The 62,500-nt window shown below is 43.2% G+C and overlaps 2 protein-coding genes across 3 annotated transcripts; both read right to left on the minus strand.

Moving 5' to 3' along the window:
• Nucleotides 1–11,634: 11,634 nt before the first annotated feature.
• LOC127008136 (peroxidase-like) lies at nucleotides 11,635–37,169 on the minus strand. The gene is made up of 15 exons (XM_050879780.1): nucleotides 37,004–37,169; nucleotides 30,344–30,522; nucleotides 28,940–29,111; nucleotides 28,409–28,543; nucleotides 27,644–27,795; nucleotides 27,074–27,221; nucleotides 25,241–25,352; nucleotides 24,807–24,924; nucleotides 24,318–24,424; nucleotides 23,768–23,954; nucleotides 23,052–23,178; nucleotides 21,825–21,945; nucleotides 20,223–20,313; nucleotides 16,532–16,710; nucleotides 11,635–15,451 (listed from the first exon to the last, which is right to left on the minus strand). The coding sequence occupies exons 1-15, from the start codon at nucleotides 37,053–37,055 to the stop codon at nucleotides 15,160–15,162; spliced, it is 2,172 nt and encodes a 723-aa protein (XP_050735737.1). The 5' UTR covers nucleotides 37,056–37,169; the 3' UTR covers nucleotides 11,635–15,159.
• Nucleotides 37,170–38,607: 1,438 nt separating this feature from the next.
• Nucleotides 38,608–50,845, minus strand: LOC127008137 (serine--tRNA ligase, mitochondrial-like). Of its 2 annotated transcripts, none has more exons than XM_050879781.1 (7): nucleotides 46,622–47,348; nucleotides 45,671–46,228; nucleotides 44,881–44,995; nucleotides 43,917–44,098; nucleotides 43,304–43,436; nucleotides 41,022–41,194; nucleotides 38,608–39,174 (listed from the first exon to the last, which is right to left on the minus strand). In XM_050879781.1, the coding sequence occupies exons 2-7, from the start codon at nucleotides 46,207–46,209 to the stop codon at nucleotides 38,949–38,951; spliced, it is 1,368 nt and encodes a 455-aa protein (XP_050735738.1). In that variant the 5' UTR covers nucleotides 46,210–46,228; nucleotides 46,622–47,348; the 3' UTR covers nucleotides 38,608–38,948. The 2 variants fall into 2 exon arrangements, with proteins under 2 accessions (XP_050735738.1, XP_050735739.1); XM_050879782.1 differs by lacking the exon at nucleotides 46,622–47,348 and adding an exon at nucleotides 50,760–50,845 and having other exon boundaries at nucleotides 38,609–39,174.
• Nucleotides 50,846–62,500: the final 11,655 nt, after the last annotated feature.

The following is a 62,500-nucleotide window of genomic DNA, read 5'->3' on the forward strand; positions in this document are numbered from 1 at the left end:
CTAATATCAAGAGTAATAATTAACAGCAGGAATGGAACACAAAAACGGAGATAATCACTGTGGGAATGATGGCAACACACACACACACACACACACACACACACACACACACACACACACACACATAATCACAGGACATGTCTCTCCCTTTACTATGTTCCTCATTATAATCACTTCCACATCCTCCCTTCCCTCCCCTTCCCCTTCCCCTTCCCTACCCCTTCCTTTCCCATCCCTTTCCCCTCCTTATTCAACACCACCCCTGCACCTCCCTTCCCCTCTTTCCGACACTCCTTCCCTCTCCATCCTCTTCCCCCTCTCCCATCCTTCCTCCTCTTCCCTTCCCCTTCCCCTCCTCTTCCCCTCCCTTACCCAAACCCACTCCCCTTATCTCGCTCTCTCCTCCTCCCCCCCCACCCCACCCCACCGACTCTATTCCCCTCTGCATTCTCTTCCCCTTTCCCTCCCTCATCCCTACCATTCTCCTTCCTTCCCCTCCCCTTCCCCTCCTTATACTACCCCATCCCTTACCTCACGCTCCCATCTTTCCCCCCCCCAACACCCCGCCTCTCTTCGCCTCAGTTTCCTCCCCCCCTCTTCTCCCCGCCTCTACCCTTCCCCCTCCCCCCCTCCCCCCCCCCTCTTCTCTGCTTATAACTGAGTCGCGTGCAATTTAGTAGACGCCGTGTTGTCACTTCATCTGCTGAGTAATTTGCAGTAAGAGAGAGAGAGAGAGAGAGAGAGAGAGAGAGAGGGGATATAGAGATAATCTGTTCCTTTGTGATTATGTCTATGTGTGTGTGTGTGTGTGTGTGTGTGTGTGTGTGTGTGTGTGTGTGTGTGTGTGTGTGTGTGTGTGTGTGTGTGTGTATCTATTTATGCATATCTCTGCTATTCTCTTTCATCCTATCTTCCTCCTCCTCCTCCTCCTCCTCCTCCTCCTCCTCCACTTCTTCCTCCTCCTCCTCCTTTCTCCTTTCCTCCTCTCCTCCATTATTTTCCTCCTCCTTCCTGTCTCCTTTCCTCCTTCCCAGTCAAGGTCAGTCAGTTTCAGGTATGAGAGAGAGAGAGAGAGAGAGAGAGAGAGAGAGAGAGAGAGAGAGAGAGAGAGAAGAGAGAGAGAGAGGAGAGAGAGAGAAAGGTGATACTGCTAATTAAGTTACCTCTCTCTCTCTCTCTCTCTCTCTCTCTCTCTCTCTCAATTTAAGCGTGACTGCCCAGGTAACTTCATTGTAGATTATGTAAAGGTGTGTCTCGTTTTGTCCTCCTAATCCTCCTCCTCCTCCTCCTCCTCTTCGTCCTCTTCCTCCTCCTCCTCCTCCCACTCCCTTCTCCCCTCTCTCAGTTTCCCCTCGAGCTGCTCCCATCTCATCTTCCTTCCCTTCACCCCCTCCTCTCTATTCTCGTTACTCTCCCTCATTCTCTCTTATTCTCCTCTTTCCTTATCCTTCCTATTTTTTTCTCTTTTTCAATTCTCATTTTAATCAGTTTTTACCTTTTTTTCCCTTTTCCTATGTCATTCTCCTACCTTCTTTTTCTTCTTCTCTCTTTTATCCCCGTCATCGTTTATTTTCTTATCATTTTTCACCTCTTCTTCCTTTTCCTCTGCTTCTTTTCTTCTTTGTGTTCAGTTCTCCCGTTTCTCTCTACCACCTCTTTTTTATTACTCTCCTTTTTCCTATCCATTTTTTCCTCCTCTATCCCTTACTTCCTCCTTCTCTTCCTCTATACCCTTCCTCCTCCTCCTCCTCCTCCTCCTCCTCCTCCCCCTCCTCTCTACCTTTAATCGCCTCCACCTCCTCCAAATCTCACCCCCTCAAAAAAAATCTTTCCATCTGTTTCACTCCTCCTCCTCTTCCCCCCCTCCTCCTCCTCCTCCTCCTCCTCCTCCTCCTCCTCCTCCTCCTCCCGACACTCCGAGATATTAGAGCAAAGTATTGGCTCCGCTTGATCAAATGTCCTTGTGTTACTCTGGCGATGGCCGTGTTCGAACCCCGTCGCCTGGACCTTGGCTGTGACTACGACTTCGACCTCCTGTAACACTCTCTCTCTCTCTCTCTCTCTCTCTCTCTCTCTCTCTCTCTCTCTCTCTCTCTCTCTCTCTCTCTCTCTCTCTCTCTCTCTCTCTCTCTCTCTCTCTCTCTCTCTCTCTCTCTCTCTCTCTCATGATTTCTCTCTGTCTAATGATTCTCTCTCTCTCTCTCTCTCTCTCTCTCTCTCTCTCTCTCTCTCTCTCTCTCTCTCTCTCTCTCTCTCTCTCTCTCTCTCTCTCTCTCTCTCTCTCTCTCTCTCTCTCTCTCTCTCTCTCTCTTGATTTTCTCTTTCTCTCTCTCTCTCTCTCTCTCTCTCTCTCTCTCTCTCTCTCTCTCTCTCTCTCTCTCTCTCTCTCTCTCTCTCTCTCTCTCTCTCTCTCTCTCTCTCTCTCTCTCTCTCTCTCTCTCTCTCTCTCTCTCTCTCTCTCTCTCTCGATAGGTGAGAATGGAATCGGACACGTGCATGCAAATTCAGAGGTTTACTATCGGGGTTTACAAACAAAGAGAGAGAAATGGAAACTGAATGTCAAAGCCCAACGAGAGAGAGAGAGAGAAAGAAAAAGCCAACCAAAGATAAATGGTAAAAAAAATAAACTGATGGAGTGTGGAAGGGAGGAAGAGGGAGAGAGGGTGTGAGAAAGTAAAAAAATGAAAGAGAGAGAGAGAGAGAATTACCAACTCTATTCTCCCAACTTTTTTCTTCTTTTTTTATTCCACATCCTTTTCCCTTTTTCCCATTTCTTCTTTTTCTTTATTCCACTTCCTCTCTTCTCACTTTTCCACTTACTCTCATTTTTTCCATTTCCTCTTTTCATTTATTCCGCTCCCTCGTCTCATTTTTTTCCACTTTATTCATCTATTCCACTTCCTCCCTTCTCCCATTTCTTACATCCTCTTAATTTTCCACTTCCTCCTGTTATTCATCCCACTTCCTTCTCATTTTTCAGCTTCCTCCTTTCAAATATTTCACTTCCTCTCATTTATCTAACTTCTCCCTCTCATTGTCCCTCTTTCTTCTCATTTTTTGCACTTCCTCGTCATTATTTCCTCCTTTCATTTATTATTTTTTTTCCACATTCTTCTATCCCTTCCTCTCATTTATTTAACTTCTCCCTCTCATTGTCCCTCTTTCTTCTCATTTTTTGCATTTCCTCGTCATTATTTCCTCCTTTCATTTATTATTTTTTTCCACATTCTTCTATCCCTTCCTCTCATTTTCCACTTGCTCTTTTCATGTGTGAGAGAAATAGAATAATGAAAGTGAAGTGGAATAATGAGTAAATGGAGTAATACGAGAGTGAAGTAGAATAATGAAACAGGAAGGTGGAATGATGGAACAAGGAAGCGTAATTATGAGAGAAGGAAGTGGACTAATGAATAAGGGATGTGGACTTAACGAGAGACGTGTTTTAGACATGTTCTCTACGCCATTGAAACGCGTAAACCTAATCATAAACTGGGCAATAAAATAAGATAACAAAGATAATAAAATAAACTATAATATAATAAAATAACGATAAAATAAGGAAGCGGGTTCTCTGCTGTCTTCTCTTCCATTTTACTAATTTTTATCTTCCGTTATTCCTTCTCCTCCTCCTCCTTCTACTACTACTACTACTACTACTACTGCCAACAATACTAATACTGATTATAATACCAATACTCTTCTAACTTCTTGAATGTTTTTTTTTTTAATCGATGTTTTTACCTCTCTCTCTCTCTCTCTCTCTCTCTCTCTCTCTCTCTCTCTCTCTCTCTCTCTCTCTCTCTCTCTCTCTCTCTCTCTCTCTCTCTCTCTCTCTCTCTCTCTCTCTCTCTCTCTCTCTCTCTCAAACAATATGCGAGTCTTTCATCTGTGTGTGTGTGTGTGTGTGTGTGTGTGTGTGTGTGGGTGTTTTTCATTGTCCCTCTACCTCCTTTCCCTCTTATCACCTTTCTCCCTCTCCCTCTCCCTCTATTTCTCCCTCCCCCCTCCCTTTTCCTCTCCCTCCCCCCCCCTTTCTTTCCTCCTTTTTTATCGCTCAACAAAATATACGAGCTCATGATGGAAACCGTATATTTATTTTTTGTTCTCATTTTTCATATTAATCTCTCTCTCTCTCTCTCTCTCTCTCTCTCTCTCTCTCTCTCTCTCTCTCTCTCTCTCTCTCTCTCTCTCTCTCTCTCTCTCTCTCTCTCTCTCTCTCTCTCTCTCTCTCTCTCTCTCTCTCTCTCTCTCTCTCTCTCTCTCTCTCTCTCTCTCTCTCTCTCTCTCTCTCTCTCAGAACCTAAGCGAAAAACAAGCTCTTTTATTTCTTTTTTCCCTCTGTCTCATTCCTTTTAGGGCGTGACAAAGAGCAAGGAAAAATTTTGGGTTGGGTCACCAGGTTCCAATACTTTTTTTGTGTCTGTGTGTGTGTGTGTTTTTTTATCTCTTTTATTTTGTTTAGAATGAAGCGCTTTTTGTTTTTTGTTTTTTGTTTGACTGTTTGTTTTTGCATCTCTGTTTACTAAGGGAAGAAAAAATAAAGAGAATAAGAGAGGTAGAGAAAGAGACAGCGGGGGTGGATTTTTTTTTTTTTTTTTTTTTTTTGTCCTGCTTTTCTTTTTTTCTTCATTTTTTTTCTTGTTTCCCCTTTTTCTTTATTTTCTCCTTTTTTTCCTCCTTGCTTCGTTTCGTTCCTCGTCTCGTCCTTTCAGTTTCTGTTTGTTGTTTTCGCTTTCATTTTTGTTTGTCTTTTTTATGTGTTTTGTCCTTTATTCTTTGTTTTTAATTATTGAGGATATTGTCTTTTCCTACTTCTTTTTATTGTTTTTTTGTTTTAATCTGTTTCTCTATGCCTGATGCTTTCTTCTCTCTCTCTCTCTCTCTCTCTCTCTCTCTCTCTCTCTCTCTCTCTCTCTATCTCTATCTCTCTCTCTCTCTCTCTCTCTCTCTCTCTCTCTCTCTCTCTCTCTCTCTCTCTCTCTCTCTCTCTCTCTCTCTCTCTCTCTCTCTCTCTCTCTCTCTCTCTCTCTATAGTTTTTTCAGGTATACTTATTTCTTAATATTCATTTTTATCAAACTTTTCTTCTATTTGTTCTTTTTCTTATTCCTTCCTTCTTTCCTTCCTTCTTTCTTTCCAATCTTCCTTCTTTCCTTCCTTCCTCCTACTCTTTCTTTCCACTCCCTTCACTCATCTTTATTTTCCTCTGGCATCCTTATTTCCCATTACATACGCTATTACCACTCCCTCCCTCCCCCTCTCCTCTTCCTCCTCCTCCTCCTCCTCCTCCTCCTCCTCCTCCTCCCCTCCTCTTCCGTATACTTTTCATTGTTTGGCTCTGAAGTCTTTGGTAATGAGGCTCTAGATCATGAAGGGAGGAGGGGAGGGAGGGAGAGAGGAAGGGGGATACGAGGTGGAGGGAAAAAGATGAGGGAGAGGGCATAGATAGTGGGTTGGGAGAAAGAAGGGAAGGGAGGGGAGGAGAAAGATGAGGGAAATTGTACCAGTGAGGGAAGAGAATTAGGGAAGAGGAGAGGAAAAGGGAAGAGAAGGGGAAAGGAAGGAAGAAAGGGAAAAACAAAGAGGATGAAGGGGGTGGGAGTGAAGGGAGGAAGGGAGTGGCGGAGAAGGGAGGAAAGGGAGGGGAAAGGAAAGATCAGGGAGATGGTATAGAGAAAGGAAGAAAGTAAATTGGAGAAAAGGAGGAGAGGGAAAGGGAAGGAAAGAGTAAAAGGAAGAAAGGCAGAAATAGAGGATGAAGGGAATAGAAAGAGAAAAGGAAAAGAAAGAAGAGAGAAACAATAAGAATGAAGGGAATAGAAAGAGACGAGGAAAGGAAAGGAAGGGAGGGATTTAGAGAAGAGGAGGAAAGGGAAATGGATGAGAAGAGTAAAGGAAGGAAGGAAGGGAGAAATAGAGGATGAAGGGAGCAGAAAGAGAAGAGGAAAGTAAAGGAAAGAAGAGAGAAACAATGAAAATGAAGAGAATAGAAAGAGACGAGGAAAGGAAAGGAAGGGAGGGAGTTAGAGAAGAGGAGGAGAGGGAAACTAAAGGGAAGAGGAAAAGAAAGGAAAGAGAGGGAGGGAGAGACAAGAGAGGATGAAAGGGGGATAAAAAGGTGAGTATATTCTCCCTGGTTGGTCCTCCTCCCTGATTAATGAGTGCAGAAGCTTAATACTCACGACCCGAGAAGGGAGGGGAGGGGGGGGAGGAGGAGGGGGGAGGGAGGAAGGGAGGGGGAGGGGGGGAGGAGGGGGAGGAGGAGACGTGGAAGAAAAGGAAAACGAATATGTGGCCAGGAATTCTGTGGTCACTCATTACGTGTGTGTGTGTGTGTGTGTGTGTGTGTGTGTGTGTGTCTGTCTACCTGTCTGTCTGTATGTATGTATGTATGTATGTATGTATGTATGTTTCTTTGTCTGTCTGTCTGTCTGTCTGTCTGTCTGTATTTATGTATCTTTGTCTCTGTCTGTCTACCTGTCTGTCTGTCTATCTATGTCTGTAAGTCTGTCTGTAATTCTTTAGGTTTCTGTGCATGTGTTCTTTGTCTGTTCTGTCTGCCCGTCTGTCTGTCTATCGGTCTGTGTCTGTCTGTCGGTCTGTCTGTGATAATTAAATACAACGAAGAAAAGCCAGAACGTTAAAACATTTCCCGAAAACTTTAAAGTGTAAAATACAAGAAAAATAGAAGAGAAAGCGGAGAGAAAGGGACTTATATATTCGAGTGTATTTCTGTGTGGCGGCGGCGATGAAAGTATTGCGCCTACTCTTTTTTGTGTGTCCGCGGTGCTCAGGTAGACCCAAAGGTAATTACGCCATAATTACAAAAACATAATTAATAACATGTTATTATAATTGACGTGGGGATGGTAAGGCAGGAGTGGTGGTGACGGTGGAGCTGGTGGTTGTTGGCGGTGGTGGTGGCGGTGGTGGTGGCGGTGGTCGTGGGAGCAATTACGGTAGTAGTGAAATAGAGTAATTTTATAATAATTAGCAAACTTTTGTAAGTAATTTTATATAGAAAATAGCAGTAATCAAAGCAGAAAGTAATAGTGGTAGTGGCGGTGATGGTGGTAACAGTCGTAGTGGTGGTAGTAGTAGTAGAAGTAGAAGTAGTAGTAGTAGTAGTAGTAGTAGTAGTAGTAGTAGTAGTAGTAGTAGTAGTAGTAGTAGTAGTAGTAGTAATAGCAGTAGTAGTAATAGTAATAGTAGTAGTAGTAGTAGTAGTAGTAGTAGTAGTAGTAGTAGTAGTAGTAGTAATAGTTGTTGTTGTTGTTGTTCCAGGGATCATCTAAAACGCGCACACACACACACACACACACACACACACACATACACACACACATGCTAATTATGGATGTAAATCACAGCTTTTGATTCGCTTATTTATATATTCATGCACTTTTTTTTTTTTTTTACTTTGGGGGAAAAATCAAAGACCTGATATTGCACTGATAATGGCGGTGATGATGGTGGTGATGATGGTGATGATAGTGGTGGTTGAAGTGATGGTAGTGATAATAGTGGTGGTGATGGTGGTGATGATGATGGCGGTGATGGTGGTGGTGATGGTGGTGATAGTGGTGATGGTGATGATAGTGGTAGTGGTGTTGATGGTGGTGACGATTATTGATAGTGGTCGTGAAGGTGGTGATTGCAATACGTATAATCGTGGTGATGTTGGTAGTTATGGTCTCTCTCTCTCTCTCTCTCTCTCTCTCTCTCTCTCTCTCTCTCTCTCTCTCTCTCTCTCTCTCTCCTTCCTCTTCCCATTCCCTTTTGTCCTTCCCTTTTATTTGCATTTTATTGCGTTCCTGCTCATTCCACTGTTCCTAAACCTCCCTCACAAACACACTTTTTCCTAATTCCACTCTCTCTCTCTCTCTCTCTCTCTCTCTTTTTCGTAATTAATGGATCGTAATTATCTTTTTTCTCTACTTTTATTCTTCTGTTTTTTCTCTTGTTTTTTTTCGGGGGGCGAGGGGGGAAGGGGGTGGGGGAGGGATGTATTTCATTCCATTAACACGGTGTTTTTTTTTTATTGCATTATCTCATTATGTGTTTTGTGTGTGCGATTGAGTATCTTTTTTCTTTTTTTTTTCTTTTTCTTTTTTGGTAGGTAGTGATTATGGCGGTGGGAGTAATGGCAGTTATAGCAGTAGTAGTAGTAGTAGTAGTAGTAGTAGTAGTAGTAGTAGATGTTATGGTATTGATAGGGATAGCTGTCTTAATAGTTCTAGTTATACCAAAAAAAATAGCAGTAATTATTGTTTTTGTTGTTGCTGTTGTAGTTTTTTTTTTTCGTTTGTGGTAGTAGTAGTAATAGTAGTAGTAGTAGTAGTAGTAGTAGTAGTAGTAGTAGTAGTAGTAGTTGTTGTTGTTGTTGTTATGGTGGTGGTGGTGGTGGTAGTAGTAGGATCATCATTATCATCACCAGCAATGTAATAATGAAGAGCAGTAATTATAATTGAAGAGCTAGTAATGACAGAAGATGAAAGGGTACGTGACAAGCAGGGATAAACGGATGGGTGAAGAGGGGAAGGTGGAAAGGACGGAAGGAAAGGGGAAAATAGGTAGAGGGAGAAAGGATGGAGGGGAAGGTGTTAAGAAAAATAAAAGATAAGTAAGAAGAATGGGAAAGGTAGCGAAGTAATAATTAATAAGGAGAGGGAGAGGAAGAGGTAAAGTGAAAAGGAGAAAATAGAGGTGCTAAGAGAATGGGAAAAGTGAGAAAGGTAGGTAGAGAATAAAGGAGAGGAGCAGGGAAGGACAGGTAAAGTGAAAAGGAGAAAACAGGTGTAAGAAATTATGCGTAAAAGAATGAAAAAAAAGACAAAGAAAGAAAGAAAAATAAAGACGAAGAGAAAAAGAGAAGCATGTAATTAGGAAGGAAACCAGTAGAAAAAAAATAAAAGAAAACAGTAGAGAACGAAAAAAGAGTAAAGATAAAGAACGAAGATGAGAAAGGAATGAAGAGTAACGAGAGAACAGGAGTAAGAAGGGATAGAAAACAAAAGTAGAAATACTGGACAAAAAAAAATATAAGAATTTGAAAAAAAAAAAAAAGGAATCGAGCAAGGGTGGAAACCGAGAAGAAAGAGATCAGAGGAATAGAAAATCAGGGATGAAAGAGATGAAAAAAGGAAGGAACGAAAGAAGAAACGGTGGAAGGAAGGAATGAAGGGAAGTTAATAGAAGGAAAATTAGGAAGTAGGAGAGGAAGGAACGAAGAAAAAAAATGAAAAATTAGAAAGAGAAAGATATTAGTAAAAAGTCATAAGGTGAATACAAGAAGTGAAGGAGAGAAGAAGGAAGGAAGAGGGAAAGAAGGAGAGAGGACGACGAAGGAAAGTAAGAAGAGAAGACAGGAAGAAAATACGGAGAAGGAAAAATAAAGAGAAAGAAAAAACTCCAGGAGGGGATGCAGGAGAGAAGAGAGGAAAAAAGGAAATGAAGGACAAGGGAAAAGGCAGGGAAGCAAAAAAGAAGAGGATGGGAAGAAAATAAGAAGAAAAGTGAAATAATAGGAAGAAGAGAAAGAACAGAAAGTTAAGGGGGAGATGCAGGAAAGGAAGGAAAGAGGGAGAAAAAGGAATAGAATGCGGAACAGAAACGGAGAAGAAGGGAAGGAGAGAAGAGGATGGGAAGAAACGAAGCAGAAAAGAAAAATATTAAGAGAAAGAGAATGCAATGTCAAACGGGAAAGAGATGCAGGAAAAAGGCAGGGAAGGAGGAAGGGAAATGAAGGAGGGAGGAAGAGAACGAGGAGGAGAAAGAGGAAGAGAAAGAGGGCGCCAGCAGCCACACCCAGACACGGCAATTTTCTTTCCGCTCATTTAAATTTCGAGAAAACTTACGACTTTCTGGTCCGAAATTACTGCTAATTCCAACACTTGTATTATTTCCATTTGAGAGAGAGAGAGAGAGAGAGAGAGAGAGAGAGAGAGAGAGAGAGAGAGAGAGAGAGAGAGAGAGAGATTTGTGTATATATATTTAAATCGCCAGTTCTGTTTTCCATTTTAACTTTTTTTTATTTCGGATTGTATGAATAATTAATTGTGCGAGACTTGCCTTAATCAGTTTTTTTTTTTCTTTTTTCCTTTTTTTTTCCTCCACTGACGGTCGGTTGCTTAATGTCTGGACGCTGCTACTCGTTTTCTTTATCAATATTGTAGCTGATTAGTGGTTATTTTTGTCTTTCTTTCTTGTACGTGATTAGGGTTTTTATTTTCTTGCTTGCTTGTATATTATTAGCGTGTTCCTTAATTGCTGTGTTTGATTAGTGTTTTCTTTCTTTTTCTCTCTGCTCGTGGCTTGTGTTGCATTTTCAAGCCTTGTCTAATGTGGTGACGCATATTATACCGTTCTTAATTGCTGTGTTTGATTAGTGTTTTCTTTCTTTCTTTCTTAATTGCTGTGTTTGATTAGTGTTTTCTCTCTTTCTTTCTTTTTGCTCGTGGCTTATTTTGCATTTTCAAGTCTTGTCTAATGTGATGACGCTTATTATACCATTGTTAATCTTGTTTTTATATTTAGCAGACGCAGTAGTAGTAATAGTATCAGTAATTGTAGAAGTAATAGTAGTTTTTTTGTATTATTGTATGTAGTATTAGTATATTTTTAATTAGTATTAGTATTGTTTCTATCATTTAGGTTATTGCCATTTTTTATATACCGTTACTGTGTTCATTAGTTCTCGGGAGCCGTAGTTCAGCGCCATCTAGTGACGTGACGCCCACTTATTAGCGACGCAGTATTGAACCGTTGCCTTTTCATCCGCGTCAGTAACACTCGAGCACACGTGATGGCTCAAGGACCGAGAGCCATAGTATTAAACATTTCGCCGGCCAAGCATCACATCTGACATGGCTTTCGTAGGAGTTGTTGGCCTTTCCAGGAGTAGTTTTTTGGCCGTGGTGGTAGTTTGATCTTTCTATGTACCGTGAACCTAAAGCAACACACATTAGAAACCAACTGATGTACTTTTTGGCCTTTAGAAGTAGTTGACGTGTGAGTTGGTAGCGTCTAAGAATACCGACCCGAGACTCTCCGCCTCGCCGCACGCTGATCGGTAATGAAGCCGGGCGGCCAGGGAGATTAATATGTCACTCGAATAACGAAGCCATGACTATAAGAAACCTAGGCCGCCAAGTACGTTGTTTATCGGAAGGATGTAATGTGTTGCGGTGAGTGATTGCTTCTTATTTAGTTATTAGATGACAGTTATTAAGTTCTTATAAAAGTCTTGGTCTGCCTCTCTTACTGTAGAATGAAAAAATGGTTTAAATGAGTTTAAAAGATAAGTATAAAGAATTTAACTATATGGAAAAAAATAACACTCACAGACCTCACCTTCTTAACAAACAAATGAATTTTCTAAGCATAGAGACCACTCAACCAGACTCTTTCATTACTATATTTCAAACCACATTGCCCAATATTCCCATTAGAACCAGAAGCTCTTGCATATCTTTCCACACACATGTCTTTTGTTTTACTTTAGGAGCAGCGAGTAGCGGGCTTTTTTTTATTATTGTTTTCTCTTTTTGTGTGCCCTTGAGCTGCCTCCTTTGTTGTAAAAAAAAATAAAAAAAAAAAAACTCGGTATATTCACTATGGTAAAGGACAAATACTCGCAGCATCCAAAACCACTTTATTTAGCCACCACCTGACGCGCCGTTCACTCCCCTAGAATGAGTTCCTTCTCCTCCCCAGTTTACGCCATTAAAATAATAAGCCATTCAGGTGACACTGGGGCAAGGAAAGGATGGGCTTTCTACAGGTGAACGGCGGCGTCTGACGAGCTACACACCTTGCCATACTCCGCCTCAGGTAGAAAAAAAAGTTAATCATGCCGTAGATACGTAACGAGCTGGATAAGAGTAGCATCAAACTTAATATAATAACAGCAACGTAACAAGATAACAACGTACAACAAACAAACCCACGGCGAGTATCACCCAACGTAACAAACAGGAACACCCAACTTGAGTCTTCCTTGCAATTAGTTTGAGTCTCCGTCTAGTCCAGCACACACACACACACACACGCACACACACACACACACACACACACACAGACAACACCCAGACACACACTCCACCTTGAGCACAGCGACTGCCTGAACACACACACAGACACGCACACACACGCATTCATACACACACGCACACACCATCACGCACACGCCGCCTCAGTTAACCTGTGTACCTTCGAAACAAGCGGTGTGTGTATCTCTGTGCGTATACCTGCCTCTTCATTAGTCCGCCACGGTGTGTCTACCTGGCCGGGACTCACTTGCACACCTTCACCTACGCACGAAGTAGCAAACAAAATATCAACCATTAACAATTTACTGGTACCATTTTTTTATGCTTTCCACATACAAAAAAAAATTCCATCCAAAAAAAATCCCTTCCATCAGTATATATATTTTTTTCCATTTCCGTTAACTTACACTGTCTGGGATTCACATACACACAAACCAGCAAACAAAATACAAATCAAAGAGTTCAGTGGTACCAGACTTTATACCATTCACAAACACGCACTTCCTTTTCCTCTAATTTTACGTTTTTTCCAATAACGTAAACTCACACGGAACTAACATATCAACTCTCCTAAATACATTCATCCGCGTTTTCCTCATTCAATAGCTCAAAAAACCACAAGACAATTATTCTTTTACGCTATCCACATACAAAAAAAAAATCCCTCAATATAATTCTTCCATAAACGTAAACACACATGGAGCTAACATTTCAACTCTCCTAAATACATTCATCCTCGTCTTCCGCATTCAATAGCTCAACAAAACACAAGGCAATTTTTCTTTTACGCTTTCCACATACAAAAACAATTAATTTCCCACAAAAACAATTAATTTCCCTCAATATAATTCAACGGAGCGCACATTTCAACTCGGATACATTTCAACTCTCCCAAGGTTCATTCATCCCCATCCTCCTCACAGCTTCACTGAATCCCCCCAACAAAACGCGAGGCAATTATTCAGCTCACCGCATTACTGCATGAACGCGGGACAACGAAATTTTAATGGCATCACTATGAACGCCTCGCCACGTTGATTATTTTATCCGCCCGCTGCATTACCGCCGAACGCATGCACAATATTTAAACAGTTTCCGTAACTTGCTCCATAATCTTTAAATAACTTCTGTTTAATTCACTTCCCAAACAGCACGAAGGAGGAGGACGAGAAGAAACGGGAGAAGGAGTTGGAGATGGAGGAAGACGAGGAGAAGAGATGAAGGAGGGAAATGAGAGCGAAGAGGAAAAGGAGGAGGAGATGGAGGAAGCATGAAGAGAAGGAAAGAGGAGGAGAAGGAGAGGAGATGAAACAGGGAGGGGTAGAAGGAGAAGATGGAGGAAGCACGAAGAGAAAAGATGAAGAGGAGGAGGAGAGGAGAGGGGATGAAGGAGGGAGAGAAAGAAGAGGAGGAGGAGATGGAGGAGGAAGAGGAGAACAAAGAGAAACAGGAGGAACTAACTTTTCTTAATTTACCCTCAGAGTAGCAACATTTGCAAGACTTGGAGGAGCAGGAAGGGAAGTAGCTAACTTTAATTTAATTCCAAAGCAGTAGGAGAAGGATGGTGGGACTAAGGGGGGGGGGGAGACGAGGAAGGGGGGGAGAGGAGAATAAAGAGGAACAACCAAATGAGAGACTAATTTGAAGGGAGAAAATGGAAGACACAAGAAACAGCAACATGAATAAGGGAGAAATTAAGAAAGAGGAAATAAAAAAGAACGAGGGAAAGGAGAAAACAAAAGGAGAAAAAAAACAAATAAGGAAGTAATTAGAATGAAGAAAACAGGAAACGCAAGAAAGAGTATAACGAAAAACGGACAAGAAAAAAGAAAAAAGGCAGAGGAAGAAGAAAAAAAATAGAAAACCAAAACGAGAAAATAATTAAAAGGGAGAAAACAGAGGACACGAGCAACAGCAGCATGGAAAATGGAGAACCGAGGAAAAGTGAAAATCAAAAAGAGGAGAGGGAGGGAGGGGGGGGAGGGAAGAGGAGGAGGAGTCAAGGCGTCTCTCCACTCGCTTCCTTCCCTTGTTGACAGTTTCCCTTGATCACGAAGCTTCGGAGTCAGTTCACTAGGAGCTTCAAACACACACACACACACACACAGTAGAGCGAGACTGCTCAGAATTATAACAGAATAAAGAAGAATAAAGCAAGAAACGACATAGAAGCGGAAGAGGGAAGAGAGAACAGAGACAAGATAGTTTAGGAAAAAAATATGAAGTTGGAAAAGTTAGAAAAGAAGAATGAAGGGAAAGAGGGAAGCTGAAAAAGTATAGGAAAAGGGGAAAATGTAATGCAAAATGTAAGTAAAAAAAATGTCGCAATATAAGAATAGGGATAAAAGTTGAGAAAATAAAACAGAACATGAGAAAAAGGAGATAAATGATGGAACAAGGTGTATGTGTGTGTGTGTGTGTGTGTGTGTGTGTGTGTGTGTGTGTGTGTGTGTGTGGTAGAGACCCTAAGAAGGAAAGAGGAGGAAGGGAGAGGTGTAGGAAGAGGGAATAATAGAACAGCGAGAAAGGGAAGGAAGAAAGAGACGGGAAGGGACGCAAGGGAACCGTAGTTGGAGGTGAGAATATTAGATAAAGAGGGAAAATAGGACGAAGGGCGCGAGAAGAGGAAAGATTAATAAACCAGAGAGGAGAGGGAATACGAAACAAGGGGAGATGCAACAAACAAACGAACTCACTCGCCGTCTCGTACTGCGTTTAATTTATGATGGGTTTTTTGCTTTTAACTTTTTTTTATTTTCTTTAGTCTTCCCTACAACGCGACACTCATTGCGTTTTCTTTTGTCGTTTTCGTCTTGCGTTTAATTACGATAGATTTTTTTTTTCACTTTTTTTTATTTAGTCTTCCCTACAACGCGACACTCATTACTTTTTCTTTTTGTCGTTTTCGTCTTCATGTTTCGTCTTTCATCTTATTTGGTGTTATTTCATTTTTTATCTTAGTTTTCTTCTTTTTTATCCTCTCCTCCTCCTTCTTTTTCGTCGTTCTTTATCTTCGTTTTTTTTTTTTTTTCTTGCTCCTCTTGCTCTTCTTTTCCTCTTCTTCCTTCACGAACAAACACTCCACATCCCGTTTTCTTCCTTCATTTTCCTTTAGAGCTCAAGATGTGGCGTTTCACCTTCCCTGTAAACCTTCTCCTCTTTCTTCACCTCTTCCTTCTTTTCTCCTTCCTCATCTTCTTCGGCCTTAATCTCCACTTCCTCAACTTCTCCCTTCGTCTCTTTTTCCTCCTCCAACACCTTCACCGCCGCCTCCGCCGCCGCCGCCTTCTTCCTGCCCAGCGCCTCCTCCTCTTTCTTTTTCTTCATCTTCTCTATGAGCGAGGTGTCCTTCCAGGCAGACAGGTCCCCGGGTTTCAGCTCCTCGCACGGCACAAGCGGGTTACTGAAAGAGGGAGAGTGGTTGAGTGAGGGTGTGAGGGAAAGTGGGTATGAACGAGGGGGAGTGGGTATAAGGGAACGGTAGGAAAGTGAGGATGTGAGAGACAGTGGGTATGAACGAGGGGGAGTGAGTATAAGGGAACGGAAGGTAGGTGAGGGTGTGAGAGACAGTGGGTATGAACGAGGGAGAGTGGGTATAAGGGAACGGTAGGCAGGGGAGGGTGTGAGAGGGTAGGGTGTCTCTAATTAAGGGTCGTATCATAAGACATTTCGCCGCCCAAGAACACACATTTGGCAAGGCTTTCGTAGTAGTCGTGAGCATTTCCAGGGGTAGTTTTATGACCCTGGTGGTAGTGTGACCCTTCTTCAGTACCATGAACCTGAAGAAACACTCATTAGAACCCAAATGACCCCCTCTTTGACCTTTAGAAATAGCTGATGTGAGAAGGGAAAGTGTCTTATAATATCGATCCAAGTGACCCTCATTTTCTTTTTCACTTTCTTTTCTTTCCTAGGACCCATTTCTCCTTCATCCCCCGACCCGTTCCTTTTCCACAATTACTACTCTTCACCCTATTATCACCCTCTCTTTGCCCCCACTGTTCATACTATCCCCCCTCTGATCTCCATTATTCCCTTTCATCCATAAGTCGCCTCCATTATCCCAGCATCACCTTTTTCTTACCCTCAGTCACCGGTCATCCCTTAAACTATTCATTCCCACCTGTAAGACGTCTATGATCACCTTTCTCCCCACCTGTGTACCTGTCTCTCCTACCTGTCTGCCGTTTGTACCCACCTCTCATCTTGTTTACCTGTCCTATTTGTAAACAATCTATCATCACCTTTCTCTCCACCTGTCTACCTGTCTCTCCTTCCTGTCTGCCGTTTGTACCCACCTCTCATCCTGTTTACCTTTCCTACTTGTAAACAATCTATCATCACCTTTCTCCCCACCTGTTTACCTGTTCCATCTTACTGTAACCCGTCTGTACTCGCCTGCCTCCTCCCTTGTCTACCTCTTCACTGCTGTACCTGTATTCCCTTCACCTACCCCTCCCCCACCTGTCAGTGCTCTACCCACCTGTCCGAGGGCGGGATGAAGGAGTTCTTGGGCGTGGCGCGCAGGCCGGGCAGGTTGGCGCACAGCAGGTGGGCGAGAGTCACGTTCGTGATGTACTGCTTCTGCTCCTCCGTCATGAGGCTCGTCTCGTGCTCCCAGAAGAGGCGGTTACCGGTCTTGAGGCGCGCGTACTGGTCAGCCTGAGGGAGGAGAGAGGATTAGGAAGGTAGGAAGAGGGGTATAAAGTTATGTAGGGAGGAGAAAGGTTAATGTGTTAAGGTAGGAAAGGGGAGAGGAGGATAAGAAGGGATAAGATTTAGAGAGAGGAGGAGGAAGGTCGGTGATAAAGTAGGGAGGAGAAGGACAAGGAATACATCACAGTAGGAAAAGAGGGAGAAGGGGAGAGGAAAGATTAGTGGGAGGAGGAAGCTAAAGAAAAAAAAAAAGCGAAAGGTTAAGAAGGAAGAGGAGGATGAGAAGGGGTGGGGAAAGGAATGAGGGAGGATGAGGGATGGAGATTAGAAGAGTAGCATTTAGGGAAAATAGAGAGAGGGTAAGAGGGCTAAGGTAAGAAAGGATAAGGTCAGTGGGTCAACTCGGGAAGGAAGGGAGGGGGAAGGTTAAGAGGGAGGACGAGGGGTGAGAGAGAGAGAGAGAGAGAGAGAGAGAGAGAGAGAGAGAGAGAGAGAGAGAGAGAGAGAGAGAGAGAGAGAGAGAGAGAGAAAATGTATATGTGGAGAGATTTAATTAATTGTGTGTGTAGAGATTTAATTGTGCCTTCATTACCCTCACCCTTCCCTCACCCTTCCCCTCTTCCCTCATCTTTCCCTTCCCTTGACACGCCGTACCTCAACAAGGGAACAATAATGCCACAAATAAAGTAACACTGAGCACCATTACTTCTCTACCATTGACACCATCACTACCACCACAATCACCACCACCATTATTTTTCTACACTTCTTTCTTTCAGTTGCACGTCACCACTACCATCACCGTCATCACACTCTGCACCATCAACCACCATCACTATCACCATCACCACCACTTCCAAATTTCATCACCATCACGATAACCAGTCACCTACACCACCACCACACATCACCACCACTACCAAAACTCACCACCTCCAGTTATCACCACTGCAAGACACCACCATCATCACCAAACATCACCACTCATCACCAGCACTACTACCATCATCACCACTCCTAACCATTACCACCACATGTCACCACCACTACCATCATCACCACTACGCCGCCACCACCACCACCATCGCTTCATGCCTTGGTCTCTCTCCCTCTCGCTCTCTCTCGCTTCCCCAAGAAACTTTTTTCCTCAGATTCTCACGCGGAATATTTAAGCAGTTTAACTTGAAAGGAATTACATTAGGTTCCAGAAATCTTTTTGAATTACAACGCCAGTCCATCAAGTACGGAGGGGTGAGGAAGGGAGGGGAGAGGAGGAGAGAGGAGAGGAAAGGAGGGGTGAGGAAGGGAGGGGAGAGGAGGAAAGGAAGGGGTCAGAACAGTAATAAAGAGTAGGAGGGGAGGGAAGTGGAGATAAGGAAGTGGATATAATAACAGTAGTAGTAGAAGGGGAGGGGAGGGGAAGGGAGAAGAGGAAGGGAAGAAAGTGGATATGAGAAAAAGAGTGGATAAGAGAAAAGGAGAGGAATAAAGACAGTACCAAGATTAAGAGAGAGGAACGGGAGGGGAAGGGAGAAGAGAAAGAGGGAGGGAAGAAAGTGGATATGATAACAGTAGTAGTAGAAGGGAGAAGAGGAAGGGAACAGAAGAACACAGTGGTATCAAGAGCAGAGAAGCGGAAAAGAAAGATTAAAAGTAAGATAGCGAAACAAGGGAAAAGGTAAACAGAAGCGTATTCAATGTAGAGAATAAGGTAGGAAGGAGGGAGATAGGAGAGGGATAGGAAAAGGAACAAAGGAGTATTTAGGGACGAAGAAGGGCAAGGAGTAAATTAACAGAATAGGAAAAGAATGCCAAAAGGGTTGAGTAGTTCAGTAGTACACGATAAACAGTTGAGGGAGAGAAGGGAAGAGGATTGAAGGTTTAAGAAAGGGATAAAGGGAAACAAAACATACTACGGGACAGGCAGGATATGAAAGGGAGCAGAAATAAAAGGGATGAATCGAAGAAAAGGGTTAATAATAGGCAGAAAGTGAAAGGGTATATTATCAAGTGTAACGAAGGGAAAAAGGGAAGGAGAAGGTTTGAAAAGGGGAACCGAAATGGGGCTGGTGAAAGAAGGAGGAAGGACGTAGAGAGGTCAGGAGGATAAAAGCGAAGAGGGTGACTAGGAGGAGGAGGAAGAGGAGAGGGAGAGACAAGGAGGCGCCAGCAGTGTTGATTTAGCATCTTCATGTGTGTGTGTGTGTGTGTGTGTGTGTGTGTGTGTGTGTGTGTGTGTGTGTGTGTGTGTGTGTGTGAGAGAGAGAGAGAGAGAGAGAGAGAGGGAGAGGGAGAGGCGACACACAGGCGAAGAGGAAAAAGATGAGAATTATAAAAGAAAAGGCAATAGAGAGATTAGGGAATGGAAGGAAAGGGAAAGAGAGACGAAACGCAGCTAGGGCGAAAAGGATAAAAAGAGAACCATGGAAAAAGAAGACAAAAGGAAGAAGTAGAGGGACGGTGAATATTGGGCCGCTTAGTCTTGGCGCCGCAACTAAGGGTCATGTGGCGCCGAATAAACGATTAAATAAACTATACTTTAAAACTGTATCAAACTGTAATTAATTAAAAACAAGGCAAAAGAAGGACGCAAGAAAGAAGTAAAGGAGAAAAGTCAAGAATAAAACGACGGTACTGTTATTGAAATTGGGATGAAAAGGAGAAGATAACGATTAAGGAAAACAAAATACGGAAGAAAGAAGTAGAGGGAAAGAAAGGAAGGAGAGGAAAAAGACAGTACTGAGGTTAAATTGAGAAGGAATGTCGAAAGAAAACTATTAAAGAAAACAACAGACAGAAGAAGTGGAGGGAAAGGAGAAAGGGAGGGAAAAAGACAGTACTGAGATTAAATTGAGAAGAAAAGTAGAAAGAAAACAAAAGACAAGAAGAAATGGAGGAATAGGAGAAAGGGAGGGAAAAAGACAGTACTGAGATTAAATTGAGAAGAAATGTAGAAAGAACACGATTAAAGAAAACAAAAGACAGAAGAAGTGGAGGGAAAGGAGAAAGGGAGGGAAAAGACAGTACTGAGATTAAATTGAGAAGAAATGTAGAAAGAAAACAAAAAACAGAAGAAGTGGAGGGAAAGGAGAAAGGGAGGGAAAAAGACAGTACTGAGATTAAATTGAGAAGAAAAGTAGAAAAATAGGAGAAAGGAGGAAAAACAGTACTGAGATTAAATTGAGAAGAAATGTAGAAAGAACACGATTAAAGAAAACAAAAGACAGAAGAAAGAGGAAAAGAAGAAAAGGAGGAAAAAAGACAGTAGTGATGTTTAGAGGGACGCGATAAGGGAAGGTAGAGAGCATCGAGCCGAGGTCCCAAGATAGTGAGACAGTTACTAGCGAAAACAAAAGATGGAAGAAAGAAGTAGAAGGAAAGAACAGGAGAGGAATAAAGACAGTACCAAGATTAAAAGAGGAACGGTAAAGGAAGGTAGACGATCAAACAGAGGGCCCAAGATATACAGGTGTTCACATTGCTCACAGGTATTCACGCACACACAGACACACACTTACCAACAAACAGGTGAAGGTCTTGCCCACCACGCCCTCGTTGCCGTCAGTCTCCAGAAGGGCAATGATGGGGTCAATGTCCTCTAGCTCCTCTCTGTGGGCGTAAGAGAATAATGGAGGGAGATAGCGTGAGGGGATGGGGAAGAGAGGGAGAGGAAGGAAAAAAAACGAGGAAAGAAAGTTGGATGAAAGGAAATGAGAGAATGAAGAAAGAAAAGGGGAAGGATGGAGAGGAAACGTAAGGGTAGGGAAGTGAAGGATAGGGAAAGCGTAAAGGGGAAAGGGAAGATAGGGAAGGAAAGAAAAGGGGGAGGGAAGGCGAGGAAAGAGAAAGGGAAGGCGAGGAAAGAGAAAGGGAGGGGGAGGAAAGAGAAAGGGAGGGAGAGGAAAGAGAAAGGGAGGGAGAGGAAAGAGAAAGGGAGGGAGAGGAAAGCGAAAGAGAAAGGGAGGGAGAGGAAAAGAGAAGGGGAAGGAGAGGAAAGCGAAGGACAGGGGAAGAGAGAGGTGGGGAAGGGAAAGAAAAAGGTAGGAAGAGGAAAGTGGAGGCGGAAGATTAGAAAACCCTGAATATATACGTTATTATATAAATTGTGTATATATATCATAAGTTTATATCACCGTGTAATGCACTTACTTTATACTACCATCGTTAAACACTACTGAGAAAATAATATTACGCGAGTTTCTACATTACTTAATAATGTTGAAATGTTATATGTCAGTGCTCGATGTGTTGAAGGAGGAAAAAGAAGTCATTAAATGCGACGGATAATAAGCTTCCACGAGGGAGCGTTTAAATATGTCGTAGAATTGAAATAAAGTATAAAGAAATTAAGAAATGAAAATTAGTAAAAAGTAAAGTGCCACGCGAGTTCTTCTATAAAGGCATGAATATCGTAGAATTGAAGTGAAGTATAAAAGAATGAAGAAATAAAAATGGGTAAAAAATAAAGTCCCACGAATTGTTGCATAAGGGTAAAAAAATAAAAAATCAGTAAAAATCAATCAAGAGTAAAGGAGCTCGCGTGGGTTGTTCTGAAAGGTCGCGCCAGGTTATAAAATCCCCACCAAAGGATCGCGTATCAAGGCAACGACTCCGTAATACCGCCGCCGGTCACTGGAGGTCACGTGGTCACAGAGGCTCCCGTGTAAGTCATGGGTCACGCTGAGGAGTCACGGGGGTGCGAGCAAAGGTCACGAGGACAGGAAAAGGTTAGGTTATGCAAGAGGTCGGGAGTTATTATGAAAAACGTTGTGATTCCTGAGAAGAGTAATCAGACAGTAGTGGGTAGAGTCATTAGTTAATCAGAACGCACACACGCACACACACACAAAGAGGGACAGACATCGACAGTTACACAAACACACATTAACATATCTCGCGAACACACACACATACACGTTCACTCATAAGAAATATCAACGCACATACACACACACACACAGATCGAAAACTACACACACATACACTCACTAACAACCATCTCGTACACACACGCACACGCACATATCGAAAATTACACATATGTACACCCACTAACAACCATCTCGTACACACACCCACGTTCACACAACAGAAACACACACACACACACACACACTTACTGGTAAAGCTCCTTCAGGTCCTTCACGAAGTCCTTGTCGAGGCCACGCTCCAGGTCCTCCCAAGAGTCGTAGGAGTTCTCGTTGTCACAGAAGCGCCGCCACGTCCTGTACCCCGCCACACCTGTAGGAGGAGGCACAGGGGTTAGCGCTTAAAAGTTTTGGAATCATGAAATATTGATCTCTGCTTGTATCATTCTATATCGTTAACTGTGGGGGGTTTTATGTATTATGTTAGTTATGCAATTTACTTATGCCTCACCTACATTCCTTGACCTTTAATTATGCCCTCAGGAGACAGGTGAACTTATGATGGTAGAAGACCTATTTTTAACTAAGGGAATTCACTCACTTCTTCCCACTCCCTCATCCTATTAACTTGCCTCATTTCTAACTCTCCCTCACTTCTATCCACCTCCCTCTCCCTCACTCCTAACCACTTCTTTCTCCCTCTCTCAACTCTCCCTCACTCCTAACCACTTCCTTCTCCCTCACTCCTAACCCCTTCCTTCTCCCTCTTTCAACTCTCCCTCACTCCTAACCCCTTCCTTCTCCCTCTTTCAACTCTCCCTCACTCCTAACCCCTTCCTTCTCCCTCTTTCAACTCTCCCTCACTCCTAACCCCTTCCTTCTCCCTCACTCCTAACCCCTTCCTTCTCCCTCACTCCTAACCCTTTCCTTCTCCCTCACTCCTAACCCCTTCCTTCTCCCTCACTCCTAACCCCTTCCTTCTCCCTCTTTCCACTCTCCCTCACTCCTAACCCCTTCCTTCTCCCTCTTTCAACTCTCCCTCACTCCTAACCCCTTCCTTCTCCCTCACTCCTAACCCCTTCCTTCTCCCTCACTCCTAACCCCTTCCGTCTCCCTCTCCTATCCCCTTCCTTCTCCCTCTCCTCACTCCTAACCCCTTCCTTCTCCCTCTTTCCACTCTCCCTCACTCCTAACCCCTTCCTTCTCCCTCACTCCTAACCCCTTCCTTCTCCCTCTTTCAACTCTCCCTCACTCCTAACCCCTTCCTTCTCCCTCTTTCCACTCTCCCTCACTCCTAACCATTTTCCTCTCCCTCATTTAACTCTGCCTCACTTATACTATTTTCTTTTAACTCTCCTTCACTACTAACTACTGTCTTTTCCTTCACCTCTAACTTGCCCTCACTCATCACCACTTACCTCTCCTTCACCTCTCACCACCCTCTTTCAATTTTAAACTCATCATCATCCTCATCCTCACCTTGGTCGCGTCCCCGCTGCACGTCCATGGCCAGCAGGTCGTAGTAGGGGTCCTTCCTGATGGAGTTGTAGTGTAGGGACTCGATCAACTCCGTCTTTCCCTGCTCCGTGCTCCACTCCGTTATCATCTGTCGAAGTAGTTTTAGTTAAGTCTTGGCTGTAAGGAGTCTGGTTTTCTTGGTATGGGCGAAAGAGGAGAAAATTGACACGTTTTAGGGGAAGCGTGTAGGAAAGAGTCTTAGAGAGAAAGAGAAAGGAGTGTTGTTGAATGATAGCCGTGTGTGTTTGCGTGTTAAGGAAGTATAAGGAAAAGTAATACCAAGGTGTGTGCGAAAAAAAGAAGGTATAATAAGTAATGAGGGGAAGTATGGGGAAAGAAGTTTTGGAGGGAGAGGCAGAAAGAAGTTTGTTTGTTTGTTCAATGGTGGTCATGTGTGTATGAGAGTTTAGGACGAGAAGTTAAATTACTACAAAGGTGCGTGCGAAATATAAAGTAAAAAAAAAAATAAGGTAGCCCCTACAATATAAAAGATAAAAAGAATATGCGTTAAGCAACGTGATATCTTTAAAAGTATTTGTAAGTATACTTTTGCGAATTGTTGAAAAGTTAGTAATCACGAATACACGCCACCTATGTATGGCAATATGTGTGAAGTTAATTAAGAGTGCATTAAATTTGTACGTATTCAGGCGTTTATAAAGGCTGGGAGGACTCACGGCGGGGTTCCTGTAGGATGCGAGGGCGAAGGAGGCCAGCACGCCGGGGTTCACCTCCTGGATGTAGCCGGCGCCGGGCCCCTCCGCGCCGGGCTGCAGCGTGTGCTTCTCTACGGCGGGGCGCCCCATCAGCAGCGGCAGGTACTCGCTGTAGGTGGCGTGGGCGTACTCGGCGATCAGGATGCGTCTGGGAGGGGAAAGAGATTGGAGTTAGGTTTACCTAAGAACATAAGGAGTCAGCAAGAGCCCGGTAGGCCTATGCAAGGCAGCTCCTGTAAATCTCCTGTAGAGGTGGCCGAGTGGTCAGCGTGTGGGCGTGGTGAGCCCGTGGACATAGGTTCGAGTCCCACCAAAACATGCCGATATTTCAAACCATCGCCGAGTGGCAGAAGATTACCCAAATGCTGCCCAGATCCTCCAACTTCGCTTCATGCTCGTATTGTTTTCACATATATATCCTTCTTATATTCAAGAGTTTTTAGTCCAACTTGTTTTATCGTAGTTTTGGCTTCGTTAATTAACTTTTCTTAAGGTTTATTGTTTTTCTCACCTGGCCTCGTTGTAGAGCAGCGGGTCATCGAAGTGAGGGTTGATCTCTGACAGGGCGTCGGCGAGGCGGTTGTGCTCGTAGATCAGAAGTAGGCGGAGGCCGGCCACCTGCGGGACACACAAATACTTACTCATCTATAAATAACAATGCTGTACCAATTATCTACGTTACTGAACACTTATACAAATCCTGCCTCCTTTCACTCACTGGCACACTCCACTCCATTATCACAACAGACCAAAAAAAAGCTACTAAAATACTGCTGACACCGAGAAAAAAATTGTCCGTGTATCAATTACTGTACGATAAATACCACCACTCGCCGGCCACTCTTCTCACAAATCCACATGCAGTCAGTCTAAATGGTTATACTTAAATTGCCATCACTCAACCATCACTTCTCTCACAAATCCACATCACTCAACCATCACTTCTCGCACAAATCCACACAGTCCAGCAGCTGTTCGCCCACCCACACCCTCCACTCACCCACTCTTCGTCGTCGCCAATCTGGAAGCAGCCATCAAGACTCTCGGGTGCCGAACAGTCCTTGGCTTCTTTTTTCACTTTCTTCTTCTCTCCCTCATCGTCCTGCGGCTCCGGGGCTCTAGAGGAGATAAGGGTTACACGTGACTTCTGTTCTTACTTGAAAATAAACAAAATACACAATCACACATGCACTTCTTACACCCCTTACTCGTACACAGACCCACCTCCTTAATTTCAACTAGACTTCAAATATCCTTCTCATCCCCTTTCTACCATAGTTACACTCGTACATAAAACCGCCTCTAATTTTGGCTCAGCTTCGTCATTCTCACCCCATCCTACCATTATCACAAGAAGCATCCACTCACTCTCTCCTTATAGCTTCATACAGAACACTCACAAGTTAAATGTCAGAGTTATGCGAGCACGCTTACTTGAGGTAGCCGAAGTAGCCAGTCTTGCGCTCGAAGGCTATCTTGTCCGTGGCGCCGTAGACAGGTGTGGCGTCCAGGTAGGTGGAGATGAGGGACAGGGACTCGCGGTGGCCTGGGGACGGATGGAGGTCAGGTAATGATAGGAGGGAGGGTGGGTAAGGGTGGGGAAATTAGAATAGAAAGTAAAATAGACACAGCAGAGGTTTAGTCTCTGTGGAAACTTGAGAGGCTAACATACACTGTCTTAACATCAACATACACTCGGTCTCAACATCAACATACACTCGGTCTCAACATCAACATACACTCGGTCTCAACATCAACATACACTCGGTCTCAACATCAACATACACTCGGTCTCAACATCAACATACACTCGGTCTCAACATCAACATACACTCGGTCTTAACATCAACATACACTCGGTCTAAACATCAACATACACTCGGTCTCAACATCAACATACACTCGGTCTCAACATCAACATACACTCGGTCTTAACATCAACATACACTCTGTCTAAACATCAACATACACTCTGTCTTAACATCAACATACACTCTGTCTTAACATCAACGTACACTCTGTCTTAACATCAACGTACACTCTGTCTTAACATCAACGTACACTCTGTCTTAACATCAACGTACACTCTGTCTAAACATCAACGTACACTCGGCCTTAACATCAACATACACTCGGTCTCAACATCAACATACACTCGGTCTCAACATCAACATACACTCGGTCTCAACATCAACATACACTCGGTCTCAACATCAACATACACTCGGTCTCAACATCAACATACACTCGGTCTCAACATCAACATACACTCGGTCTCAACATCAGTTCTATATAGATGTTGGAGACTTCGATTAGCTGTGACCACAAATTTCAGGATCGGAATACAATAGCAACAACATTTCGGAAGGAGCTGTAGGTAATTCTAAGGGAAACATTGTAGTGGAGTGTAGCAGAGTGGGAGTACGGTAATAATAATGTTCACCTCGTGGGGTCAATACCAGAACTCCCTCCAGACAGTTAACAGCACGTGTGAGAGAGGCGAAGAAGGGGAGAGGCTGAAAAGGGGAATATAATGAGGATAAGAAGGGAGAGAAGGAGGAGAGCTTTAAAGTGGGATCGATAAACCGGGAAAGTAAGGAGCGAGTCAGCGGGCTAAACGAGAACATTAGGAATAACCACATCGAGGGAGCACAGAGGGAGACAAGGAGGGAGGATCTACACGTAAAGTTAAATTAGAGAAAGTATCTTAGTGTTAGAGATAAAACTATAGAATTATTGATAAAAAAATAGAACTATAAAATTATTGATAAAAAAATAGAAGTTAAATCAAAATGAAAAACATGCATTATAGAGAAAAGTCACATTCCGAAAGAAGGAGATACAAGGTTGAGAAAAAGAGGAGTTTGAACGATAGAAGTTAAATCAAAATGAAAAACATGCATTATAGAGAAAAGTCACATTCCGAAAGGAGGAGATAGAAGGTTGAGAAAAAGAGGAGTTTGAACGTTAGAAATGCATATATAGGCGTGCAGAAAATGATACAGACACTCATATGCAATAACACCGTGCAAGAAAAATAAAAGGAGATATAAATTTAACGTTCAGAGTGACTAGAGATGAGAGTAAGGGAGTATAGGAAGCGGAAAAGCATATGGAAGGTAAAAAGGCGCTAAAACTCTGAATAAGAATAAGAATGAAAACTAAAACATTACTATAAACTAATAAACATTTGATAATACGTCACCATCACTTACGTCACCACCACTACCATCACCACCACTACCATCACCACCACTACCACCTCACCTAGGATGGCCTGGGCGCGGGCGGACCGTCGGTAGTTGATGCATGGCAGGGTCTTGTGCAGCGGGTCACTCTCCTCGATGGTAATAGGTGCACAGTCCTCAGCCTCGGGGGTGGCGCAGCAGTCCACGCCCTCCGCCAACGGGGACTCCTGGCGAGGGGGAGGACGAGGGTGGTGATTAGAGCAGGGTGGGAGAGGAAGAAAAGAGGAACTAAATCTTGTTCCACCTGGTAGTTGCTCTGTATATCTTATTTTCGTCATTCTACCTTCCCCTACCCAGGCATCAATCACCTATGCCCTCCATTTCCTAACTGACTTACTGACTTCGTCCTGCAATAATTATGTCTTCACTAGTTACCGATATGAATTCACTTACCGACTGACATGTTGACTGTAAGCCTACCGACTGCCTGACTGGAATTCCATAACCAATCCTTTCCCTACTGAATGAAAACACGGGACTGACTGATCAAACTTGACTAGACAACTCAGCCGTTCATTGGTCTCTTCCTAACCCACGGACAAATACCGGACTGATTTAACAACATCCTCCACCACTCTTCCCTACTCACCGGGATGCTGAACACGTCCCGCTGGATGAAGTGTGCCCACTCGGTGAAGAGCCCTGTGACGGACGGACGCTTCAGGTGTTTCCTCAGCAGCTGGGCCACGCTGCGGGCTGAGGGCAGCGCGCCGCCCTTCACCGACCCGCGGGGAGAAAACCCTGAAGGAGCCACAGGAGCGAGGTCAAATCGAACAGTTCATTGGTATTATCTGGAATCACTAAATATCAAGCAAAACAAAACTTCTTTCCTTTATCTCTCATCAGTATAATGGTGTGAAGGGCTTCTACAAAAAAAAAGCGTAGTGCTTCATAATGCACTGCCGCATAGATCATTCACACCGTCTAGTCTTTAAATTGCTTCCACTGCGTTGTAGTTTTAGTAAAAACCTAAACATGGCCAAGTGACTGTAATGATGCCAAGTTTATCAAAAGGACACTCACTACGATGTTCGAGAATAAGTGCATCGAGGATTATTATCGAGGCTAACATCGCTCTGCAGAGCACTGCGCTGGCAGTGGAGCGGGGCCTAAAGCCTCATCAACGGTAAAAGGTATTTTAAGTTCAATTACAAAATTTTTCCTTATAAATCACTTAATAGTTTTCCCCATGTACCGTCAAGTCTCTTTCCTCATTAGTATAGTGTAGTTCATCATAAAACATTGCCACATTGATCATTCACACTGTTTAGTCTTACAGTTCATTCATTTCGTTGTCTTTTAAGTCATTCACAAAAGGTTATCGTATAGGCCATTAGCAAAATTTCCCACGTACCGTCCGAGCCCACCGTGGCGGTATGGAGGCGCAAGAACTTGGAGCCCACGGAGCCGAGGTCTGGTGACTCCTGGTTGATGCAGGTGCCGTCCACGTTGGGGTACGGCGAGCCCACCATGCAGCGGAACGACATGACTGGTGAGGGAGGGGGGGGAAGATAGGGGGTAAGTAATGAGTGTACAAGGGGTTGGGATAGGAAGAAAGAAGGAAATGTTTTGGGGTCTGTCGTGGTTGTAGTAGTAATTTTTCCATGTAGTAGTAATTAAAGTTGTAGTAAGAATTCGGGAGCACTTATTCCACGTCATCCATCACTACTGTCTTCTCCTCACCTTTTCCTCCTTCACCCACTCCTTCCTCACTACCTCCCACATAATAATTTCTTCACCACTAACCTTACACCCACTAATCCATCCTATTCAACATCCCATCTCCTTCACCCATCCCTTCCTTCCTGCCTCCCACACATTCATTTCTTCACCACTTCCCTTACACCCACTAATCCATCCTATTCAACATCCCATCTCCACCCACCTAGCCCCATCTCCTCGGCGAGCGGCTTGTCCAGGTTAATGAGTGGCAGGACGTGCTTCTCCAGGCCCTTCAGCAGCCAGTCCTCAGAACATCGCTTCCCCACGCGCGTCTTCCTCACCAGACCCACAATGGCCTTCGACGCCGCCTCCAGAAGCTCTCCCGTCCGCGTCACCTTGGGGAGGGGGATTGAGGATTAGTGGGGAGTTGGGGAAGGTCAGGGAGAGGGGAGCAAAATGGAAAACGGAAAGAAAGTGAGGGTGTCAATAAGAGGAAAAGGGGAGGATAGTTTGAGAGTAGAGGGGAGAAGTGAAGAAGGTTTGAGAATATCGGGGATAAGGGAGGAATAATAGGAATGGGTGTATTTAGGTCAGAGGCAGAAGGGTAAGAGTGAGGGTTTGCATAAGAGGGGAAGGCGAGTAAGGTTGAAGAGTAGCGAGTAAAGGCGAGGACGACAGGGATTAGAGTATTGTTCATTGTTGCATTAAGGGAATATTGATTGATAGGTCAGGGGAAATAAAGGGAAAGACGGTGAGGGATGGAATAAGAGGGGAAGGTGAGGAAGATTTGATATAACAAAGGGGGAAGGTGAAGAAGAAAAGGATTAGAGTATTGTTAAGAAGTGAAGGTGAAGAACGGGAACGCCGAGTGATTGATTGATGAGAAGGAGGGGAAGAGGGTGCTTATGTAAGGAGACAGAGCGTGTACGTGATGAGGAGTGCATAAAGGAAGTGACTGTGATGGGGTGGTTAAGGAGCAGGTGGGCTGAGGGGGGAGAGAGAGCAAGGGAGAGAGGGAATGAAGCAGGTGGTGACGAAGAAAGAGGGAGAAGTGAAGACGATGACGTAGCATGAAGGTGACTGAGGAGGAAGTGGACAAAGAGGGAGGGAAGAAAACAGATAGATGAAGCGTGGGAAGAAAGAGAGTGGGAAGGGGAAGGGAAAGAAACATTGACAGATGGAAGGTAAAGGGAGCTCGGAGGTGGAGATTAAGGAAATGGGAAAAACTAAGATATGAGAAAATGACCATCAATAATTTAATTTAGAAAAAAAAGGAAACATTGCCATTACGAACAAAACCCTTGAGTAAAAAAAATCTAGTTTCAATAATAACCTCAAACAAAAAGCATTTCAACATTCTCTCTCTCTCTCTCTCTCTCTCTCTCTCTCTCTCTCTCTCTCTCTCTCTCTCTCTCTCTCTCTCTCTCTCTCTCTCTCTCTCTCTCTCTCTCTCGTTTTCACTACCCTACACTTCGCTCCCAGAAACAACAACTGCCGTCTCAATCCCTCAAAACCATCCATTACAGTAAATTCTCCCCCATCCCCACCATACAGTCTCCACTCTCCCTTAAACCCACTCTCAACTCCTTTCCCTAAACCCTCTCTCGCCCTCACCCCCACCACCTACATTCTTGAGCAGCGGGCTGAAGTTGGCGTAGCTGGGCTTCCCGCTGGCGTCCTCCTCCTTCCATCGCGCCAGCAGCACCTCGCGCGTCGCCTCGTAGCCCTGGTGCAGCATGGAACCGGCCGAGCGCGCGAAACCCACCTCAATGCACTCACCTTCCCGGTCTGCATGCGTGCCTGGAGCTGGAAGGAAGGGGGTGTTAGTGGTGGTGGCTATAGTAATGGTAGAATTAGCCGTTGTACAATTATTAGTTTGTGTAGTAGTGGTAGTTTTTGTTTAGTTATAGTAAAAATAGCAAAAATTACAGTATAGTTGAATTATTAGATGTGGTAGTAGAAGTAGTTTTTGGTAGTAGGACAATAATGCGTTCTCTCTACAGCCCTATGAGAAAGTGTGTACGATTGAAATAAATAAAGGAAGGAAGAGGGAGGAGGGAAAGATAATGAAAATGGAAATGAAGGAGGACACGATAAACAGAAGGGATTGAGGGAGTAAAGGTGTTCAGGTGTAGAGAAATATCGTGAATAACAGGAAAGGAATAAGGAGGGATTGAGGGAGTAAAATGTGCGGAGTAAAGGTGTTCAGGTGTAGAGAAAGATCGTGAATAACAGGAAAGGAATAAGGAGGGATTGAGGGAGTAAAATGTGCGGAGTAAAGGTGTTCTGGTGTGGAGATCGTGAATGATAGGAAAGGAATAAGAAGGGATTGAGGGAGTAAAATGTGCAGAGTAAAGGTGTTCTGGTGTAGAGAAAGATCGTGAATAACAGGAAAGGAATAAGAAGGGATTGAGGGAGTAAAATGTGCTGAGTAAAGGTGTTCTGGTGTAGAGAAAAAGATCGTGAATAATAGGAAAAGAATAACTAGAGCATAAAAGTGAACCAGGAACAAGAAAAGGAAACAAAAGAAAGTGGAGAAGCGGAAGCGGAGAGGAAGTCACGCAAGACAGGTCCGTTGCTTCCAGTCATCATTCCCCTCCCACCCCCTCACATTCTTCCTCTTTCCTCCCCTTCCCCTCGTCCTGTCTCTCCTCTCTTTCGTACTTCCTCTTTCCTCTTCTTTCCTCTTCTTCCCATCGTCCTGTTTCTCCTCACTTTCTTACTTCCTCTTCTTTCCTCTCCTTCCCCTCGTCCTGTTTCTCCTCACGTTCGTACTTCCTCTTCTTTCCTCTCCTTCCCCTCGTCCTGTTTCTCCTCACTTTCGTACTTCCTCTTTCCTCTTCTTTCCTCTCCTTCCCCTCGTCCTGTCTCTCCTCTCTTTCGTACTTCCTCTTTCCTCTTCTTTCCTCTTCTTCCCCTCGTCCTGTCTCTCCTCACTTTCGTACTTTCCTCTTTCCTCTCCTTCCCATCGTCCTCTCTCTCCTCACTTTCGATCACTTTCCCCCTCACATAACTGTTCTTTTCCTCACCCTTCCTTTCCCTCACTTATTTTCCTACATTTTCTTTTCTTTCTTCTCTTCCTTTACTTACTCTTACTGAAATATGACAAATTCAAATACTCTTCCTCCCCTTTTCTTCTCACTTAATACCTTCATTTACTTTTCCGCTCTCCCACCTTTTATAGAACCCTTTATTTCCCTTCATTAATTCTTCCCTCCCTTCCGTTTCCCCTTCTATTCCTCTTTCTCCAATTCTCCTTCAATACCATAAATCATTCGGCCTCTACACATTATCCTTCTTTTACCACACTTTTTTCTTCTGCTTCCCTTCCTTCCTTCCTTCCTTCCTTCCTTCCTTCCTTCCTTCCTTCATCACTCATTCTACTTCACGCATTATTTTTCCATCACTCCCCCCCACCCCCATCCCCCCACCATCCCCGCCTCTTTTTACTTCACCTCACAACCCCCCCCCCCCCACACACACACAAAATCACACCGTCACCCCACCCTTCCCTCAACCCACCCCTCCACACACACCCCACCCTCCCTTCCACCCACCCACACACACCCCACCCTCCCTTCCACCCACACACACACACACCACCCATTACACATTCCTCCATCCCCACCTCCGCCGCCCTCACCGCCCCTGCCATCATAGTTAACGCCACCCATCCACAACCAGAACCATTTTTACCACATCATGGCAACGCTTTCACCACACACACACACACACACACACACACACACACACACACACACACACACACAAAGATATAAACCACATGTGCGTACCAGGATAAGAATAATAATTATCCATATGCAACCCCCTTTTTTTTTTTTTTTATACAGCTAATTATTTTTATCTATTACTGTATACGAGTTTCGCCAGTTAGAAAGCCTCATAACTATGCCAACGGGTCTTTTTTAGAACTTTAGAATAATTGCAAAGTAGAAAAAAGTTGCTCTTGTTCCGATAAGCCAAGGACTGGTTTTCATGCGCTTTCTTACTCGCTTGCTTTCGCCATTTCATCGTTTTTTTTTTCCGTTTATTTGCGCTTTCGTGGAGAAGTGGAGTGGGTGGTGGTGATCGTGGTGATGGTGGTGGTGAGGAATAGTGGTGGTGGTGGATGTGGTGGTGGCGAGGAATAGTGGTGGTGGTGGTGGTGAGGAATAGTGGTGGTGGTGGATGTGGTGGTGGTGAGGAATAGTGGTGGTGGTGGTGGTGGTGAGAAATAGTGGTGGTGGTGAGGAATAGTGGTGGTGGTGGTGGTGGTGAGAAATAGTGGTGGTGGTGGTGGTGAGAAATAGTGGTGGTGGTGGTGGTGGTGAGAAATAGTGGTGGTGGTGGTGGTGAGAAATAGTGGTGGTGGTGGTGGTGAGAAATAGTGGTGGTGGTGGATGTGGTGGTGGCGAGGAATAGTGGTGGTGGTGGTGGTGAGAAATAGTGGTGGTGGTGGTGGTGAGAAATAGTGGTGGTGGTGGTGGTGAGAAATAGTGGTGGTGGTGGTGGTGAGAAATAGTGGTGGTGGTGGTGGTGGTGAGAAATAGTGGTGGTGGTGGTGGTGAGGAATAGTGGTGGTGGTGGTGGTGGTGAGAAATAGTGGTTGTGGTGGTGGTGAGTTATATTGGTGGTGGTGGTGGTGGTGAGAAATAGTGGTGGTGGTGGTGGTGAGGAATAGTGGTGGTGGTGGTGGTGGTGAGAAATAGTGGTGGTGGTGGTGGTGGTGAGAAATAGTGGTGGTGGTGGTGGTGAGGAATAGTGGTGGTGGTGGTGGTGGTGAGGAATAGTGGTGGTGGTGGTGGTGGTGAGAAATAGTGGTGGTGGTGGTGGTGAGGAATAGTGGTGGTGGTGGTGGTGGTGAGAAATAGTGGTGGTGGTGGTGGTGAGAAATAGTGGTGGTGGTGGTGGTGGTGAGAAATAGTGGTGGTGGTGGTGGTGAGGAATAGTGGTGGTGGTGGTGGTGGTGGTGAGAAATAGTGGTGGTGGTGGTGGTGAGGAATAGTGTTGGTGGTGGTGGTGGTGAGAAATAGTGGTGGTGGTGGTGGTGAGGAATAGTGGTGGTGGTGGTGGTGGTGAGAAATAGTGGTGGTGGTGGTGGATGTGGTGGTGGCGAGGAATAGTGGTGGTGGTGGTGGTGGGAAATAGTGGTGGTGGTGGATGTGGTGGTGGCGAGGAATAGTGGTGGTGGTGGTGGTGGTGGTGGTGGTGGATGTGGTGGTGGCGAGGAATAGTGGTGGTGGTGGTGGTGGTGAGAAATAGTGGTGGTGGTGGTGAGAAATAGTGGTGGTGGTGGATGTGGTGGTGGCGAGGAATAGTGGTGGTGGTGGTGGTGGTGAGAAATAGTGGTGGTGGTGGTGAGAAATAGTGGTGGTGGTGGATGTGGTGGTGGCGAGGAATAGTGGTGGTGGTGGTGGTGGATGTGGTGGTGGTACTGGGAAATAGTTGCAATGCCAGTGAAGAATAAGTGATGGTGGTGGTAGTGGAGATTAATGATGGTGGTGAGGAATAATTGTGGTAGTAGTGGGGAGGTGTAGTGGTGGTGAAGGGGTCCAGAGTGGCTTATAATGTTTGAGTGGTGGGATGAAAAAATAAAATGAAACTTGTATAGGAGGCATCAGACCGGAAACACAGGTAGCCTCAATCTCACCCAGCCATAATGTCGTGATATGTATGGAACCCGCGCACCTGTAATCATCCCTCTAAACGCCGTCACTAATTAACCTTACGTGACCTAAAAACTGCAAGGTCACGCGTGCTTTCCTTACACTTGTTCCGCAGTTTCCTATTTTTAGTTTGTTGATTAAGTATGAAGGTAATGGCTTCTACATCTTAAATTACAAATAAAGCATATTTTTTTCAACTTTATCACGTATGAAGCTAATACATCATAATTTGTTAATAGTATACAGCATCCATTTCCTTAAATAACACAAACTCCTATCATACTAAAGGTCAATCACGTGTTAATATTCCTTCCAATCAAAATAAAGTGAATATGTATCACCCGTACGTTTCAATAGTTAAGAAGATAATATCGCTAAGATGAGCGAGAAAGGTTTCAAAGTAGCAGAGTTATGCGAGAAAAAAAAAAAAAGTCAAATGGTAGTAGATGAATGAGTAGTTGATGGGAGGGAGGAACGGGGCGGGAGCATGGAGTCGAAAGTGGATTCAGATGAGAGGAACAGGGTGGAGTGTGGAGTCAGGAGCGTTAATTGGATGCAAGGGATGAGCATGAGCATAGCAGCAGAGTGTGGAAGGGTGAGCATGTAAGGAGACTCTTAAAGTAGGCGAGGGAGTCCGTTGAGGGTTGCGATAGAGATGAGGTACCGAATGACAAGGTGCTTAGGCCGATGTAAACAGGCGAGGTCGAGGTACAGTAGGAGGGGACGAGATTAGGAGTGATAGAGGGACTTATGAGCAGGTGAAAGCGGTCATAGATAGTAGCAGGTGGAAGAGACCATGGATAGTTGAGGTATACAGTAGGAGAAGCGAGATACAGAACGATGCTTAACATTTACAGAGGGACATAAGCGATACTAAATATGTAAGAGGCACTACAAAGAACGGAAGCAGAAAGCATGTACAGGAAAGCAAGGTACACAATTGCCAGGTAACGTCAATTAATAAAAGGGCCATACAGAGTGCAGGACGAGGGACGAGGTAATACTAGTGGAGGTATTTCGTTTTTTTGTTGATCGTCTGGTTCGTGTGGTCGGGTTGGGGTGGTATGTGAAAGGAGGGAAAGGTTGGGTGGTGGGGTGGCTATGCTGGTGGTGGCGAGTTTTTAGTGGCAAGATTGTGACTCGGCAGAATTTTTAAAGACTCCCAAGAGAAAGTCTACGTACGAGAGAGATAGAGAGTTATGTATCTAATCCTTTCAGACTTTCAGGAGACAAATTCACTTCAGCTCAACCCAAAACATACACCTATACGAAAGCATTGAGTGTCATCCTAGTAACTAAATGAACCTAATTAATATCTTGACAACTAAACGAAGACAAACCAGGAAAATAAAACAGTTAGGCTGGTTCTATTAACGCCTACACTACCATTTATAGAGCGGTTATTAAGCTGTCCACCTGCTTGGCCAAGGTTCATAATCAAGCCCCGTTACTCCTGGCAAACACGTGGCCGCTCAGGTGAACGAACTGCATCATCAGGTGTGTACTCTACGACCGTACAAGGTAATTTTAAACGTAGTCCCAAAATTTCGTTGTTTCAGGTAGTTTCGGACCTTATGCATTCCTTCTGATAATGTATAAAGTACTCTGTATGTTCTTCTAGTTGACTCCATGTATCCCTCGGCCCTTACAAACTAGTAAATATTCAGATTTTCTCGTCGTAATGTTCACTGAAGTTAGTTTTGAATGGGTAGTTGTAGCCTATAGATCATTCAAGGCAATAAGTATAGTGTAGTTAATATCTACAACACCGACGACACTACCTCATAGTTTCCCTTTAAGACTTATGACAAAGCTAAACATTCATTTGTATTAAGATCAAGAAATAGGAAGGAGATAATGTAATACGATCAGCTTACTCGCGTCTCTAATGCTTCAAAATGTGGGAAAGGTTAGGAGACGCGTCAGGAATCAGCTGTTTGCCAAGTACACGTCACCTTCCACACACACACACACACACACACACACACACACACTGGCAACTCATCCCTAACCATTCAAGCTCAGTTCCTCTTTCCGGCTCCATAACAAGCTCAGAAATAATGGAACCAAGACTCTGGCCCGTGAAGAACTCCAACTCCACGAAAATTCCGTCGCATTACTAAATAACACCTTTAGCATAACAGGTTTGGACTCCTCCTTACCCGAGCATTAAACTCCCTGGTTGGCATTGCTGCTCCCCCCCCCACCCCCTCTCCCTCCCTGTCCCACCTCTCCGTCCACACGTCACCTCTAAGCCCGCTGCTCATTGGCTCGCACGCCTTGACCGCCTTGTAAGCTCACTCCTGATTGGCCAGAAGCAGGAACAAGATGCCAGACTCCGAAATCATACGGACTTAGCATTTTTCCGCTACAATTCGATACGGTGTCGTTATTTCTATGCTCCGAGAAACTATAACCGTAAATAATGCTTCAAATATACCGTCTGGCTATGGAAAGTTTATTGAGTTCGCTGTTTTAAGTGTGGATGACGTTCCCTTAAGTAAACAACCTCCAACGTCACGTCAGCCACTCAGGTGGGGGGCCGACATGCAGGTAACAAGCTGTCATATCACCAAGGCCCTCCAAACGCCCTTATCCCCGCCCCGAGGCCCACTACTCACCACACAGCACCGCCAGGAGGGCCAGCAGGGGGCGCAGACGGAGGGTCACCATGGTTGTGTTAGTGTGGGAGCCGCGGGAGTGTGCGTGAGGCTGCCTTCTCAACCCCACCACCGCCGAGAGACTGATCTGTGGATCCTGTAACCCACTACCTCTCCACCTCCTCCAGGCCTCCTACCTCCTCAACGACCAGACGCGGGAGAGTTAGACAGACGCAACTTTCTCCCCGTTTTCTAACTCTCACGTTCTTTGGTATACTTACACGTCTTGATGTTAAGGAGATGAGAATGTTATGTGGAGGTTCTTTATAATCCCCTATAGGAAAGGTTTGTCAGAACGTGTGACTTTAATGATGTAAAGAATGATGCTATGTTGAGATCACTTACTCGCTGTCTACTTTCTTGATTTCGTGTAGCTATTGTTTGTTATTTTTTATTGTTATCACCTTTCTTTCTGGGGTTAATATGTATTTTTGTTGTTTTTGTTGTTTTCTATTCCCCACACTTACTAACAAACGTATAAATATGGTCAGAGGTAGATTTCTTTGACATATATTTCAGCTCGTTTGGATAGCGATCAAGTAGTTATTCATTTAAAAATAATATGTAAAGAAAACTACCATAAGAAAGGAGAAGGCCGATTTAGTGACCCTGAACTTAATACATAAACACACAAATCCTCGTAATTATAGTGCCCAAAAACGCGTGAAACTGTTCATTAATCTTCAATAAGCAAATTCTCTTCCTGTTCCTCTTTCTTCAACGATACTTATTCATACTAATCATTTCATACATGTCACGTCATCTTCCACCATGCTTAAATAGATAAATGAATAGATAAATTTCAAACAGGTCAATAATAATAGATAAATTTCATACAGGTCGTCTTCCTCCACCATGAGTAAATACACAAATGAATAATAGATAAATGGAGAAGTAAATATAAGGGAAGTGTTTTGCCCCTGGTGAGGAAAGCGGGCGACAGGTGGGCGGGGCGCGGGCACGGAAACAGGAATAGCGACTGGGAGATGACAGTCGTGTGTGAGAGGGGGGTGCGGAAGGTTCTAACTTTGCGCGTCAGAACTACCCAGTTATTTGTCACAATTCTTCTCAGTCCCATGTCAAGTATCTGCATCAAAACTCACCCCTTTCAGTTATCAATTTAGATAGCAATGGTTTGACTTATTGCTTTTCACTTGGGAATGCTTGTATGTATAAATTTTATCAAGGCAAATACATTGCATATCTTATAACAGTACCTCCAATGTAGCCATCTGTTTGAGTAGTTCAGATAAGTTTGATAATTTATAACTTGAAATGATAGTATATATACCTGGTTTGCTGGATGAGATTAGCCAGTTGTTCCATACTACCCAAAACATTCAGTATAACATGTGGACCAGCAGTGTGGCTGTGAGAGAAATGGGAAAGGTGGCTCAGCAGCCCAGTGACAAATAAAACTTCACTCTGTATCTTCCATCCAAGAGATGGGATGAGTGATATACATACGCTGATGGCAGTGTTTCTAGTAAACTATCATTCAGAGTCTATTGATGACTCATATCTTATGAAGAAAATTGTGAGCTTATTTCTTGTGTAAGTTTAAAAGATATCTAAAGGAAATTTGGTTCATTGAATAACTTTATTTACATTTGTCACAATTGTTTTGTTATATTTACATTTACATATTTCTCCATTCTTTTTTAATTTCTTGAGCAAGCAAGCAAAGCAAGTTCATACTTTATTGCTTTAATTTATAAAGGGATGCTGCAGCAGATAATGATGAGGACTGACTCTCATGCTGCTGTCACACAACATTTGTTAAGGAATGTGACACACTCTGGTTCACAAGCCTCCTCATGAAGGCAGGTACCCAACAAAAACTGTCCTTTCCATAATCGCACACAGCACAACATCCATGCCTTAGAGCAGCTAAAGCACAGTACCATCAAGAGCCTGCTCCTGCTGGCACAATGGGCCCCTGAAAGGCCTTGTTCCTAAGCCAGGTGGTGCGGACAGGATTGGCGGGAGGGGTGATCTTGGGGGGGCCAGAGAGGTAAGCGTGGAGGGCTGGTGGCAGGGAAATGGTGCCCTCCGCCTCCTGGAAGGTCTCACAGAGGGCGATGATGAGCCGCGGCACTGCACAGGCCGTGCCATTGACTGTGTGTGCCAACCTGTTGGGGAGAGGAAGCATTCATGTTATCTATCTAGCTATCTATATCTCTGATGCCCTGCTCCCTCACAGGAACTTCCCTCCAGGGGGTGGCAGCAGCAGAAGTGTCTCCTTCTCTCCCTGTTCTGCCACTCCCTCTCAGCACACTCAATCCTACTACTTCCAACTCTCTCGCTCCAATACTCACTCACCCTATTCATCTACTTCACAAGTGGTTTTCCCCTGACACCCCCTCCCTCAATCCTTCCCTCATACACACTCTTCACAAATTCATTCTCCCCCATTCTCATCATGTGTCCAAACCATCTCAATGCACCACGCTTCACCCATTCGACCACTCCACACTCCACTCCTTTTGCTGTCACACCCATACCAAACCTCTCATACACACTTTCATTACTTTCTCCATCATATCCTGAAACACCACATGTACCTCTTATATAACTCATTTCCACTGCATGTATTCTTGATTGCTGTGCTGCGTTCCATGTCCACGTTTCTGATGCATACGACAGAGTTGGCAAGATAATACTGTTCCTTATTCCCATGCTCACACCTCTTCCCTTCATAACTCTCTCCAATGCACCTGCTACCTGTCTGCCCTTCACTGCTGTTTCCCTTTTCATGTTAATGTGCTACAAAGGCAAGACACAGTGAAAATATTGATATTGCTATTCATCTTCATTATTAGCAGCAGCAGCAGCAGCAGCACATGAGGTAGCTAGAACAGAAAGGGCGAACTCACCACCAAAAGAAAATGAAATTTTAGGTACCACCATAAGTGTACTAACTTCTTCTGAGTCAAGAGATGGTGAGTTCCCCACTTTGTTAGCAAAAAGAGCAAGTAAAGAAGGCAAGTTTATCTGCCTTCCCTGCCCTGGAATGGGGAAGTGAATTTATATATGGAATTTTCTTAAAGCTTACTTCTAGCGAGTTCATTCTTTCTGTTCTCGATGCCTCATGTTAGACCCTGTAGGACAAAGGCCAATCCCAACAGTCTCCTCATCCCTCTGTCCGATGTAAGAATATTCCGTCCTGCCCTCACAAAGGTTCTAATTTCATATGCTCATGTGATTCTCTGACTTTACAATTCATGGTTGCAACTCTATGACTATATTATTCTATTCTTTGTTCTACACATGACCTACTCACATCCTCTTCTTTTTATTGAACTGTCGATATAATATTGTCAGTTCCCTAATCCATAATGGGTGCTTCCTGTCTCCTTACTTTTTGCACCATTTTTATCTCTATTCATTGCTGTACTCCTTAGCTTTTTCTCTAATCTTTTTTGAGGTGCAAAGGTTCTGAGTTACTTTAGGACTGGCAGGATACACTGACTCTACACCTTTTTCTTCAAGGGGTGTGGGAGGTTGCTATTCTTGATAATACTATTTATCAACGGCACTCCATCCCATTCATACTCTCTTTTATCTACTTACTCTACACTAATTCCTCTTCCTATTTTGCCATTTTCCATCTTTTCCTGGTACTTTACTAATACTCAGTTCTTCCAAATTGTTCATTTCTTCATCTTCCAAGCTGATCAGTTCTTCCTCCTCACTAACGTCCTTTTGCCCATACTGAATACTGTACATTATGTTTCATTCTGCAACTCTTACCACCTCCACCATACTATTTGTGACATTTCCATTCATATCTCCTAAACCACACAAGAAAAAGTAAAAAATTGATCAGGTGGTGTACTTAAGAATCAACACATTCATCAGTCATCACTCACACTTCTCCTGAGATATCTTTCTTCCATATATATGCACAAGATTACTCCCACATTCAACAATAGTGAGTTAAATCTAGCCTCCAACACACCACACACCCCGCCCTCACCTCTCCCTGCCAGCCGTGTCCTTGTAGGTTATGTTGAGCCGAGCCGCCTGGAAGTCGGTGCAGTTTGAGGCAGACGAGATCTCTCCGTACATCTTCCGGCCGGGCATCCACGCCTCCATGTCTGTCTTGGTGTAGGCCGGGGCACCGAGGTCGTGGAGGGGCATGTCCAACACCTAGGAATGGAGGGATAGGTATAGGAATGGAGGGTTCTGCATAGGATAGGAAGGCTACACATAGGAATGGAGATTTACATATTAAGTATGGAGGGTCAAATTTATATACCAGTTCTATCGTTACTATCAATATTATGTACTTTCCTTCTCTTATTTTTACAGCAAAGAAGGCAGCTCAAGGGAAAAAAAAGACAGAAAAAGCCTGCTGTCACTGCTCCCCTAAAGCAAACAGTAGAACAACCACATTCAGAGATCACTGTATATGTTTAACACCTGGGAATGTCATAGCTGGGATGGGTGTTTGTATATGCCTGTCCCATTATTACTGTAACTTAAGTCAGTATTTTCAAACACTGTGGGGTGTACACTCCCACATTTGGTAAAGCTTTTGTTGGGGTTGTGGGCATTTCCCTGGGTAGTTTTATCAGCTTAGTGATAATTTAACAAGGCCTCTGCACCATGAATGTGAAAAACACTCATAAGAACCCAACTCATCTCCTTTGTGGCCTTTAAAAATATTTGTTGTGAAAGCTGAAAGCATCTGAGAATATGGGCCGAATACACATTTTCTCCTAGGTGTTAAAGGTTATCGTGTACATGTCCAACACCTGAGAACACGACGGTTATGAGTGTTTTGCCAGTTACATTAATATTATTGCTGTAACACCTACAAGTGATGAAAATAAATTATGAAAGCAGGAATTATATGAATGCAAGATTAGGTAATGTACAGATTGGTAATGTGGTGGGAAAGTAGAGTGTATGTGGAGTGAATTAAAATGGTTGTTATTTACCTAGTGGACAGGTGTACAGAAATAGGTCTGATCGTGGCTAACACTTTTCTCGGCATAAAGTGAGCCACAGCTACTCATGAAGAGTTGACAGGGAGGAGCAAAAGAATCTGATAATTTACATAACTAAAGATGAAAGAATGAGGAAAGCTGTTAGTGATGTGAATGATGTGAGTTTTGAAAGGCAATGCTTGCAGCCTATGTTGATCACATTAAGTAATTTGATTCAGTGCAGCATGAAGCACTCTGGGGTCTCCTGCAAGTACTGTTAGTCAGTTGATTAGACAGTATTCTGGGACTGAGAGTGCAGTTAAGTGCTGGGGGGCAGGGGGCATATCCTGTGAATACAAGTGAGGCAGGAGTGTGTCTTTGCCACGTCACTTCTCAACACTTGCATGGACTGAGAATTGTTGTGGACCAGAGTCACTGAAGAGCATCTACTGATGATACCAGGGTCATTGACCTTGTTTTTGCTGATAATACAGTAATCGTCACCAAGTCATTGCAAATTCTAGTGATGGCTCTCTAGGTACTGCATGAAATGAAGTCTTTGGGATTCCAGGTCTCCTATGAATGAAAGAGTACAGTACTGTTCATGAGTGTGGCAAGGACATCGAGATCTTAGAAAATTGCTCAGACCTTGGTGGTGTATGGCAAAACAATGGAAGGTCTTGTCAAGAAGTCTTACAGCAGATTGGCTTGGTCGATGGTGTTATGGACTTGTTTAGCACATGTATATAGCATTTTCAATACCTGTGCAGAACAACAGAGATCAGGATATTCAAGTCACTTGTGTGCTCACTGTCATTCTCTATGACTGAGACATGGACACTAAATAGTAACTTAGAGATGAACTAATACCTTTGGCAATAATTGCCTACACAGAATCACGGGATATCACTGGAATAACTTCATGTCAAATCGGCAATTATTATGTGAGACTGAATATAGGCCTATAACCTACATACTGTGTATAAAACAACTCTGGCTACATGGACAGCTGGGCATGTGGTACACTAACCATAAGTCAAATTTGCTCACCAAGTTGTAACTGAAAACAGACAATCCTGTAAGAAGGAAGCCAAGGGCATCAATAAAGCTTATAGCTTGAGCAAGTCTATGCATCCTGCTGGAGGTAGTTGGTAAGGGCAAAGTGCCGGCATGGAGCCTTGCTTGGGGGTTCCCAGGAATGGCTTGGTAGGAAGAACAAAGCAACACAACCTCCTGAAATATCTCCCCATTGACTGATTGAGTACATGAAGGGTCCACTACAGCATCTACTCAAGGCATCTTTTCCCTACCACATCTTCCTTCTCACCTGAAAATGGAGTCCCAGCTTGGAGTACAGTTCCTTCTGCAGACACACCATCTCTGAGTAGAGTTCATGACTCTCCTCGCCAGCGTCTGCCGCCGTCACCCCAAACATCTCCACCTTAGTGAATGCATGGACCCTGTGGGATGAAGTGGGTGGATGAGTAAAATAATTTCACCTTTCACTTCACCCCCATCCTCTTTTGCATTCATGCCTTCTTCCCATGCCCTTAACCTATTATTATTTCCTCTTCACTCCTCACTTAAGCTTCTCCTCCCTTCGTTTACTTATGGAATAAGATGATGATGGGCAATCACAAGCTTGACTTAGCCCTTCTCTTCCACCTCCTTTCCTTCACCCTTAGGCCTTAACTCAGGATTTCTTTACTTTTCCACACCCACCTGTATATGCTACCTCTCCTCCACCCTCCCACACCCACAAGTATATTCCCTTTTCCTCCACCCTGCACCCTACCTCCTTTACTCTCCCACACACACCTGAATATGCTCCCTCTCCTCCACCTTCAGCCACTCCCTCCTCCACCCTTTCACACACACTTGTATATCCCTCTTCTCCACCCTACACTCAGCCCCTCCATCCTCCACCTTCCTCCACACACCTGAATATCCCCCTCTCCTCAGTGTGGCCTGAGCCCTCAGCCCGGTAGCACCTGGACACGGCCGCCAGTCTCAGGGGCAGCTCCTTAGCCTCGAGCTGCCTTCCCCGCAGGTAGCCGCCAAGCGACATCTCAGCCGTCCCTGCCAGACACACACCCTCATTGGGACCCACGATGTGGTAGACCTGAAAATGAGGGTAATATATTTATTTATCCATGATTATTTTTCTCTTTTCTTTTTACATCTGTAGTTAGTAGGAAGAAAATATACAGTCACAGTGCATACATATATACCTATTTGTAAGGATATGCATACACAATTATACAAATTTTCTAAGTCTTCTTCACCAGGAAGAGAATTAATGAAGATTATTTGTATGACAGTAAAAGGTTTAATGAAAAAAATGAAAATCAGTGAAGCAGATGAAAGAACAGAAATTGGAAAGGTGAAGGGGAATGATGGCATACATGTGAAAGATAGTAAGGTAGGTATGGGGAGGATATTTGGAACAAATAATGAATGAAGAGACAGGAAGGAGGGGAGGGTTATAGAAGGGTTGGTTTAGATAGGCCTTGGTCACCCCAAAAGTGACTCAAGGGAATGCCCAGACCTGGCTTCAATCCTTCCTGCTTCCTCACTCCCTTTTCGCAACTTTGAGTACTAAATAAACCAAGGTCAAGGAAATGGGCAAAAACTGACTTATAGATTGAGAAACAGAGGATCAGAACAAATCAGACAATTGTGTACTTGATGCAAATATGATTGAAAGTCTTATGGAGATTAGATAGATACACAGACAGAGAAGATATATGATGAAAAACTGGTTTTTAGGAGCTGCCATATGTTGACAGACTTGTAAACAGTCCACAGTTATATACCTTCTTTGTTTAAAACTGACAACTCCCCTTCCCAGCTCTCCCTCTTCATGTTCTGGAGTGGGCTACATTTCCTCAACTGACTGTATACCTGTGAGTGTTCTCCCTTGGTGTTCATGCCACAGCCCTCGATGATGTCCGAGTAGAGCAGATCAGGGACAGACATCAAAGTAAAGCCTTCCCTCAGCAGGCGTGACACAGTGTACCTGAGTGGTGGGGTAGGGAGAGAGGTAGTTTAGAGGTTTCTGAATGACATGAAAATGGATATGGGAAATCTGTTTGTGTGAACTAGGATTTAAAAAGGAGGAAAATTAGTTTATTCTTTAAAAACAAAAGGTTTACATATGCTTTAGGGGTCAGGCTAGTGTTTTGAAATACTACTACTGGTACCATGTAATACAGTACGGCTTGTTGCATGGTCTGACTGTCGGCAACTAAACTGGCTCCCCAAGTGGGCTATCCAGTGAGGAGGGTGACTAGACACCCAGCAGGATGAAATATATGACCTGTCAATGGGTGAATGAGTTTGCTAGATGATGATCATCTACTTCTAGAGTGTGGATTCAGACTCACAGCCAAGCCATGCACCTGGTCTTTCTGGGAGTCCCCACCCTCCCTTCCCTGGTGGATGATGAACCAGGTCTTCCACTCTGTTTCTTAATCTTTATGCTCCACCATAATCTGCTCACCCTCTTTCTCCTTCTCTCTCATCACTTTCACTTTTATTTTCTCTTTCTAATCATCTCAGGTGTTTGGGAGCTTCTGAACAGGCAGCATATAGTGTCCACACCCCTCCTTCTCTACCTGTTTTGTCTCGTATAATGATGATAATAATATTAATAATACCATTAGGGAGAGAGAAAGAAAAAAAGCAACCTTACCTAATTAGGGCATGCTCCAAATCAGCCAGCGCTCCCTTGAAAAAGTAGCTCCGCGTTCCTGTTATGTTCCCCAGGTTCTCCGTTCTGAGGATGTCCAGCCGGTGGGCCAGCTGACTGAACTCTTGAGGGGGGAACGAGAACTCTGGCTTGGGGTTAACATACTCAAGAACTTTAGGCTCCTCTCCATACTCCCAAAGGTGTGGACTGGCATCATTAGGGATCTTTAGTGCCTCCTCCTCCAGTTCTTGCTCCAGCTTTTGATATTCCTCAGAGTTCTCATGTGCCAACCTGAGTTTATTATTCAGGTCAAGAACTTTATGTATGCAGCCGATGTTTTTCCTGTGCCTCACAAGATTCTCGATGTAATGTGTGTTCTCAGGGTTACACAGGTACTCATAGTTGAGTTTAGGTTTCAGGAGCTTTTTGTTCAGGTTTCCAACACTTGTACATAATGTTCTCAGGCACGAATATGTTTGTTGTGATAGAACCTTCAGGAGACTTTGCTGGACCTTAGCACACCTCATGACAGCTGTCCTCATTTTGTCTCAACACCATAATCTGTTGAAAAAAGAACTGTTAGTATTAATAAATCTTTAACTTTTCATATAAACAGTATTTGATGGTTAATTGTCCAAAGTCTCTCTAATAGCAGCTTAGGGAGTGGCTTGTAATGTATATAGTGTATGACTGGTTATTACTGAGATTAGGTCTGTCCTTGATTTTTTAGTTACCTGATCCCACCAAACAAGTATCATGACTCCAGCAGATAATACAACCTAACCCCAGAGAAAAACTAAAAGGGTACTGATAATTAATTTGGATTTTGAAGTGACTTAATAAAAACATTAAGCTGAATGTACAAACAATTTTATGTAATTTGAGTCATGAACCATATGTAGTACACCAAAAGAGTAAAAGTATTAGTAACAGAAACTGAGTGTACAGTCATACCTTGGTTTACGAGCTTAATTCATTCCACAATTTTGCTCACACACCAAAAACCTCATAGGCTAAACCAAAACAAGCGCACACTGTAGTGCTGAAAATACAAAGATCGCACACTAGACCACAAATGTAAACAGACACGAGCGCGTGGGTTCTATCTCTGTGGGTGTACAATGCAGACTGAGACCCCATCCCATTGTTTTCCGCTCTGAGTGCTATCGTCATGTGGCGAACAAAAGGAACCCACGCTCACATCTTATACTTGTACAAACAGGATGCTTGTACATTAAGTCACCACTCGTAATCCACAGCATTTTTAGTGATTTTTTTGCTCGTGAATCAAAACACTCATAAAGTAAGGCGCTCATTGACCAAGGTATTACTGTATTTATGTAACAGTTAAAGCTAAGATCTTTCATGAATCACATGCATCATGTTTACACTTATTATTTCAATGCCAACTGACTACTTAAATGCCAACTGTGCAACTTTTTTCCACTACAAGCTGGGCTTAATTACCAACAGGTTACAAATACTTATAGGTTACAGATTTAGGGAAATACTGTATTTCAGCCTTTCTGAATTACACCCAATTCATGAAAACCAACTCCCACCACCAATCGCACATGCCATCACACAGCATTTTCTTAAAATAACAATCAGAAACGAGTAGGCTAATTGATGACAGCAATGGTTTTCAGCAATGGATAGGACGGTAAATCTTAAGAACAGCGGCTCCTAGCGGGTGTACATTTAGGGCACGGTGTGGTGGTAATTACAACATTTCTAGCACATACGATGGGGTTTTGACAAGCGGACAGGCGTGTTTATGTCACAAGGGGTGTATTTTTCCGCGCGGGCTATTCCCTTTCTTCACCCCGGAGCTCGCAGTCTCACTGCCCATCGAGTTAGAAGAAATTGTAAGGCCAGCATGGAAAAATACACCCCTTTTTACATAAACACACCTGTCCGCTGGTCAAAACCCCATTTAACGCGCTAGAAATGTTGTAATTAACACCGCACCGTGCCCTAAATGCGCACCTGCTAGGAGCTGCTATTTTTAAGATTTACTGATAGGACATCAAAGTCTATCAGAAAGTAATAGTATCAGCCAATGGAGAGTTGGGTGTAATTCTGGAGTAATATCCTTAGTACATGGGTGTAATGCACCTGAAAGGTGCCCTGCGCAGTATTATCCAGATCCAGATCCAGATGGGTTACGTACTATCCTTTAGGTTAGGTCAGTGTTGGGTGGTTCAAAACAACAGGTTAGGATAGGCGTCAGTGCTGCGTGGTTCAAAACAATATATAGATTTACATAGAAAATCAGACCACACAGACCCCATGGTCCAGACTTGGTGGTCTGTCCTTAAACCTAAGTGATTTTACATTAATCAGAAGACTCCAAAACGTTGCATTTCTACTCTAGTTGATATTAAGTTGAAGGAAGTGACGGTCGAGCTTATTTTTGAAGGAGTCAATCGTGTTACACTGGACCACTGACGGTGGAAGCTTATTCCATTCTGGTGAAGAAAAATTTGGTGCAGTATGAATTTACTTGTCTACATCTGAGTTTTACGCCATTGTTCCTCGAAGTGTCATCTATCATAAACAATGTTGATCTGTCTACATTCGTGAAACCATTAAGTATTTTAAAACATTCGATCAGTTTTCCTCGGAGGCGACGTTTCTCAAGAGAGAACATGTTAAGGGTAGAAAGCCTTTCTTCGTAGGATTTGTTGCGCAAGGAAGGATCATTTGACGCTGAACACCTTCAAATTTAGCAATATCCTTTGCATGGTGGGGAGACCAAAACTGTACCTCATATTACAAGTGGGCTCTGACTAAACTGTTGTAGAGCTGGAGAATTACATCTATATTCTTGAATACAAAGTTTCTTTTAATGAAGCCCAACATTCTGTTCGCTTTATTTGCTGCATCGATGCATTGCTGTGAGAATTTGAGGTTTGACGCGATTTTGACCCCCAAGTCTTTGACGCATTGAACGCTTTTGAGTTTAACACGCATTTCGCATCGAACTTCTTAGTCCTCGTTCCAACTTGAAGGACCTGGCACTTGTCTACGTTAAAGGGCATCTCCCATCTATCCGACCAAGCTGAAATTTTGTGCAAATCCTCTTGGAGGCTTTGCCTGTCTTCGTCAGTGAGAACCGAGTTGCCAATCTTTGTGTCGTCTGCAAATTTACTAATGCGGTTATTGAGTCCAACATCCACGTCGTTGATGTAAATAATGAAGAGCACTGGGCCAAGGACCGAGCCCTGAGGACGCCACTAGTGACAGGCGCCCACTCTGAGTTAAAATCACTACTCTTTGTTGTCTGTTGCTCAACCAATTCGCGATCCATTGGTTTACTTGACCGTCAATACCTATTTGCTTTAATTTGTAAAGTAATTTATGATGCGGGACTTTATCAAACGCTTGAAATCAAGATAGACTACGTCCAGTGATTTGGTTACGTCATAAACAGTGAAGAGGTCGTTATAAAGGTTAATAGGTTCGATAGGCAGGATCTTTTGTTTGGAAGCCATGATGTGAGTCCCCAATCAATGAGTGGCTTTCAAGGTAATTCACAATTTTGTCTCTAATTATGCCCTCAAGTAGCTTACCTACAACCGAAGTTAGACTAATGGGCATGTAAATACCTGGTACTTTTTCGTCTCCGTTCTTGAAAATCGGTGTCACGTTAGCCATTTTCCAATCTGAAGGGACGATGCCTTGTCGCAAGGACATATTGAATACGGTTGTGAGGGAGGAGAGTATTTCGCTCTTTGTTTCTTTCAGCAGAGTTGGATATACTTTGTCAGGTCCAGGACTTTTATTTGTTTTAAGTGAATGGAGAGCTTTAAGGACTTCATCGGTTGTTATTTCAAAATTAGGCAATGCATGCTCGAGATTTACAATAGTACTGGTGTTGGTGGTAGCGAGAGGAAGACTGTTAGTATTAAACACCGAGGAAAAGTAATTGTTTAAGAGGTTTGCAATGTGTTGGCTGTCAGTCACTAGTGCACCGTCGCTGTTTGTTAAAGGTCCAATACCACTTTTGATCGCCTTTCTGTTGTTTATGTAACTGAAGAAAGATTTGGGATTATTTTACAGTTGGCTGCAATATTTTCTTCGCTTTGCCTGACCTACTAGTCTTTTGCCTGGCATCATTATAAAGTCTAATGTTTTCGGGCTTTTGTTCTTTCTTTAACCTGTAAAACAATTTTCTCTCATTGACTGATTGTTTAATTTCGCTATTAAACCACGGTGGGCTTTATTAGTGTTAATGAATGTGTTCTGCTGAGTGAGTAAGTGATTTTAAGGCAGCCAGGCTTCCTCCATCTGATAGTTGTATTTCTGTTAGTTTTGTTAGCTCTTTTGAAATTGGGCACCTTTACTTTATTTTCAGTCACTGATGATTGAGCTTTAACTAATTTATGATCGCAAGAACGGTGTTCTCCTACCGTGACACTACTGACTAGGTTATCTTGGGTTGTTATAACAAGGTCGAGTATATTATTTTGTCGAGTTGGCTCAGAAACCATTTGGCTTAGATAATTTTCTTCTAGAAATTCGATCATTCTATGTGACTCGCCTTCTGTACCTGACAGTGTCGCCCAGTCGATATGGGGGAGGTTAAAGTCTCCTAATATCAGTGAGTCGCTGTTATTAAGTGACTGCCTTAAGACGCTGTACATTTCAAGGTCGTCACCGAGTGATTGCCCGGGAGGTCTGTAGGTGACAGATATATTTAAGTTGACTTTTGCAATGTTTACTCGTACGCACAAATGTTCAACGTTACTGTTTCCCGGTGTTTTGTCAGTGGGTTGCAAATAGCTTTTGACATAAAGGGCGACGCCACCGCCTCTACGGTTTACACGATCTTTGTTGAAGAGTCTGTAGCCATCTATGTTGTATTCGGAACTTAAATCAATATTTGTGGTGTCTAAATCAATATTTGTGGTGTCTAAAATCAATATTTGTGGTGTAATAGATCAGGTTGAGTTAGTGAGGAGACACCCGCGCCTATTTTAACATTGTCCTGAGTGGGATCGAAGGTGACCGGTTGGCAGCTCGTGATATTATCGTCGTTGTTGCTGTGAGAGGTGTGTAACGGCCTGGGACACTACTACTACCTAACCTGTGCTCGCGGCTGCTCCTCCCCGGCGCGTCGTGAAGGGCGTTTGTTTACATCACCTCAGCGGCACGAGTTTCGCCTTTGCAACGGCACTCCTTGACGTTTTTTGTTTGTTTATTTATTTATTGATTTGTTTGTATGTTTGTGTGTTTGTTTGTTTGTTAGTTAGTTTATTTGTTTGTGTGTGTTTGTTCGTTTTATTATTTTTTTTCACTTCTCACTTACGTTATTTTCTTCTTTCTCAGGAGTTTTCGTTTCTATTATCGTCCAAAATTTATGTGTTGTTATTTTTGTTTCTTCAGTATTTTTATTTTCGAGCAAGTACTCCCCAACAATGTTCGACCCGCAGAGTTTGGTTTGAGGGTGGTGGAGGTGTGTCGTCAATCTTCTGCAATTTTCAATCTAGCTCTCTCTTGAAAGTTTCCACATTGCAGGCTGACATGTCTTTCGGGTATGGAGGAAAATTGCTGATTAATTTTGGCCCAGTTCTGCTGAGATTGTTGCTCTGAGTGTTCTCTTAAACTTGCCGTCTTTTAATTACACTCTTGGCTTTTCCTTACTGGCTGTGGACCACACAAGGGAGTGCTTCAGATCTTCACTTTCTTTCCTACACATATATCACAAAAAGTCATGTTCTCTCCTCCTTCCAAAATCTGTCTCTGAGGAAGTTTGGGCAATAGTTAGGGTAGGTTCAGGGTATCTTCAAACAAATGGCAGGCGGCAACTTATGGTAAAAATCAAAAAAGGAGCTCAATTTGTAGGATAGAAATTCTCTAAAGGGGAAGCATATATGACTAAATTGAATACATAAATATGATGACTGTTTTGGTTGTAGTTAATAGTAAGGTTACGTTAATGGTGTCTTCAAACACATGAAAGGCGGCAGCTTACAATATAAATCAAACTGAAAGAGCTCCCTTTGTTAGTCTTATCATTGAAGAAACATTATTAAGTATACGAATTGTTACTGGTCGTTACTTGGAAGAATGAGCCTCACATCTTTGTGAGACGCCACAAAATCTAGTTCAATAATATCTACAACATTCAAGTATTAGTACAATGTAGGACGTAAAACGGCCTTTATTCACACTACATCATTTATCCATTATATATGAGCTAATAATGACATAGGTATTTGTATTCTAGAATTATACATGGCGCTGCTTGGTATTATTGGGCGTGTATCAATACGCCATCAAATTCGTCAGCTGGGAAGGTCATTTTTTTCGCCGCCCCGCCAGGAGTGGACCGTGGTGTGGGTGTTCTGGAATTCTTCCACAATTTTCCTGAGAAAGTGAGATATTTATTCAGTTCGTGTGTTTGCCACAAACTCAATCATAACCGCAGACTGTGAAATTTGTAAAACGAAAGTACAGTGTTGGACGATTCGTGTGTTTCGTTTGGTTTGCCGATCGAGACCCCGAAGCTGCTTCATGGCCCCCGAGGAGCCTTCGGGCACACCGGTGTACGGATCCCCACGACATGACACCATTCATCTCTCGGTGAGTGTAAAATTTAGTGTTTATAGCGACTCTAGTGCTCATCGTTCCAATTATAATTGTACTTTTACAACATGGAGTGGCTTGTTACCAAGTGCTCAATCTTGTTGGCGTCACTAACTTACTATATTCCTCTCCTTTAGGTTGAGGTGAGGTTGTGCTATAGTTTATATACGGTCAATTTTCAACAAGGCGGATAGTTTATCATCCAGTGCGAAGTCGGTAGCCATCCAACACGTTGAAGGTTACCATCCAACACTCAATAGGTGTAACAACCATCAAACACGCAATAGGTAAACTAAAGGACACCACAGTCATTCAGTCTCTATAGTTGGATAAGCAGTTAAGAAAAAAAAGAGAAACTATCAGTAATAGTAGCAACGGCAGCGACGGTAGTAGTAGTAGTAGTAGTAGTAGTAGTAGTAGTAGTAGTAGCAGTAGAAGTAGCAGTAGTAGAAGCACTTTTACCCTAATATGAATAGAAAATGGCATCCTCTCAACAGGGTAAAAAAAAAAGGAGCCTGTTATAAGCCCTATTCAGGCCATTAGTTTTATATAGACTTGGCGAAACGGGAGGAGCGAGTGAGGTGGGACACGAGCCAGCAGGATATAAAGAACACCTTATGAGAGGCTATGCTAATTCTCCCTCGTCTTTACAGCCCGCCACTCGGCTCACATATATACGATGGGCTATACAACGGACATAAAAGCTTTACCAAAAAAAGAAAAAAAAGAAGAAAGTCAATATTCTATGCGAGCTGTGTATAGAATCAAAGCAATTACGCCTTCTTAACATTACTTTTGATGTGAGTGTTTCTTTTATAACCTTAGAAATATTAGTGTTTTGAGGCCTTTTCAGTATACGGATTACGGGGTGATGGAAGAGGAGGAGGTGGTGGTGGTGGTGCAGAAGCGTAATCAGCAAGGTGAGGGGGAAATGAAGGGAAAGAAGGGAAGGAAAATGAAGGGGGTAAGGTGATCCCCTCTTAGCATAACCAATATCTTTGTTTTGAGGTTTCTGAAGCGAGAGGCGCCCTTCCATACGCCATATTTGGGACATACATTATTACTATGTCACGCTGAAATAATAATAATAATAATAATAATAAGAAGAAGAAGAAGAAGAAGAAGAACAGGGAAAAGGAAAAGAAAAAGAAGTAGAAGAGAAAGTAAAAGATGACGTAAAAGAAGAAGAAAAACAGGAAAAGGAAAAGAAAAAGAGGTAGAAGAGAAAGTAAAAGAAGAAGTAAATGAAGAAGATGAAAGAGTGATTGGTAGATAGATAGATAGATAAGGACTCAGAAAATATAAGAATCGGTGTTGTGTACCTAAGAGAGAGAGAGAGAGAGAGAGAGAGAGAGAGAGAGAGAGAGAGAGAGAGAGAGAGAGAGAGAGAGATTAATGGGAAGGCATGGTGTTAATGGTGTTTTTGAAGGGAAGTAACAATGGTGGCGAAGTGATGGTATATGGAAGATTGATGATGTTATTAATGGTAACGTTTGGTGATGGTGGTAGTAGTGGTGATGATGGTTGTGGTGGGGTTTGGTGGTAGTGATGGTGGTGGTGGTGGTGATGCTGGTGGTGGTGGTGGTTTGCTTGTGGTGTAGGTGGTGGTAGTGAATGACAGGCTGATACAAGGGTAGTAGTAGTAGTAGTAGTAGTAGTAGTAGTAGTAGTAGTAGTAGTAGTAGTAGTAGTAGCAGGAGGAGGAATAGTATGCTCTTCTATTCTATAATCACCAACTTTTTAATGAATCAAATTATCATAAAGTTACGATTCTGGCAGGGTTTTTTTACTTTTTTTTCCCGTACTTTTTTTTTTTTTTTACAATAGAGGAAGCAGCTGTAGGGCAAAAACATGAAAACAAATAACTCGGCCAACACTGCTCCTTTAAGAGAGAGTAGTGAAGAGTGGCCAAAAGAGAGGTCACTCACTAATGTCGAGTATCGTTTATATATATACATTCAAGTAGTAGGCTTGTTATGTCACTATTTCTGATGCTGGCTGTTGAATTTCTTTTTTATGGGTAACTATATACTTTTTTGTTTACATTGGAGGTGATATTTTAATGTTCAGTGGTGATGCATGGTGTGTGTACGGCGTCATCACCACCATCACCATCATCACCACCATCACCATCATCGCCGTTTAAGCTGTCTACCGCCCTTCATTTTCCTTCCTTACGCCATTTCCCTCCACTTGGACTCTCTCTCTCTCTCTCTCTCTCTCTCTCTCTCTCTCTCTCTCTCCGAACAGGCAAGCCTCCCCTTCACCCTTCTCATTGATTTCCCATAGAAAACGGGAATTAAACAAAAGCTGCTTATTTCGACCTAGCCAGAAACTCTCTCCCTTCTCCCTCCTTCGATCCTTCACCTCTCCTGCCAATCCTTCGTCCCAGGCTGCAGGGAAGGGCGTAAGGGCGTGCAGGGGCAGTCTTAATGGGTCCTACAGACTCCCTCTTCCCGTAGTTAGCGAGACTTTATTTAATTTCGGTAACAATAAAGAAAAAAGTAAAAAGACTTTCCCTAACTCGTACCCAAGCCGCGCCCTTCCCTCCCTTCCTCTCCCTTTCCCTGTCTTCCTCTCCACCCCCTCCCTTCCTTCTCCTCTCACTCGCCTATACGCTACCCTCCCTCCTCCGCGCAGCATTCCCTCCTCTCCTCCACTCTCCTCTCTCCCTTCCTCCTCTTCTCCCTTCCTCTTCCTCCTCCTCCCTCCCCAGCAGCCTCCTCCTCGCTGCCAGCCGTACGAGTGCCGTGTGTACACTGCAGAAAAGTGCGTATGCGTCGTGTGTGCGTGCGTGCGTGCGTGTGTGTGTGTGTGTGTGTGTGTGTGATAACTTACTGGTGTTGAAGGGAGAGTTGATTATAATTATGCATGTTATCATTATTATTATTATTATTAGTAGTAGTAGTAGTAGTAGTAGTAGTAGTAGTAGTAGTACATAATAACATAAGAACGTAAGGAGTCTGCAAGAGACCGGTTGGCCTATACAAGGCAGCTCCTGTACACTCAACCCCACCTTACCTCACCATCCATGGCTTTATCTAACCTCTTCTTGAATGTATCTACGGTATTGGCACCCACAACATGGCCCCCAAGCCTGTTCCATTCGTCCACCACTCTATTGGTGAACCAATTCTTGCCTATGTCTTTGTTGAATCTGAATTTGTCTAATTTAAAACCATTGCCACGCGTCCTACCTGGTGGTGGTGGTGGTGGTGGCGTTGCTGTTCCGTTATATTGTCATAATATTATGACTTCTGATGTCTGATACGTGATAATCTTTTAATTTTGTTATTAAGTTACTCTGTGTGTGTGTGTGTGTGTGTGTGTGTGTGTGTGTGTGTGTGTGTGTGTGTGAGATACTTAATTATGGTATTACATGTATTTGTGTATGTAACATTGGATAAGTGTAAATTTGAATGTATAAAATTATATGATTAGAATACATCGCATGAAATAAAATAAATATTAATAAATCAATCATGAATGAATTAACAATCATAACAGAGAGAGAGAGAGAGAGAGAGAGAGAGAGAGAGAGAGAAATTACTTGGGAACACAGTCGCTGGTCCCCCGAAAAATAGGTGTTGCTATGGACCAAATGCGGGTGTTCGTGGCGGTGGTGGGGTTGGGGGTTGGTAGGGTAGTGGCGGGGGTGGGGTGTTGGTGGGGTAGTGGTGGGGTGGGGTAGTTGTGGGGGTGGGGTGATGGTGGGGTAGTGGTGGGGTGGGGTAGTGGGGGGGGGGGGGTAGTGGTTGGGTTGAAGTGACAAAAAGAGTAGTAAATGGATTGAAGAATGGATCATCTTCACAAGTGGCAATGATTGTGATAGTGGTAGAAGTGTTAACTACCACTACCACTACTGCTACTACTACTACTACTACTACTATTACTACCATTACCACTAACAATAATAATAATAATAATAATAATAATAATAATAATAATAAAATATACAAAAAACTCCACGCCACCTGCTATTACTATTTATAAACTGCTCTTATGAAATGGTTGCAATGGAGAGGAACAAAGCAAAGGACAATTTCCCTTTGCTACAGATTTATTTTTCTTTCAGAGAAGTAACAAGCAACAAAAGCAGTAGTAGTAATAGTAGTAGTAGTAGTAGTAGTAGTAGTAGTAGTAGTAGTAGTAGTAGTAGTAGTCGGTGGCGGTGGTGGTGGCAGTAAAAATGATAAACGCTCTTAATAAGGGAACATTACAAGAACTAAACAGAACAATACAATATAATGTCTCTCAAGGTGTAATATATATTGCGAGATCGTCCTTAATCACGTACCTATTTACCTGTCCTCTTACGGCAGGTGTGAGGAGTCTGCCGATGAGGAAACACCTGTATTCATCTACCTGGATTAAGGGAAAGTGGGAGATTATTGTGAGGATTTGAGAATAGTTTAAGAATAATGTAGAAGGGAATATTTATGGCGTCTACTTAGGATAATAATACGTGGGGAGGAGGGGGGATATTTTTTTTGGGGGGTGTAGTATTATGACCCTAAGCTCCTGATGTCATTCCTGTTATTATTACTATTATTCTCGGCAGTATGTAAATATATTCGCTTCGTCTGCACTCTACTTCCTTCTTTAATAGCGCATCGTTTTGAAGGCAGTTAATTTGAAGTTTCATTTACTCACCTTTTTTTTATTTCAATGTGTTAGTCTTCTTGTTTGTTTGTTTTTAAATAGTCTACATACACACGTGAATTTGTTTACCCATATATACTTTTGTCACTGTTAATTTGTTTTTTTATGCGATGCTGATATACACAGATGAAGCGAAAAATTTGTTTGCATGTATGTTGGTCTTGTTTGCCTTTAAATTGCTTATTTGCACACGTGAATTTGCTTGGGTATATATATTTTTTCATTGATGTAACCTGTATGTTTGTTTGTAAATTGCTACTATACACAGATGAAACGGAAAATTTGTTTGCATATATGTTGGTCTTGTTTGCCTTTAAATTACTTATGTGCACAAGTGAATTTGCTTGCGTATATATATTTTTTTATTGTGGTAGTCTGCATGTTTGTTTGTAAATTACTACTATACACAGATAAAGCGGAAAATTTTGTTTGTATATATTTTTTCTGCAATGTGTTCGTCTGCTTGTGTGTAAATCGCTAATATACACAAATGGAAGGTAAAAACTGGTTGATATATATATTTTTTCCTGGTAACTTATCTCTGCACCTTCTATTGTCTTCAACTTTCTACTCTGCATACCTGTCGACTTCTATCTGCCTTTCCTTCATATATTTATCTATTTATCTGTCTACCTATCTATCTATCGGGTCGAGCGTGCGGTGATCACTTAATATTTTTCATCTCAAAGGTTTTCCCATTTGGCACAGTAGAGCGGCACGCAGTCCTTAACAAAGACACACAAGCAAGGCCTCACTGAAGTACAATGATCGGTGTTTACTCAAGGGATGTTTCGTCATTACCGGCAGCCGATCAGATGTTCATGGAGAGAGGAGAGATGTTATGCGATGTCTGATGTAGCTGAAGAGACACTAGATAACCTGAACTAAACTAGACTAAACTAAACTAGAGATGATAATGCGATGATTGCACATATAGATAAAGAAGCTGCCAGTAAGGAAATATAGATAAAGTGAATGAAAAACAAAGTCACCAAGTCCATATATTATTTGCTATTGATATTCTGTTAACTACTGGAATATATTTTTAATCTGTTATGTAGGAATGTAGAGAAATGATTGAAAATAGCAGCAATTAATCAACGTAACGCTAGATTGCACACACACACACACACACACACACACACACACACTGGTGGAAAGTTACACTGAGCTACAGCAACGCACGCACGCTCATACCACCTCCACCACCTCCACCACCACCTCCATCACCTCTACCCTCCCCCGCCCCCCCGCCCGGCAGCAGCTTTGAGTAGGCGGTAGGCAGGGAGGTGGCGGGAAAGTACTGCGTTCCCTATTGATTCGAGTGTTAAATTGCGACAGATCCGCTTGAAACACTAACATACTAGCTTACTTCCCTTCGTGGTTGCTCTCTCTCTCTCTCTCTCTCTCTCTCTTCATTTTCTTCCCTTTCCTCCTCTTTTCCTTCAATTTGCTTCCCTTCCCTCCCCTTCCTCTTTCATTTCTCCCCTTTCCTCACTTTTCCTCTCATTTTCTTCTCTTCTCTTCCCTTTCCCGTCCATCGTCTTTCCTTCTCTTCCCATTCAGCATCTTTCCCTTCCCTCTCCACCCTCCCCCCTTCTATTTCTCCTACTCCTTCCCTTCCCTCCTTTTCCCTTCCATCTCCTTCCTCTTTCATTTGCTTCCCTTCCCTCCCTTCCCCTTTAATGTTCTTTCTTTCCTTTCCGTTCCTTTCTATTCCATTCCATTCCATTCCAATCACTTTCCATCCCTTTCCTCACACACATTGTCTTCCTATCTACCACTTGCATCCCTTCCACATCACTTCCCCAGATCCTTCTTCCTTCCCTTCCTTTCCCTTCCTTTCCCTTCAACTATCCCTTCCCACCCTATCCTAACTCTCCCCTTCCTCTTCATTTCCTTCCACTTCATCCCATCACGACCTTTCACCTTTTGCGTTGCTTTCCATTCCATCATTTATTTGAGTATTTCCTATAAGCTTTTCTACAATATATGTATTTTGAAGTCGGATTATTTTTTTTTTTTTTTTACTCATGAAAAAGTAAATTCCTGTTAGTCAACAATATTGAGCTCGAGTGTAAGGTTACGGTGAGCCATGACGCAGTGTATCTCTCTCTCTCTCTCTCTCTCTCTCTCTCTCTCTCTCCGCTTTTTCCTTTCATTTTCTCCTTTTTCCTCCTTTCACCTTTCATTTTCCTCCCTTTCCTTCCCTTCCCCTTTAACTTTCTTTCCCTTGTATTCCCTTCCATTTGTATATGTCCTTGTTTATTTTTCTGGTATCCTTGTTTTGATAGGTGAAAATTTTAACAGACAAAGAAAAAGATACACAGATACATGAAAAAAGAAAGAAAAAGAAAATATTGATAGAATGAGATAAAGAAAACAGACAGACAGACAAATACACAGACGGATACACACAGAAATACAGGCAAACACAAAGAAAAATACAGATATACACAATCAGATACACACACGAACACACAGACAGACAGACATACACAAACACAGAGAGGAAGAGAAAGAATATGTGTGTGTTGGTCGGCGTGGTGATGAAACGATGTTTTTTATGTTTCTCTCTTTCCAACGGGACATCACACGCGCCTCGGTCCTGTCTCGGGAGGGCGTGAGCAAAGCCGCCAACTGCATGCAAATGGAAGGAAGGCCATCCCACCCACTCACACCCACACACCCACACACACACACACACACACACACACACACTCCTGCCCGAGCTTGTAATTACCTGGGACTAAAAGAGACTGGTAGATAGATAAATGGACTGGTAGGTAGATAGGTAGGTAGGTAGGTTGAGAGAGAGAGAGAGAGAGAGAGAGAGAGAGAGAGAGAGAGAGAGTAGACGTGATGGCTGACTCAACGCTCTTCATAATATTGATACGATGTTCTATTTAAGTAGCTCGGAGGTACATACACACACACACACACACACACACACACACACACAGATACAACTAAAGACATGTTATTTTATATAGGTTATGGGTCAAAGGTGCTTTCCCTTTTTGAATTTCCTCTGTGTGTGTGTGTGTGTGTGTGCCGTGTCGTGTCGTGTCGTGTCGTGTCGTGTCGTGTCGTGTCGTAGTAGTAGTAGTAGTAGTAGTAGCAGTATATTAACTTATAATGAAATTTGTTGCTCTGGTGGTTCAGTATGTTTGGCAGGCACTTCAATGGCCTGCAGAACACGGTAAAGCACTCGCTGGGCGTACACAGAACATGGTTTCATGTCGCACCGAAGCAGAGGTCAATACGACCTTTAAAGGAGTTGATCTTATTCGTACTGACGACTTTTGTAGGAAGATTGCTCCATTTGCGGTTTACTCGGTTCGAGTACACTATCTGTACGATATCTATTCTGCGTCGTCTTTGATGAAACGGTAGACCGTTATTTCTAGTTCTCGGAACAGATTGGAGTTCAATCAGCTTTGACTAATAGACGTTGTTGAAAGTTTTTGATTCTCTTGAATACCTGCATCGAATCTCTTGTAGTTTTCTCTTCTTCCGTCGTAAAGCGGTTGAGTCTGTTGATGATTCAGGGGTTGAGAAACTTGCCATACGAGGAAAGACTCAAACAGTTAAACTTGCATTCTCTAGAAAGGCGAAGGGTGCGTGGAGACATGATCGAGGTTTATAAATGGATGAAGGGCTTTAATAAGGGAGACATTCATAAGGTTTTGTTGGTAAGAGAACCGGGTAGGACACGAAGTAACGGGTTTAAACTGGATAAATTCAGATTCAACAGGGACATAGGCAAAAATTGGTTTACTAACAGGGTGGTGGATGAGTGGAATAGGCTTAGCAGTCATGTGGTGAGTGCCAATACAATTGTCACATTCAAAAATAGACTAGATAAATTCATGGACAGCGATATTAGGTGGGGTTAGATACACGGGAGCTTAGGGTCAAAGGAGCTGCCTCGTACAGGCCTACCGGCCTCTTGCAGACTCCTGCGTTCTTATGTTATTATGTTCTTATGAGTTGTTCTGCATATGTTTGCCCTCTCATTGATAGTAGCCTACTGTGTTCGTGGCGGGTCGCTGTACTCTCGAAATTCGATGTCCTTCCTGTTATTGAAGGACCAGAAAGAACAACAACAATATAAACGTGGAAGGTGACAGAAAATGGTGAGAAGAGAGCGTAGAGAAAGAAGGAAAAGAGGAGGAGGAGGAGGAGGAGGAGGACGATGAAAGGCGATAATAAAGCTCATAAAGCGAGGACTTAATTGCTCGGCATTTTCATAAGTAAAGAAGCTCGTGCCTCCACTGGTCCTGTGCGTCAGCAACACACACACACACACACACACACACACACACACACACACACACACACACACACACACACGGTAATAAGGAGTAAAAGGGAAAACTAATTAATAGATAGATATAGATTGAGTTTACAGGACACGAAATGAAAAAAAAGAGAAGTAAAGGAAGAAGTGCAGAAAGTAAATATGTAGGAAAGAAGTTGATGGAAATGAAAAACTAAGAAGAAAAGGCCGGTGTAGAGAGAGAGAGAGAGAGAGAGAGAGAGAGAGAGAGAGAGAGAGAGAGAGAGAGAGAGAGAGAGAGAGAGAGAGAGAGAGAGAGAGGTATAGTTTAAAACGTAGAAAATGAAGCAAGGAGTAGGGGAATTCGAAGAGGATGAGAAAGGTTTAGTTTGATCGGGTAGATGAGCTTAGAAATATCAGATGCAAGCACAAGAGGAGGAAAAGAAAAGGGATTCGATTAAATTTTGTCTAGGAAAAGTTCAATTTGATCAGATTAAGTTAGTAAGCGTAAGAAGACCATAAATGTCAGAGGAAAGGAAAACAAGCACAAGAAAAGACGAGGAAGAGAAAGTGATTAGGATCGGAAAAGTTAGACTATGTTAGGCTAGATTAATAAGAAGCGATGAAAAGAAATACAAGCTCAGAAAAAAGAAGAGGAGGTAAATGTGGCAATAATAAGGAAAAGAGAAGGAAGAGGAGAAGACGAAAAAAGGAGAAAAAAACACAATGGGAAAAAATAAGAAAAAAATACGAAAAATAAGTAGACTATTAAGAGAAAGAAAAACAAGAAGAAAGAGATTAAAGAAGGAAGAGGAAGCAGTAGAATAAGGAAGAGCAAGTAGGTTAGGTTAGCAAGCATAATAAAGGGGCTCAATCACAAGAGAAGTGGAAGGAGGAAGAGATGAGGAGGAGGAGGGAGACACTATTAGGCTAGTAAAAGTTAGGTTTGTTTAGGTTAGGTTAGCAAGAGTTAGAAGCATCCGCAGAAAAGGACATAAACACAAGATAAGGAAGAAGAGGAGTGGGGGAAAGCGATTATGATAGAAAAAAAATCAGTTTGGTCAAGATGAATCAGTAAGAATAAGGAGGAGACGCAAGGACAGCAGAAGGAAGAGGAGGAGAAGGAGGAAGAGTAACAGAAGAAGGAGGAAGGTGGGAAGGAGGAGGATGCGATTAGGTTAGAAAAAGTAAAGTTTGGTCAGGTTAGATTAGTAAACGTAGGAAAGGGACACAAGCACAAGAGGAGGAGGAGGAGGAGGAGGAGGAGGAGGAGGAGGGGTATGAGGTGGCATGAG

This window comes from Eriocheir sinensis, chromosome 37, assembly GCF_024679095.1.
Source record: "Eriocheir sinensis breed Jianghai 21 chromosome 37, ASM2467909v1, whole genome shotgun sequence".
Classification (NCBI taxonomy): domain Eukaryota; kingdom Metazoa; phylum Arthropoda; class Malacostraca; order Decapoda; family Varunidae; genus Eriocheir; species Eriocheir sinensis.

Excerpts from the sequence above, each read along its gene's own strand:
- LOC127008136 (XM_050879780.1), bottom strand. The coding sequence starts at position 37,055 with ATGGTGACCCTCCGTCTGCGCCCCCTGCTGGCCCTCCTGGCGGTGCTG. Across the intron at positions 29,112-30,343 it reads TCAGCCCGCTGCTCAAGAAT|GTGACGCGGACGGGAGAGCT; the intron begins GTAGGTGGTGGG and ends CCCCTCCCCAAG. Across the intron at positions 28,544-28,939 it reads CGCCGAGGAGATGGGGCTAG|TCATGTCGTTCCGCTGCATG; the intron begins GTGGGTGGAGAT and ends CTCCCTCACCAG.
- LOC127008137 (XM_050879781.1), bottom strand. The coding sequence starts at position 46,209 with ATGAGGACAGCTGTCATGAGGTGTGCTAAGGTCCAGCAAAGTCTCCTG. Across the intron at positions 43,437-43,916 it reads GAGGAGAGGGGGATATTCAG|GGTCCATGCATTCACTAAGG; the intron begins GTGTGTGGAGGA and ends TTCATCCCACAG. Across the intron at positions 41,195-43,303 it reads AGCTGGGACTCCATTTTCAG|GTGTTGGACATGCCCCTCCA; the intron begins GTGAGAAGGAAG and ends CTCCATTCCTAG.